Genomic DNA, 72,089 nt, shown 5'->3' on the forward strand with positions numbered 1-72,089 from the left:
CGGCGGCAGGTTATCTTTTCGTCCACTTTACTTTCTTCACATTTATATTCAAAATACTACACATAACACCCCCTATACTTTCCTTGGTGTTATTGTCTGTTAGTTCTCATTAATATTGTGTCTAACAAAGAAAACGAGCCCTTAAGAATTATCTTCTTTCCTTCATTCATAGCAAGGGTCTCATTCTGGCAGACTTGATGCCTTCAGGTAGTATGCGAGGGATTATTGGTCAGCTGCCAGCTCGTAAAAAGATCACGTGCTACGTGACGCCAGAAAGGCAGAAAAAGAGTGTTCCACACTCGCCGCCATGGCTGCGATTGGCGCTGACTAACACTCCAAGGTTTAAATGCACATATATACCCCACAAAGTGGACGGGAGGATGACCGCCGCCGTAGCTCAGTGGTAGAGCATCGGACGCGTTATTCGAAGGTCGCAGGTTCGGTCCCTGCCGGCGGCAGGTTATCTTTTCGTCCACTTTACTTTCTTCACATTTATATTCAAAATACTACACATAACACCCCCTATACTTTCCTTGGCGTTATTGTCTGTTAGTTCTCATTAATATTGTGTCAAACAAAGAAAACGAGCCCTTAAGAATTATCTTCTTTCCTTCATTCATAGCAAGGGTCTCGTTCTGGCAGACTTGATGCCTTCAGGTAGTATGCGAGGGATTATTGGTCAGCTGCCAGCTCGTAAAAAGATCACGTGCTACGTGACGCCAGAAAGGCAGAAAAAGAGTGTTCCACACTCGCCGCCATGGCTGCGATTGGCGCTGACTAACACTCCAAGGTTTAAATGCACATATATACCCCATAAAGTGGACGGGAGGATGACCGCCGCCGTAGCTCAGTGGTAGAGCATCGGGCGCGTTATTCGAAGGTCGCAGGTTCGGTCCCTGCCGGCGGCAGGTTATCTTTTCGTCCACTTTACTTTCTTCACATTTATATTCAAAATACTACACATAACACCCCCTATACTTTCCTTGGCGTTATTGTCTGTTAGTTCTCATTAATATTGTGTCTAACAAAGAAAACGAGCCCTTAAGAATTATCTTCTTTCCTTCATATATCATCATTTTCACATATCCATCAAGTAAGGACATTTTCATGAAATACGTGACTCACATGAGATATTTTTATCAAGAACATCCAATGAAAGAGTTAGCGGGGGAGGTCATGGCACCCCTACCCCTAACTCACGCCTCTGATCAATAAATATTGAGTTGGCGCTGAATGCTAGTGTGCTGAGATACCTGTGAATGGACTTGAGTATATATAGTAATGCTGAAGGTGAGTAGATAGGACCATAAGTCGGCAACAAAAGGTGTAGCTCACTCGGACTCACTCAAGAAATATATTTTGCGCTTAGGGCTCACTCGGACTCAGGCTCACCAATATTTTCCTCAACTGGACTCACTCGGACTCAGACTCGCTAAAATTCTACTCAACCGAACTGACTCGGACTCAAACTCACCAAACTATTACTCACCCGGACTCACTCAGACTCAGGCTCACGGCCCGATCTGAGTCTGAGTGAATCTGAGTGAGTCGACTCATGAGTGAGTTCGCTGACCTATGCCCTTTACTGAAAAATTCCTACGGCGTGTAGCACGATACCATGCGGCGCATAAGTAGTAGGTTTCTAGTGTTTCGAATCACCCGTGGGTAATGCTCTGTAAGCTGAATGATTTGGAATAAGGCGTCGACCTTGCCCATCTATACCGTTAGCACAAAACAAGCACTGCACGCACAGGCAGTGCTTGTTCGTTCCCTCGTTGCCTCTTTCGTTCCCTCGTTGCTTCACTCAACCAAAGGGCGTTAGTATGCCCTTTCGGACCACCAATTTGGTTACCTCTGAGATTCTAATATTGTTAGACAAACAGTAAACAGTTGTTTCAAACACGAGCGCGAAGCAGTTGGTTCGTCGCCAACGAATGGGTGTTACGTTAGTTTAGAGAGCCGTGTGAGATCAGTACTTCCTGCGCCATGGTTCAGCCGCTTTCGCTCATCTTGCACTTTTGAAGCTACGGGCGAAACCTTTTCGCGCATACACGTTTCGTATGTAGCTGCACACATGGAACAACAGTATGGCGTAGACTGTGGGAACAAAATGAAAGGTGATTATGGCTGAGCTATCGAAAGAGAATTGTGAATGTTCAATGCACGCAGCAGCCCGTAATAAAGTAGATTTAAACTGTGCAACTTCTTGTTTTAGTCCTTGCGTGGACAATGGTTTTAATGACTTCTATTCTTGGACAAGGAAATTCAAATGCTGCGGTGTAATAGGAAGCAAAGCAGACGCAATAACAGATGTGAAGCGCGGAATATTTTGTTTCCCCTGATATTGATACGTAGTCTCACACATACTGCGACTGAGAAAGCGAATGTTTTTGTAGTTTATCTATGTCACCAAATTATACAGCATATCAGAAGGAAAAAAGAAAAAACTTGACTCCAGTGCGGTCGTTAAATTTATATAAATAAAAAGACGATGCTTCTTTAGCTACGACCTAGACAAATGAAAATCAGGTTCTTATAATACTGAAGTGCTGATACGAGGAATAGTCAAGTTTCTGAAGTATTTTTTTTTTCAGTATTGAAAAAGACTGGACGGCAATAGGTAAGGTTTCGTAAGACATGAGAAGGTAAAGCTTGGTAATGCGACCTATAAAATCGCGTGCTGCTTACTCACAAGCCAGCGCCTTACAAATCCCCGCAACTCTCATATTAGCAGATGATATTATAATGCTTGTTTGTAACTTGAAAATGAAGTGTCCGAAACGTAGGTGGCGGCACCGCTGCGTATCCAGAAATTACATTTTCCTACCAGAAACCATGCAAGAACTGTTCTTTCCTTGCTTTCTTTTTTTTGTTTTTTTTGTGTGTCTATCTATAATGTATCGATTGCCAACGCCGATGTAATCGAGTCACCGCCTTCGCAATCCCGGCCACCAGCTGTGTTCTTTATTTTCTTTACTCGTCCTGATCGGTTCGAGCGAAGCGTCCGCAAGTCGCTTCCAAGGGAAAAAGCCCGAAGGCTACCCGTGGCCGTGGCTGGTATCGTGACATGCGTCGTCGTTGCCACCTGCGCACGAAACGATTTCCTTCGGTGACACCTTCGGACGCGGTGTCTTTTTTTTCCGCGTGCCTTCAGTTATCTTCAGCGGGCGCGTGTATCAAGCATCCATCGTGAGCATGCGCCTGTTGACGGGCGTAAAAGAGTGCTCTTCACAGAAAAAAAAAAAAACTGCAGCGTGGCTAAATTAACAGATACGAAAGAATCAGGAGATACCCGTGGAACCTTACGGGGCCTAGAGCCGAGTCTCTCTCTTTTCTTTCATCCGCAACGACAAAAAGCAGTCACGCCGCCGCGCCGAGCCTATTTAGTTCGTCAAGAGGGACGCGCGTGGGCCTCAACATGAGCTGCTGTCTTAACGCAACTTCGTGCCCCTTGCCATGGCCTCCTGTCAGTCTCGAGCCCCATAGTGGGCCCACACTCATGATGGCCTTGTTGAACCTGCTGGTGCACGTTCCTTTTAACGACCTGCCTGTGCTGCGTGACTACGAGCTCGGTGAGCTGCGGCAGCAGTACGACTACGTTATCGGTGAGCAAATGATTTCTCTTGATCCGCATCGTATTCCAGAGCCGCGGTCGCATAATCAGCCGTACACTCTGGTACACCGCGACAGATGGGCGCAAAAAAAAACAAAACAAAAGCAGTCTAATATTGCACTCCAGCGTCTGGCTAAGGATCCGTACGCTGTCGATTAATTTTGTTGTACGTTGATCTCAAGAAAGCTAATATCATTAATAATATTCAAGAGTGTTCGGCAAGAGAAGGAAGTTGTGTCGTAAAAATAACACGCTCGCCTTCCAAAACGTCATTGAACTATGGTTCAACGTCCCGAAAGAGCTATGTGGGCTGTCTGGAACGTCCGATTGATTTTCACCACCTGGAATTGTTTAGCGTACAGCCAGAGAACTGCACGCAAGCGATTTGTAACCGATCACCTCGACCACGAATCCAACATTTTACCTTGTGCTTCGCAACAGAACGACACTGCTAGTGAGGCCCAGAGTGAGTGTCCCGTAGCAGTGCAGTGCCGCCATGCAATGCATTTATGTAAGCGCGCACTGACGTGTTTTCAGCGTAATGGGTACCACACTCCGCCAGCATTTTTGCGTTGTTCTATGATGCATTCGCAGAAGGATCGCCATCTTCATTTCTGTTGGAATAGCTGTTCTAGAGCGCAGCTCTTAGACGCCCGTCACGCGCGCACGCCCTTCGGTCGTAGCTCGTGCGCATGCAGGGCTGGCACGAACACGGCGGCTGCCTTCCATTGTCGTAACAGGGCTGTCGGCGTTTTGCTTGGTTCGGAACGCCTGCAATGCACATTGGTGTGTGTAGCACACGAGCGCTCGCAGTTTCTGTGGCAATACGCATACGCGTGCGTCGGGTTCCTCATCAGGGGGGGGGGGCGAATGTTCATGGCAGCGCCCCCTCCCTAGTAAGTCAATGTATAGAGCAGACTTTGCGCCCCGCACACTTATGTGACTATAGGGGAGGACGCCCCCCACTGCCACGCCCCCATGCGCACAACTATGGCAATCTGTCGCGAATGTTACATTGCCGTAACTACGGATAGCCAGAACTTCAAACACAGGTTGGCGTTGCCCAACACGAAGCTGCGCTCAGAAATCGCTTGATTGGCAGTTTCGATGGACCTAGATTGATGATCAAGTGGGGCATTAGTGTGGCTGTTCACATAGAAAAGATGGTCCATTGAGTAAAACTAGGGTGTTCCATAGAGCTTTCATTTTACTGAATGAAAGATGCGGTATCCGAAGAAAATAAGTATAGGCAGATCCCACGAAGTTAGTGAGTCGGTGTGCGCGAAGTGTTCGTGTGCCGGCAAGCTGAAATGATCCATTATGAAATGACGAGCTGCAAATATCAATATGGAATGCATTGTATTTTTTTTCCATAACGATAAACTTCGCAGAACAATTCGGACGTCAGCATTATAACGGGCAGACTGACGAGACACGGCTTCTTCGATTATGTATAAATACTCCCAGATACGATGGGACGCACGCCGAATATCATGGACAAGCCTGTCCCCAACTATTCTCATCGTAATCCTGGCTGAAGTCCCTGTTTCTCTCACGCGCTCTGAAACACGTGGCGGCGTATACCAGTGATGACGGGGGTAAGACCAGCTATAGTATATCATTCCTGTGTTTTATCCTTGCAGATAATGTGCGCACATGCGCGCTCCCGTGTTACGCAGTGTGACCACAACTATTGGCAGAGTTATTGGCGCTTGTTCGATACTAACATACGTACTAACATACGTCCGCTTGAGCGCTAGTGATAGAATTGACTCTATTCGCAACAGTATAAGCAAAGCTGCGGCAGAAAAGGTGATTAAACAGCTTGTCCTGACCACCCTGCACAGGGATATTGAGCTTTCATATTTCAGTCAAGCATGTAATTAACGTTAGCTAATATATATGTAGTTCTAATGTTAATATGTTAGCTAATATATATGTAGCGAAGTGCTGGCACGAGAGGAGAGCTCGCGCATGATGTGCAGAAAGGAATGTTTGCCTGACATATGGACATGCGATAGAGCGCTCGCTCCACTGCGGCGCTTGCTCTAGTATAAATCATGCAAGGTACCCACTTCGCCATAAATCATCGTCATTCATGCAAGGTACCCACGACGCCATAAATCATACAAGGTACCCACTACTCCATAAATAATGCATGGTACTCTTAGATGCGAAGACGCTTATGAACGAGGCCTGTCTCCCCGGCGTCGCGTCGACGTAGCCAGTGCCCCAGCCGATCCGGAGCGGGGGGCTCGCGAAGCCGAAGAGAAACGGGTGCGTTGACATCGCATTCTCAAACAAGCTGCAACCTTTGCAGCAAGAGCCATTAACTTTATACTTTAAGGACCACGAGGCCGTTATACTCAAGCGAAAACGTTCCCCTGAATTTAAAGTCAAATATGACGAGTAACAACATCAGGGGAACCTCGAATAGAAGGACCATGAACAGTGATGAAGAAAATAAAAGATTTACAGAAATCTAAGTCGACTCATGGCTGCTTCGCATAGCACTCAGGGTTCCCTTTAAGCTGTATTCTCACGACGGACGTGTTCGCGGACGGATTAGTCACGTGACACGTGACGTGATTCGGATCTCTCCGCAGCCAGCATTCACACGACAGGGGAGAATTCACGCTTCAAGCGAGGATTTCGGCATTGCTCCCCGAGGATCCCAACTGTGATTTGGGCCTCTGTCGTTTCACGAATCGCTCCGCGCGGACCGAAGCGGGGACGCGGGAACGGCTGACGTATGGTGACGTAGTACGCAATCCGCAGGCTCGAATCGCGATTTCGTCCGTCGTGTCAATACAGCTTTACGGGGAGATGGCGGGATTTTTTTCGACCATGCTGCTCCACAACAATAAAAATTAAGTCCTGATGACGTGTATATACAGTATTGCGTATTATCTATGATATTACTTTCATTGTACGTATGCTTCTACAGTGTAAATGCCAACTAGCTTTTTTTTACATCGTCATCCCCTGTATCTCATTGCTTAACACGGCTGCGTTAAAATGCATTAACACGCAGTAAAGCTTTCGTTTGGGCTAGTTGGTGCATTCTTGAACACATAATTAGGTTGCGCTAAACAACGCGGACGAAGAGGAGTACACAGGACGAGCGCAAAACTTCAACTGTGAAACGGAATAGACAAAGCAGCACAATATGAATAGACATCAGCCTGACACGTGCTCATAAATGACGACAAATCAACATAAAAAGCATCAAAAGGATACCGTACGTAGAAAAACTGCAGTGAAAACGCCAAACAAACCGTTGATTAAAATGTACTGATGAGCTAGTTGGTGAGCCATGATTTTCGAATAGGCAGTGCACAAAAGAGCAACGAACACGTACACAAAAAAGACGCAAACACAAGCGCTGTACTGCAACTGGTAATATACTGTCGAAAAACCCGGCTTATCTATGTGAACACGCACATGCGCTCTGACAGCAGTGGATGCGATGAGCACCGAAAAAACCCGTGGAAACCGCACAAATAAAGGCACAAAAAAAACAACAGAAAAAAACGAAAAACACGTGGTTCTCATAAAAAAGATTTTGCCACACAGCATTTGGTTAAATACCAAGGTATCGGCGCGCTTTTTCAGAGAACGCAACCGAGGCAACTGATACACTTAACTTTCCATTTGTCAATTTCTAAGGCCTCGATTACCTCTCTGGTTTCCTTCTTACGCTCCTTGCGCGCAATCTCCGTACCTGTTAAAGTGGGAGCACAGCCACAATCCCTACAATGGAAGGCCAAATGCCCAAAATCTTTTGCTGCAAAGTGGCGGTTGTGTTCAGTTAGCCGCGTGCTTATGCACCTACCCGTCTGGCCAATGTAAACCCTGTTACAGGTCAGAGGGATCTTGTAGATCACCTCTTCTGTGCATGCGACGTAGGGGTTGCGGTGCTTGATTTCACACGATTGCGTATGCGTCTTACCGCCATTCACCTTTTTGCACAGGCCCGACAATCGCACTGGTGCCGAGAACACAACGTCGACACCGGCTTTCCGGCCTATCTTTCGCAGATTGTGCGAAATGGTGTGCACATAGGTATCACCACCGTACGCCGGGGGTTTTTTTAAATTTCGATGTTGCTGAACAAGCGCTACAACTTTTGTACTGAAAACTTTTCTCTAGTTACTATTTAAAAAGTTCATTAAGCAACCTTTGTTAATTGCCGAACTTGGCGGATTGAAAAAAATTCTATACGAAGTGAGGCTCGCCAATGGATACTCTCAGTTTGAACAGCGCGCCTGTTGCAAAGGCGGCCGAAGCAGCGAAGGAAACTAGCGTGCTTGAAGTGTCGAGCTGTGACACTTGATAGTTCGCGCTCATCTTCTGTTTGTTCGTTTAGCAGCGTCCCTGAGCTCGGGTGACATCCGTGCGCGCCGTAACATGAGCGCGGACATCACGGTGAAAGCTTGAAACATTGCTCTTTCCCTCACCACGAGAAAACCGCGCGAGCAGACAGCGGAAGGGCAAGGTTCTCGCCGACGACTTTAAATGCGCCCGTCGGGCTCCTAGCGCCATCTACCTGGTAATGAAGAAACTCTTATTATCGCCTGCCGTCTCTGAGTCCGTCCAGCGGTAAAGGGTGTGTATATAGCGCTCGCTGTTAGCTACGTGGAGGATCTGCGTTTCATGGCGTAGCGGATAGCGCCACTCGCTGCGGAGCAAGAGGTCCCTGGTTCGATTCCGCGCTTCGGAAGCATTTTTCTGAATTATTTTTCTTTGGGGCTTTTGTATATATATATATACACATACTTATACATATACGGTGCATGACGACGGCGACGGCAAAATCCAGCCGAGACTGTCCATATAATTGCTATCGCAATAAAAAGTTACACGATCTCCCGCTAAAGTGGACCATGAGCCGATGCGAAGCCGGAGCACTTACAAGGTCGCTTTCTGTTGGCGTTCGTTGGGCATGCTACCGACCTCGCGTCGTGGAACGCGAAGACAACGCTAGGCGCTTCGTGTCTTCCCTCTAGCCTGGCCGTTAATTCTCACAGGGCGAGCGGGGAACGCGGTAGACAGGTGCGCGAGATGGGGGCAGCGTAGGAGAGGAGAGTAGGGGAGGGGACCACCACTACCGGTTTGAACTCCGCCATAAGATGCTTCGCATATAAACTACATCTTCCCGAAGGGAATTCTGAGGTGATGCGAAGCATCGGAGGGAGGGCGGTGTTCCGTTATTTTAATTGCGTAGACGAAGGTGAAACGGTTAACAATGGCCTTTATTGTGCAGCGTCTAGTACATCAGGGGACGAAGCTCAGGGTCCGCAGCTCGCTTCGAGCATTTGCGCTCAGCGTCTCGAGCCCTTCGCTGCGCAGCTTCGTCTTCAGTGGACGTAGCGTTGCTGTTAGTTTCTGGGCTTACGCTTGCTTGCGCCAACCCACTAAATGACGGGACTGCTGCTTCCATCACATTTCATCGGAAGCATCAACGGAGTCAAGCGGTGTGAACAGAAGGCAAGCGCTGAACTGAACGCGCGTAGCGCTCTACCCGCTTTATATTCACACTTGAAGGAGAAGCGACTAGAGAAGGAGAGTAGCGCATGCGCCGCGAGAGCAGAAGCGAGAGTGCAGGAGAAGCGCAAGCAGGTGCTGGGAGAGAAGTGGAGAGAGTAACGCGCGGCTGTTGGAGAGAGGAAGGAGTTTGGGCATGGGCATTGTAAGTGCGGACGCCGACGACGCCGCGGTACATGCCGCCGCTATAAGATGATTCGCATCTAAAATATTCTGAGGCGCTCTATATCACTCAGAACTATTGTGCACTAATTGTAAACGCGTAGCGCCTATGCTTAATTTTTTAATACTTGGTGCTATTTAGCTGAAACACCCTGTATGTGCACACGCACACATACCCTACTGAAAATTCCTATATATACAGGACCCATACATATGATGCTATTGGATGCAGGTCGTATAGGGGATACGGCTTATAGGTGATACAGGTTTATAGATGATATAGGTTGTATAGGTGATATAGGTCGTATAGGTGATACAGGTAGGTTGATTAAATGGGTGTTACAGGTGATATGGGTAACATGGGCCGAATCAGCGGTTTGGGTCACAAATGACGTGCAGCAAAGGAACATATTGATAAAGACATGCCAGTTTATGAAGCGTGTAATAAAAGCAAATATATACAGCAATTCAAGCTGTAATGATATCTCGCAGCAGTCTAATTATAAGAATGTAAGAATTCACTGTTACACTTACTATATACTTGAAGAAAAACGATCAGGCAAGAATATTTGGTAACTGATTATTTATTTAAATCTTTAAGCATTTCCGCAATAAAACGGCACCATACACGCACATGCACAGTGATGCAGATGCTGTGATTTCTTCATTGTGTAAGCTGCAGCGGACCTTCAGTGTTCTGTAAAATGTTCAAGTCAAAATGGAAAACACAGATCTATTAACATCTACATTTATTTTTACGAAAACTCCAATAGGGACGAATGTCATCATTTAGTTGGCGTAGCGCCTGTTTCCGAATAACCAGGGCAAGGCCTGCCTGTAAGAAATACAAAAAAAGAGAAAATCTTGTCATAAAAATAAAATAGCTAGAAGAGGACGGTTTAATAATGTAAACAACAATAGTTACGTAGTTGCATACTGATACAACATCCAACGCACAATACTCTTTTTCAGTTTTCATGACTTTCGAGTGGAACGTACGAAGGCAGTGAAAATGATAAACTTACCTTCAATGATGATCAACAGAGGCGCGTAGTTTGGAGATCCAGCAAACACAGAAAATGTTGATGGCACATCATGGTGACGGTATCTGTCTCTGCAGCTTTGCAGAAGGGAAGCTGCGATGGAGTCTTGCATGTGGGCTGAGGTGTCCATTTTTCCGCAGGAAAGTTGCGATGCTGGGTCTGGTGAACAACCGTTCCGCCGAAACAAACTTCCATGTACGGCCACAATTGCAGCACATGAGCGAAGTATGTTCTTCACTCTTTCGCTGATAGCCTGTCTCGATGTCCACGAAATCAGAGCAAGAGATCGCAAGTGACGAACACGATCCGCACTCGTGACGCTGGTGAGCAATTCTGAAGAAGAAAGTGCGGCGCGGAGGGATACACAACAAGAACTAAAGCGACCGTCAGAAATTTACACTGGTGTAACTGTCAATAAATTCTGCGAAGCTTATTTGTGAACTATCAAGTTTTCATGGCGCAATATTAGCACCCTATAAAATACAAATTGATCTTTTCGCGCGTTATTTTCGCTGTGCAGCGAAAGTTTGCGACATACGTTCTCAGAATTCTTCCCCGCTCATGGTCTCGCCACGTGCAAAGACTACCGCCCGCGACTTACCAGACAGGCGAGTTTCGGAACAATAGGGCGCGCCTTTTCCCCCTACGGGGGAGAGCAGCTTAAAAATGCACGACCGTTGAAAGACGCGTTCGTCGAATCCGCATTCTTTTCGCGTAAGCCGGCTACCACGACGTGTTTTATCGCCATTTTTATCGTACTTCTCATGAATAAATAGTGATAAAATATTAATAATGAAGACACTGCCTGTCAAAGCATTGAATACACATTCCGATAAACATTGAATCAAGGGTATTTTTGCAAATTTTGGAAGGCAGCATTTTAGCGCATCATTGAAGCAAATGCACGTGTCGCACTTGACCGCGACACGATCCGTCTACACAGTTCAGAAACACGTAGGCCGCACAGTCAGTGCCTGAAAGCATATGCTTGCATGCAGTTTTATGTAATACAATGCTGCTCCACTGAGTGCTGTAACTGTATCCTCAAGTTTGGTTTATGCCTAATTCAGGACCCTTATTAACAAACGTGTCTTACAGAAAAATGGAAAAATATGCGTAAGAGAAAACTGCAGCCAATAGTGGTGCTGGCCATGTGACACGCACGCACACGCACACGCACACACCCACACACACACAAACACACACACAAAAAAAAGTTTTGTGAATTCCACCCCAGAAGGTAATGTAGGTGTCAACATCCCTCATTGAGAGCGCTCAATACTAGGTCAATTAAATGTGTAGTGACCGTGGGTCTATTAAAACCTTCTTAATGTATGTAAATTAAAAATAAAATGAGTGAGATTCAACTGAATATTTCAAGCCTAATGTCAATTCCATGTTTATTGAGGGCACTCATTAGAAGATGCCGTTTAAATGACCAGCTATTGAGTCAAAAAGGCCTCGGTTCGGGGTCAATTGACACGCAAAGTGCATTTTTGTAAGGGGTGCGCGTGCAAAAAGATGTTGTAAGAGGTGTAGATGAAAGCGGATGATTATGTGCTGCACTGCCACTTATTTGTCATGAAAAAAAAGCCAGCTGGTTCGAGAGCTAGATTGAGATGAAAGGGAATTTGAAAGATAATATTGAGAATTAAGTGCTGTCCTGCCACTTACACAAAGGCGAACCATTGATCAGGAAGAGGTTATGAGAGGTTTGAATGAGAGCGGATGAAAGAAAACAACTCCTGTGTTGATCCTATATGCCGCCATATAGGTCATGGGCGGCCCTAATTGTATCCTATAACCGCCATATGGGTCCTCTGGAGGTCCTATTTGAGTCCTATATACCACCATATGGGTCCTGTCTAGGTCCCATTTGGATCCTGTTTGGATCCTATATACCCCCACGCGGTCCTATACGATTCCTATATTTAGTCCTGTAAGTCCTGTATAAAACCATACGGATCCTGTATGAAACCATATAGGTTTTTTTCAGTAGGGTACTAACGGACGCAGGAACGTACATAAAGCATGGTTGGAACCCCCTCCCAAAAGAAATTCTGGCCACTCCCCTGTTCGTCACGTGTGGCACATCTCGCATAAGGCGTCATTCACACAGCCGTGAAACGCTCCGTCAAGTCACCGCCACGACAAAGAAACGCACAGCAGGCGCGACGGGCCAATGTACAGGTGGCCCAAAAGTAATACGGAGCACGCGAGCTGTGGTCAAACGGGGCGAAACTGCATGCCAGTGATCTCCATCAGAAGATGCGCTGCAGATGGCGAGAGGGCGTCGGCATGTCCGGCTGACCCATCTCAATATTCTGATGCTCGCCTTATTGCCGGCTCGAGCGAAGGTGCGCTGCTACCGTCACTGCTCGTATTTCCACGCTCCAAGCGGAAAGGTATACCTTTCCACTTTGAGAGTGGTATTCCGCTGTAGGCGGACGTATGTGCTATAGTCTTCAAGAAGGGCGGTCGTTCTGCTTTCGTAGTCTTTTTGTCCATTTTTCCCCTCTAAGCTGGACATAAGCTGGCTTTGATGGGAAACTTTCATGTCAACAAGGCTTCCGTACGGAAGCCGAAACGTCGTTTTTTACTGTTATAAACCTTTTCATTTTGGTCGACGTTTCTTTTCGTTTTTCTTTTTTCATCGTGCCTCCTCCCGAACCTACGATTCATCATCAAAACGTCGATACCGTTTGTTATAGTTGGCAATTTTAGTGTAGCAGAAAAACCCTGCCAAATGTGCGGCAACGACAGAGAGCTACGCGGGTCAGGTCGTAACTAGATATATATGCGCACTTATGGTGACGGTTGCCAAACATCAGCTGTCGTGATGGTGCTTGGCTAATGCCAACTAGATTGCAGCTTTGGCTTTCCGTTCTGATAACAATATAATAAAAATAACATATGTACTACTATCATCAGCAAGCTATTGTCCCGTGGGTGGGACGGTGACGAGGGCTGCAGCCAGATTGGGAAATGCGAAACTCTTTATTCGGGCGAACTTGTGCTCGGCAAATGGAAAGTCAAATAAAAGCAATTCCCGCTGTACACTGATAGCGGAGAGAGCAGTCGTCGGCCGTCGACTAATCAGAACATCAGTGGAACGCGTCGTCTTTTATACATCAGCCATTGAACCTTCCGGCGCTATCACTCGTGCACAAGGGGAGAAATTCGGCCTTGTTGGTAAGACATTAGGAAAAATTTGCAGCGCAAAATAACACAAGGACGAGAAGGGAGGACACAACACGTGGGCTAACTTTCAACAGAAAGGTTTATTTCAACCGAAGCACCAATATATACAGAGGTGATGCTCAAACGCTACAGCCAGATGTCATGCGCAGAGAAGTACTTTTTGTCATTATGATTTTAACAGGAGACGTGCAGGTTACGAGAGCACTCAAACCTTGTAGAGAAGGGTAACGATGGCTGGCTCGCGATGCACTGCAAAGCTTGTGGGTGCGCCCCGGTTTTTGAGAGCACCAAGGTGTTATTGACTAACCATGATGAACTAACGAGACTAATAGTAGAAGCCGCCCAAAATCGCAAAGTTGGGTAGCGATTGTGTAAGCACGCCGTCCCTGTTCCTGTCAGAAAAAGAATTGCATTTTTTGAACGTGCCTTAATTTTGTGGTTGGTACGCATATCTTCTATAAAAGGACATAAGAAATTTCACTTCTGTTGAAAGTTAGCGCGCGTGTTGTGTCCTCCCTTCTCGTCCTTGTGTTATTTTTCGCTGTAGATTTTTCCTTATCACTCGTGCTCGCGTAAGTTCTCGAATAAAATTGAGTATTCTAGTCCCGCGCGCAATCTTAACAGAATGATCTCAAACACTCGCGAAGCCTCCCCAACATTGCTGCGCGGTCTGCGCCGAGCGTTGCTAGCAGCTTTCGTGGGTGAAAGCCGAATACATAAAAATCAAGCTATATACGCGCCTGGCACTATTGTCAACCTTGGATCTTTTCCGCAAAAAAAATACGCCAGTGCACGGTTTTATAGGCGCAATGGGCAGTCTGAGTGCTTGGTAAGCCCACAATATTACAACGATGGAACACTTGCTTGAAAGCCAAAAAAATACCGCAAAGGCAGCTACTTGCAGACTGTCTTGCATGAAATTTATTCCCGCAATGCGAGGCATCTGCCGTGGCATCAGCGCGGGGGAGGATAGGAGAGAAGGCGACCGAACACCTCCGTAAAGGAGAGTGGGAGTGGGAGAGTAGGCTAATAAAATGCTCTGTTGGGCGTGTTGGTTCATTCTGTAATAGATTGAGCGCAAATGGACGGGACACAAGAAGACAAGGCGACTACACGAGCGCTCGTGTAGTCGTCTTCTCTTCTTGTGTCCCGTACATTAGCGCTCAATCTCTTACAGAGAGTAGGCGCATACGCAGTGGAGCGCGGACACCACCACCGACGCCGGACACAACCCCAAGCAAAAGCTGCTTCGCATTTAATAGTTGGGGTGGACCTCATGGTGTACTGCGCGCCATGAGGCAGGTAGAAATTGTACGTGACCCTGCATTTTTTTCGCTGTTTTTCATTTTCTTCGGGTGTGATGTGCAATTCCAACCTGATGACAACCGCAGGCGGTAGCTGCGGTTGTCATCTCCAAGGTCGTGCATCGCCAAGGTCGTGGCTAGATCCTTGCCGCTCTGGCCATAATCGGATGGTTTACTGTAGGCACGCCTGTACCTTTCAGAAATGTTGTGTACTCTGCCGGTTGGCGCATTCTTAGACCATAATCTAACGGCGCATAAGACGAACTGAATTAAGGTGCAGAAGAATCTTGAAAGTTCATTCGTAGAAAAGCAGTTCTGCGGCGCGAACAAACGAGAATGAGAAGACAGCGCTCGTGCTCCTTTCGTGTGCCTCTTCACGTCCTTGTGTGTTCTCGCTGCTTACGCTTTATTTGAATTAAGAAGCGCCTCTTCAGCTGCCATCACTTCTTCCTCTGATAAGCGCTCTTCAATAAGGCGTCAGTGTACATGTACTTCTTTGGACGTTAAAGCAAGCAGGAAGATAAATGTCATTCCGCTGAGCCTGACTACGAAGCAACTTAAATCTGCACATTTTTTTCGGCCTTCTGTGTGCATTTTTTGTTGTCCCTTCCTTATTGCTCCGTCATTTCTTTATGCACAGTGGGTGGTGGCTCCGCCGGCTGCGTCATTGCCAACCGACTCTCGGCAGACCCCAGAGTCACGGTGCTTCTTCTAGAAGCCGGAGGACTGGAGACTGCTTCGCGCCAAATTCCGGCTGCTGCACCCTTCAACCTCCGAGGTCACGATGACTGGGACTACTGGACCGTTCGGCAGAAGAACGCCGCCTTGTCTTACCGAGAACAGGTAGGAAAATCTGTGCGACGGAATCCGTGCATCAAGTAGGATGATTCTGCATGGCGGAATGCACGTACTATGACACCTATTGACGTCACTTCCCAGGCTTAGAAGATACACCGATCCAATTCACATGAATGCTGCTCTGGTCATGAAAATGAGAATCTTTGTCACATTCTTCTGGAATGTGTAAATTATGTGCATGAAAGAAAAAAAATTCAGAAATAGCAAGTTTGGACAGTTGCCCTCTCAAATTACAAAAAAAAATACATGGACCCTGGCCTGAAAAGCGGCTACAACGAAAGGCGAACATCTTCCTGCAGGTCTTCTTAGTGGACGCTGTACTAGATAAGCGCTTGTGATTGGCAGCTATGTGTGCCTGTATCAGGCCCGTAGCCAGGAATTGTTTTCGGGGGGGGGGGGGGGTGATTTTTCGCTCACAACCAACGGTTGTGAGCGAAATGTGAGCGAAAAGATGATGATTTTTCGCTCACAACCAACGGCGCCGACGCCGACGGCGGAATTTCTGCGATACGAGCTCTTTAACGCTATCGCGTTAAAATGTGTGCGCGTAAACGTTCTATTGCAAAGTAAACTGAAACAACCTGCCCATTGCCATGTTATTTTCATTTGTTTCTGTTTGCTGTATATATATTTTTTTGCTTGTTCACATTAGTTTTTGGGTATTCATTTTGTTTGCGCTGCAGAACCTATAAAACTAGAGTAGCCGAGGCGACATAAACCTAAACTTCTCCACGGCAAGCCGGTCAGAAGGAAACCTCGGCTCACCCCTTAACTCTGCATAAAAGCCGACGACGAGCTCTAACATACGGTAGTGTGCGTGTTGCCACGTATACGCTCAGCTACACGTATATCCGAAGTAGCCCAAGCCGCTTGAGTCGCTTCTTTCTTATCCTTGTAATCATCTACCGATCAACATGTCAGAAATTCATTTCTCATTTTTTAGAGCGCCCTTCTTAGGTGCCCGTTCCTGCGCTGAGCGGCGTCGGCGACGTAACCGATAGAACGAACGAGGAAGAAAGAGAGCAAATGCGGAGCCTGTCGATATCAGGAGCCACTCGCCTCTAACATCGCTTTCTTCCTCCGTCACGGGCGCGGGTCTCTCGGTCGGAGATCGTACGCATGCAGGGCTGGCACGTGCACTGCGGCCGGCTTCGCTTGTCGTAAGGGGGCTGTCGGCGTTTCGGTTGGTTCACGACGCCTGCAGTGTACAGAGTGGTCTGCGTAGCGCTGGAGCGCTGGCAGTGTCTGTGGCAATATGTGACAAATGTTACATTGCTACAACTGCGGATAGCCAAAACTTGACACACAGTTGGCGTTGCCCCAACATGAAGCTGCGCTCAGAATTCGCATTAGGCAGCATCGTAGTCGTCGGTGAATTTTTTAGTCGAATACCCCTTCAATGTCCATCCTTCCTTCGACGACGTGCGTACTGTTATCTCTCGATGTTATGTACAGAAATACATGGCGATCGTTAAAGTTTGCAGGACTGTTCAACTGATGTATAAATCAAGAGCCGGTTGTACATTGGGAATAAACAATTACCCACTGTACCCATTTTGTGCTAAGTAGTAGGAGGAGTCATCTTCTTTTTTTTTTTTTTGCTTGGGCAGACACGAGTTCAGGTAAGTGAACTAACAAAACGCCGACTACCGAACTCCGTGCAGTAGCGTCTGTGGCCATAAGCATACCATACAACTGAAGGATGTAGTATGAACATGTGCACTTTATAGTATGTCTGCACTGCGGCCATGCTGTCAGCCCGGAAAACCTCCTCTCTGCGGGGCTGGCTCGCATTCGCATCATTCGGATTTTGACGTCCCCACAAAAACTTGATGCACGATTGCTTTTCGAACAGGTCGAGCAGCAGTAGAGGCCTGCTGGTTAGGACGAGGTCAAACACTGGGACAGATTCTCATGAATGCAATAGCGCTTCGTGTTGCGTGTCCGCGTTCATCTGTCCATGTACGTTACGGCGCTGTTATCGAACACACTTCCCAAATAGGAATATGATTTTATTCATATATTCCCAGAAATGCTTTCTAATACTCGCAATGTTCTTCCCACCTGTGTGCAGCGGTTCTCCATTGCACGTGGCAAGGTACTCGGGGGCAGCAGCGTCTTGAACTACATGTACTACACGCGCGGCAACCCACGTGACTACGATCGATGGGCCAACGAGTACGGAGCCAAGGGTTGGGCGTGCGAGGACGTGCTACCGCACTTCCGCGACATAGAGGACTATCGTGTGGAAAGTCCAGATGGTGAGTAGTCCGCAGTACGTGTTCCTGAGAGAGGGGGAAAATCTTGATTAGGAAATCAGCCAGTGCTGGTCGGGAGAAAGTCTACCTCCGCCGCCGGCCCAGACGCCGGCCGGAATCCTTTGAGACACGGCAGCAGCTAGGGATTGTTTGATGATGCTATGCTGGACGTTGGGGTCTGGGCTGCGGAGCAGGGCTCCCAGGATTCTGGTGTGTGCGAACTTCGTACAGAGCCGGATGTGTCCACACCATGCGGACCAAATTTGCTGCCTCATAACAAAAATTGCACTGTGACCTGAATACTTCTGGGTGCCGCTTGCTGTGGGGTTGACGCTTGTTGATGCCGATAATGATGATCAATTACGCCTGTGCGCTCCGTAATTTGTGGCCCTTTAAACCAACCACTCGCTGCGCAATTGACATGTTTTGAGGTCTGGTGCGATGCTACGCCTCTGCCACGCAATATTAATGGCGTTATGGACACACCTCGCATACATTACGTGACATTCGTATTGGGCTTATTTTACCGAAGTAGTTTCAAAAACGGGCGTGGCTCTGTGCTGGGACACCTTCTTGCCGCGAAGGTTCAACCGAATTTTCAAACTGAAGGTTCATATTTCTTTATTTGCATTTATCTCGAATATCAGTGTCCCCCATAATCAAATACCAACTCGCCCAACAGTATTCTTCCACTGTTTCTCTTGCCTTGCACCACTAGTGCAAGCTACGCTAACTTTTTAGACTCTCATAACTGTTCCTTCTCGTTATTGGTATCGTTAACACACCAATCTCATGGACATCTTGTATGCACTCTATCCGCAGTGTTATGCGTGACCGCCCTACAAGTTTCGTATTTTTCCCATAAAAGGAAAGTCTGAAATCTGTTTCTCACCTTGCGAATGTGTGTGTGCGTGTGTGTTTGCATAGTGGTTTTGATTATTTGTAATTTATTGCTTGTGTTTAGCTCAGTATCATGTAGCTGATTTAGGAATAACCGGCTCTACCGCTACTTTTTACGTGTTTACGTCTATACGGAATTTCGGCTGTCGCAGTAAATGAATTCAGAGCCCAAGAAATAGCTGCCATTTTGTGCTTTTTACCTACACCTACAGATTATCATCATACCGGTGGCGAGGTGCCGGTCGACTATTCCAATACCACAACACTTCTGAGCCAGCTACTTGTGGAAGCATGCAAGCAAGCTGGTTTCCCTTATGTAGATTTCAATGGTCCCACGCAGACGGGTGAGTAATTCCTTGCGTTGCTTGTGCAAAATCTGACAACCCAAGAAGCGGGAGGGCACACTTGCTAACCACTTCGTCTCAGTGCTGCTGATGGTATCTTTACCTAAGCAGCGCAGAAGTTAGCATTAACAATTTGGAACTGTTCAACAGCAGTGAGGTAACGCGTGTAGTCGCTGAACTGCTTTTTCATACTTCCTGATCACTGGTTTTCAACACTGCGTGTTGACGCTGTAATTGGATAAGATTAGTAATATGTTTACATTTGGTGACCAGTAGGAATCCTGAAAAGCAATATCTTTTGGCACGTGCGTAGGCCCTATATTTTGGCGATTTTCCAGCAACTCCACGTCCACGCATTGAGACATTCTTGCCATACGGTTTTGTCATGTTGTGTCTCAGATTTTGGTCATATGCGATATTCGCCATTGACTGCCGTGTAGTGCAAATGACTGGCTCTTCCGTAATTCCGATTAAATGTAAGCATCGAATGTGCAGCTTGATTGAAGATTATACTAGCAACAATCTTCCGCATGTTAACAAGGGTACATCGTACCAAACACCACCACATTACACGGCCAGACTCGTCTATAAGGACACTATTGCTTCCTATCACGGTGCGAGACAAACCTTGGGGCTTTTTCTAGTGCATATGGCCACGACGCGCTGCAGGCTGGTGTGCCACACGCTTGGTGGCGTCATCTCTGGAAGAATGCGGCAACCCGCGCCGCGATATCGCTGCCTCTGGCAGTGCGCCGTTTACTTGGCCACAGCTGCCGTTCAAAAGAGTACAGGCTTTGCGGTGGCGTTCATAAAATCTAGTGTATGGTGCGCATCTGCCTCTGGAACGTTACTATTCCAAATGGTAAATAAGATTTCGGCGTACTAGAAGTGAGAGCTTCAGTTATAATGTGACCAAACTCTAAGAACTCTGGAGCAATATATTGGTACGCGTGCTTGTTTTCTTTTATTTCACGTGGACCGCCTTTTAACAGCGGAGCTGATTAAAGCTTGAGGTTGTGCCGGTCCTCGTTGCAGAAAACACGGCGAGTGTACTCTACAGAAAGCGGGTTTGTGCCAAGCAGCTACTAGCTTAGCTAGCCATGCATAGTATAATATAGCAACACGGTGAGAAAGGGAAGTCAGGGTGATTAGGAAAGAAAGGAGATGGTTACACATTGCATAGCCTCGTATAGTGTAGTTTGACAAAGAGCATTGATAACCAGGCATAGTAGTGTAAACCAAGGGTGAGGAGGACTGATGTAAGGTTGACGAGGAGGGAAAGGAGGAGGTGAGAGGGTAAATCATAGCATAGCCATGTGCAGTACAGTGTATAACATAGCAAAGGGTGAAAAATAAAAATGACGATGAGGAGGAGTGATGCGAGTGTTAGAAGGAGGGACATAGAGACAGGGCGATACAGAAAGAGATAAAGAAAGAAGGAACGATGGAAGAAGAAGAAGAAGAAATAACTCACTCTGTACTCGCCAGGGGCTGGCGCTTGTTTGCCAGCTCGGCTGTTTACACAGATTTCGCAGACGTGGAAATGGCTTTAATTTTTTTTTCAATTTCTTGTGAAGCGCTTTATTCCTCGGCGCAGGCCGAGCTTCAACTTACATGCTTGCCTCGCGAATGGCGCCTACTGTTGTACAAACGTTGCATGTCGGACCCGTGTGTTTGAGCACCTTCCAGATTGTACGCACATCGGTGAAAACACTAGAGTTTACTGTGACGCATCTATAAAAACTGACGCATTTCGCTGCCGATTACTTTTTCGACTACCGACGACTATACTTGCCGCTATCGTTCTGCAATGCGATTCGCTTGCTTTGGTGGGCACAGCTTGACCCAATACACAGCTCGACTTTCAACGCCTTGGATTCTGCTTCCTTCGTCGTCACGACCACGTGGCAATATATGGTAATTTGTTTGAACCGGATCGGGGGGGGGGGGGAGGTGGAAGGCCGCTGATAACGTGAACTAAAAGCTTTTCAGGCCTCATTTCCACCATTGTAAATGGTTCAAATTTAATATAGTGTTCACTACCAGCGTAGAAGCTACGAGCTCTCAGTGAATGGTGTGCTGCAATAAACGTAACGTGCGCTTTTTAATCCATCCATACATACATACATACATACATACATTCATACATATAATCTGTGGGTATGTATAAATTAATGCTTCTATTTGTCTTCGACCAAGTGCGCTACTACTCTATGCTTTATCATTGTAATGAATACTTTGTCGAACTACCTTTGTCGACTTCAGCTCTCACGTGGGCAAAGGGGCTGAGGTCTTTCTCATCTGCCCTTCAATTGAAGCTTAGCGGAAAGAGGAAGCAGGAAAGGAAACAGATGTTCTATCTGTGCAACAGTTTATTAGGAATACCCACAAACCAGCTTGTCAGTGCACTCAAGTGCTCCAATTGGAAGCTGCAGGCTAAAATTAAACCATCTCCCGCTAAAGGGTCCCGGGAGGCGATGCAAAGCAGTTTCGGCATGTCGAGCCCGCGTTTCAAAAGGGGAGTGAAGAGGGAAAGTGGGAGTGGAGAGAGAGAGGGTGAGTAGAGGGGGCGCGGGAGTGGAGAGGAGGTGTATGGAGAGGGCTTGCGCATGCGCAGTAAGGGTGGTAACGCAGCACACCGGATTGAACTCCGCCATACGATGCTTCGCATCTAAAATCTAAAACTCTGACAGGTCGTATGCACTCTATCCGTGCACAGGCTGTTCTCGACTACAAACCAACGTGGCTGATGGCGAGCGCGTCAGCGCAAGCAAGGCCTTCATCCAGCCCGTCGTCAGTACGCGGAAAAACCTGCACGTCGCCCTGTACAGCCAAGTCTCCAAGGTATACTAGCAGCGACAATTCTGCGGTTTGCACTACTCTTTGCAGGAGTCTTCCTGCGCTAAATTTGTGTAATTCATGCGCATTGCGTAATTCATATTCAGAGAGTCTCAGCCGAATATCGGCGCAGAAACCTTAATTTGCGCGTTGATCGTGAAGGGGCAGTATTCGTTGTTAACCATGTTGCAGTGTCGTTGTCCGATTATGCGTGATCAGTTCCGCTCGTGGTTCGGTATGGCATTGCAGGTGAACTTCGATGGCAAGCGTGCTGTAGGCGTGACATTCACAAGGTATGGCAAGCAGCAGAACGTGTCAGCAGGGCGAGAGGTGATCATGTCGGCAGGAACCATTGGGTCCACTCAGCTCTTGCTGCTCTCGGGCGTCGGGCCCAGAGAGCAGTTGGAGCGGCTACAGGTAGGCATTGCGCTTAGCCTACACGCAACGTGTTTACGAAATATAACACGGCCAGTTCTTGATGCATGTAATCTGGACAGCACATTGTCGGACCTTAATTGAACCATCAACGTGTATTGTGTTAAACCTTATGCTACAGCGGTCTGTTCTGTGCTTTTGACGTGGCATTAATTTATATATGTAGACAGCGAGAATACAATCAATAAAAGCAGGGGAAAAGTAAAAACAAAACAGCAAAGAAGCAGCCAGATATGCAACAAAAACAGCATATCCACGGAGTGAATGATGATGAGTGGGCGAAGCTGCGGAGGTTCATCGGTAAACCGTGAATATTCCGTGAATTCTGCCCAGTACATCATCACCGACGTGAGATCGGGCGCGTTTATACTAAAGGTTCGATGAGTTATGACGACTTGCAGCTCACTTTTATTTTACATGTGCGCTGTGAATTTTCATTGTTTAGAAAACCATTGCTTTAGAAAACATCTGGCGTCTTTCGTTAAGCAGCTGGCGTCTTTTCGTTTTGCTTTAGAAACATCTGGCGTTCTTTCGTTTTCCTTTTACAAAACATCTGCCGTCTTTCGTTGGTTTATTTCATCAATCAACGGCGTTTTGAACAAAATTTTTTTTTGTTTAATCACGCACACGAGAAATCTCACCAGACACTACCTTGGAGGTAAAGAATGGCTGCTAATGGGAATGAGCGACAGAAGAAGTCGGCTTTTGGCTAACGCTGCGAATTTTTTATTGTTCAACAACGCACAGGAAAAATCTCCCACCGGCACCATCTTGGAGGTCAAAGCGTAAGACTGATTACGCACTACGACTACGACTACTACGACTACGACTACGAGGGACGAACGGGTGCCGCCTTAAGGAGCTTCGCCCCTAATAAAAAAGAAAGGGAAACACTGGTTCCGGAACAAAAAGAACACAGCTAAGACTATTTAGAGGGTTTAAGAAAACGGTCTTCATATCAGTGGACTTCCTGCAAGAAGTAGAAAATGCATCAGGGTTAATCCTAGCAATACGATGAGGCAGCTTATACCATTCGCGAACTGTTTTGGGGAACAAAGCCATCCTGATTCGGTTTATTTTGCATGTTGACGCTTTGAATTTAGAGGCGTGATCAAGACGCGGTGAGACGTAATCGGGAAGGACACACGGCTCGCGATTAATACCAGTTTTGTTATGAAAGATACTGTGGAGAAATTTAACTCTAAATATCTTATTCCCTGATGAAATGATTTCCGTATGAGGTTATCTTTATCAATGGAAATACTAAAATTGCGGTTACAATTGGCATGAACAAATCGCACAGCAAAGTTCTGGATCCTATGGGCCTCATGTATGGCCACCTGCCGCCAAAGGTCCAAGACGTGACAAGCATATTCCAGAACTGATCAATTTTGGGCTCTCACAAGGGCTTTATAGCTGTAAGCGGCAACTTGGCATTTCTGCAAAAACAATCCAGCACTCTGTAAGACTTTCTGGTAATGTAAACTATATGAAGACGCCAGCATAAATGTGAGGTAAATGAACACCAAGGTATTCGTGCTCGAGAACTTTCGCCAATGCAAGTATTTAACATCGTAACAGCTCTTTTTTCCTGGCAAATGACGCGTACAATAAGCGCCAAAATTTTTGAGACCACGAGACACGAGAAAAAGCTGAATATTCCCGCTACTTCGGCAGACAGCTCTGAATTTAGATTTAGAATGAGGGACTAAATCAATGGCTTTACTGAAATCCACGTACAACAGTCAACAGTGAAACCATTATCAAGGGCAGGGGTCGGCAACATTTTTAGGCGGAGGGCCATGTTGCATGTAGTCGACACCCCGGGGGCCGCATTTCAAATTAGAGGTGGGAAGTGGGGGGGGTTCTTGGCAAGAAAAATAAAACAATGCCGCTATCATGTCGCCTCCATCAAAATGCGACTGCTGCAGCTGGGATCGACCCTGCCTGCGAGTGACTGAAAGTAGAGATCGAGACGACCGATTTGTCTTTTTCTGACAGTCAGCACGCTTTACCTGGCCCAGCGATTGTCTGAAATTTTCAGGCAAATAAATAGATGTGGCTGCATTATCAACTAACCGCTTTGATGTTGCATCGTAATCGGGGCGTAGTTTTGCCCCAAAACTATAATTGGTCTCTTTCCTTGCAATACTGCCGCGCGCCCGGCACCTACAGGTCACGAACGGCCTGGGCGCTCTCAGCGTGACACACCATTTTTTAAAGAAAAGGGGTGAGTGCAGAGTTTTCAACGAGCAAAACTCAAGGTAATGAGGGGATTAGTGTTGTAGGGCAAAACGACACTCTAATTTTTTTTGTAGTGTATAATGATTTTGATCTCTACTACGACGAAGAAAGAGGGTTGCGTTATGATTAAATTTCTTGACCTGTACGTGTGGTAGACGGGTGATGTCCACATAAAAGGCCGTCAGATATTCATGTGTTGATGGTCAACTTCTTACAACGACCAACACCACAACACTGCGTAGATTCCGGTCGTCGCCGACCTTCCAGTGGGACGCAACCTGCAGGATCACGTGGGTCTCTTGATTGGCGTTCCCGTCAAGACTGACGTCAATGCCGGAATTCCTCCCTTTAGCTTGGACGACATAGCGCAGTATGCGCGCAACCGAACCGGTAAGTAAGCAGGCCCCGAGACTCGTGACATATTGATTAAACTGCGACCGGAGCCATGATGTCCTGTGCTTTCACGCACTTACAATCTTTTAAGCAGGGGTCTAGAAAAGGCAGCTTACGTTGTCTATGTCGCTCCTGTCAAAGCTGTGTCGAAATGCTATCTCCCGCATCTGTAAGCATTTTCTGGTTCATGATAGCTAATTTACTATTGTAAACTTTTCTTACGTGAGATTAGCAGGCGTTGTGCCCATATTGGAGGCACTTCTCACCTGCGCTGGCCTCTTTTGTCTCTTTGGTCCTCTGTTTATTCGTTTGGTCCTAAGTTTATTACCATTAATAGTCAACACGTTCCCGTAATGTTCATCCAGCATTTCGTCTTACATCAGGATTAAAGCAAATATCTAAAGTTCATTATTTATTCAAGCTTTCTCTAGCGTAAAGAACAGGAATACATGCCGCGAATACATCATTTCCATTCCGTTTCGTGACTTTCGTGGAAGGCAGGAAGCGGAATAGAATTGCGGCAAGTTATCTGACAGCCATCCCTACAGTGACACTTGCAAGATATGCTTATTCTGAGCAGTTATCTTCCACAAGAATGTTCATGTTGTTTGTGCCTTCTCAACCTTTTGCGGCAGGAACGATATCAATACCAGCCGGCGGTGAATTCCTGCAGTTCCTGCACAGTGACTATGCGGCAGATGCGGAAATCCCAGACATCGAGGTGACTGTATTGTCAGCAACACCAGCCAGTGATTTATTAAAGGCATCGATGGTGGACACGGGGCTACTGCCACAGGTGAGTCTCTAATCACGAGAACGAAATCCTTTATGGCATTCTCAAAACCAACATTTTATTTTCCCCTTGCGGGCGTGCAGCTTTAATTAATCCTGCACGAGCTCAGACTCAGTGCCGTATGGGATGTTCTAACATTTTCAAGATTTCTATTTTCAGAACATCAACCTGTTGACTTGAAGCTTCAGCGTAACGCCAGAGTTATGCTTCTAAAGCGGGGTGCCTTACTCCATGTGTCCCCACCCCACTGAAACGCTTCGTCTACCAAATACCAATCCAATAATTCCGTATGTTTCCCTAAGGAATTCATATATATTTCGCATATTTCTATAAACTTACAGAAATATATGGAATTACTGGAATGAGGTTTCGGTAGGGGCCAGGTGCGCCTAGACCATAGCTTGTTGCCTCTCATATTGGGGAGCTGCGTACCTCGCTCATATCAATTCTCGAACCACATTCGATGGTCAATATCTTGTATCGACCCCAACATGTCTCTTGTCGTGCAGTACTTTCGCTTGTCTCCTGATACGGCTTTGGGAAAAGCTTCTTCAGAATACTTGTAGCGTATTCCGTACATCACTTGTTGGGTTAAAAACTGCAGCCTCTTGTCGAGGCTCCGTTCCGATGTTGCTTACAAGTGGGGATCGCCTAAACCAAATATTGCTCAAAATATTCATTGCTTTTCAATACCTCAATATCCCAGTGTCAAGTTCTTTTACATGAGGGGTGAGCTATTACAATAGGTTTCAATGTGTCGATGCTTTATCGCTCCCTTGAAGTTGATGATACTGTAGGGGCACACATCGGAAAGGTCATTCCAATCTTGTGCTGTCTGAGAAATTTTTCGTGCTTCAATGATAAATGCCAATGAAACTGCGTAATATTTACAAGCAAGGGCTCATGGAAAGACAAATTTCTTGTATCATCTCTCCTCACAAAAGGTGGCCGCTGGTACAACATGACGGCGGTTACACTCGCACTTCATCTTAAGCAACCTGCGGTTTTGGTGTCCGTGACTGAAGAAACTCCCTACGCGTAGATTATGAACACCACCAAAGCGTTTGGACACGAAGCCCCTCGTCGTAGTCACTGTGAACGTTTCCTGGAGTCTAGACATCACCTGCGAAGTCCTGTTAACCTGGCATTTGTCAAGATTGAACTCAACCTCAGGTCGACCTGGTGGTTGCTAGAACGTACCAAAGCTAACGCGTGTAAAAGCCTTATTCATTTTGTATTCATACAAAGTTTAGACGACCCTGCACTTATTAGAGCTGAATACAACACCAACACGTCAGATTGCCTTATGTACACCTGCACGAAAGATCCTATCAAACCCGCAAACTTCCGCTTAACCTAAATTAAGCGCAATACCATACGCAGGAACCACAGAAAATAGGTGCCTGAGGAAATTACTCTTGCACACATGTCTTTTTTTGAGTCATCTAATAAATTCCCTTCCCGCTCCTTGTATATCTTGCGTAGCCCATGTGCTCCGAACAAGAAAAGGGCTTCGCGAGGGGAAGCAGATCTTTAAAGTGGTTATGTCGTCAATTATCTCTAGAGCAGCTTTTCCATGCAGGCGTTTGACAACTATATTGGACCTGCGAACGGTCAACCGGGCTTTCGAGCATCGGCAATTCTCAACCGACCCAAGTCTCGCGGCTCCATCACGCTGCGCTCAACAGACCCCAACGAATATCCTGACATTGACGAAGGCTTTTTCACTCACCCCGACGACATCAAGGTCGCTGCGCAAGGTAAGGGTCACACCTAGTCTGCTTTCTGATCCATGTGAATCGCACACATTACGAAAGGAGTGAACATTGTGTGAGTTGATTGGCTTATTGCTAACGAGTAGGACAAAGAAGGCTACCATACCTCAGTTATACATGGTTATAAGCACAGCTTGGGAATGGCCGAAGCACGAAGCTTCACTGAACAGAGCAGACAAAAATGGCAAGTCTCTAACTAATGGCAACGAGATCACGGGTGAAGAGCTATATATTTTCACGAACCACTCATTAAATTACTTTCTCACTCGATTACATTGTTACTACGTATTACTTGTTGCCTTTCTTCTCTTTCGGTCTATCAGCATAGCCACTGGTTTTACATGCCTCGACGTCATCGCCTAGGTAACTATTATCATTTGATTTGCGTCTTCATTTCATTGATGGTGAATTCACGTTTGGTTCCCTTAAATAACGTGTATAGTATCTTTCATTTCACACTTAATTCACTTTTAGGCATTTACAAGCGGTTTAGCTCTCATGCTCTCTCATTCCCCTTCACTCAGATTTTACCAACCTTATTCAGAAATTACCAGCTCCATTCACTGCTCAGATCCTTAATACACTACAACATGTGAAGCAAGTGCTGATTATTCCGCACCAACGCCCTTTCTTTACTCACCTGGTACCTGTTGATGCAGTTCAGTGTTTGCAAAGATGAGTCTTTCGGTTGAGAGGCACCGTAGTCTTAAAATTCTTCTCTACCTCTGCTGCAGTTTCTATAGTGCCAACGATATATTTCTGACCATTCTGTATGCGTTTTGCCTCGGAAATAAGCGCTCTCAATGCCGCTACACGATTTCTTCGAGAGGGGTCTACACAACGAATAAACCGCTGAACTAGCGACGTGTGCACGCTATGTCGGCGGCTGGCTCCTCCGTCCGCGTCTCAGTAGTGATTGCGCTTTGATTGCGCAGTAAACCAACTTAAGTTCTTTGGCAGGTTAGGAACGTAGAAATGTGCTAAAATTTACCTGGTCTCTCCTGAAAGTCTCATAATTGAGATGCCACGTGATTAATATTGTCCCCTCTTAAATCGCTGAAAACATTGCGAGCATAACAATCTCTCTCTGGACCCCAATAAAGTTTGCATCATCATCATCATCATAACAAATCATCCTTAACGAAAGGTTTGTGTTATGCGAACGGAATGTTTTCAGCGATTCAAGAAGGGATCATAATAGTCACGTGGTATCTAATTTAGGGGACTTTCTAAAGTAACGCTGCGAGCCGTCAACATCCTTTGAAGACACAGTGAACTCAATTGCAGCCTTCCACGAGCAGTCGACGGTGCGTAATGTGCATTTTAGACTAATACCTCTTTGCTGCTGGCATGACGTTTCCGTGGTTCAAGGCGGCAAGTGAAAAAAAAATGGCGCAAAATAAAAGGTTGTTCTACAAGTGCTGCCCTCAGCATTGAGTATCGCTTAAGGAACACACCCAAATCCACCTGTTTAAAAGGTGTGTTTATGGTTGCTCGTAAAGTGTACCGCAGTGACCTGCCCGTGCGCAAGTTCATCGACGCAGCTGCGTGTGGCTCATGCTTTGCTATACACTCTAAGAAAAAATCGAGTATTCGGGGAGTATTTCGGCCACACAACAATAATCATCTGGCTTAATAGCGTTGCCTTTCTTCAAAGCCCGGCTCTCGTCACTTTCCTATCAAGAATGCTATGTCACGCTGATAACGCGCGCGCCGTTCGTGACTGTGCCGTGACCGCGGTGATAACGCGAGGAAACTACAAGAGGTGGATGACGATTGCAGTTGTGTAGCAGAAATACTCCCGAAATACTCGATTTTATTTTTCTTAGACTGTAGTGGGTACAATTTAGCTGATCATTCAGGGCTGTGTATGGTTCGCGTATGGTTGACTGAAATCCACTGCGTGGAACATATTCGTCTATTGCTATATTAAGAGTGTATATAACCTGTATTTCCTCCATTTCAGATCACTCAAGTTTATGTATATCACTATATTTTGTATAACTAGGGCCAGGTATTGCTACATTTTATGTATTCTGTCGCCACCACTACTTCTGCCTGATGTAACTGGGGTGTGGGAACTTAGTCAAGTGGCTAGTCGCTTTTTTTCTTACTCCCTCCATGAACACTGTATTGGTGGGAATAAATTATTATTATTATTATTTTTTTTTATAAATTCCGAGAGCAAATGCGTGTTCGTTTCTGTTGTGGCACAACCACATCTGATGCGCCATCGTTGCAAGGAAAAGCGAATGATTCCCTACATGGTTATCAGCACAAGGGTAAAACGTTATGCACTTGAACAAAACGTGGTGTAGAAGCTTGGCCAGCGGTCCTTGGTTGCGTCACCTTTGTTGCTTCCAAAGATAGACCGGCCAGCCTACTTCGAAAAGAGGCTCCAAAGCCTTAGATGCATGCAGCCAATCTAGTTGACCCTGTGACCCCCAATCTAGGTGACCCTGGCGCTCCAGGCACGCTAGCAGAACAAGCATTTATTGGAACCATATGACTGCGTTGCTATGGGCGACAGAACGAGAAAAGGTAGAGAAATAGCAAGAAAGAAAATAGAAACAGAGAGAAACCAATAGAAAGAGAGAGAAATATTGGGAGACAGGCTTAACTTGGCTTTGCTAGTCTCACCTTCATTTACTAAGGCTCAACTGCACCTCTATGCTCATGCGGCTATATCTATAGCCTTAACTGACTATTTCTGGGCTAGGCTTGGCTGGTATGCTAAGGAAGGCCGCACAGCTCAGCGGTTCTTGCAGGCCTGGCACTACCAGTGCGAGGCTGCCGTAATCAAGCTGATTTTACCTAGAGTACCTAAATCTTCCTTTCTCTAACACAAAGATTCACGCTACCTGAATAACCACTCGAGCGAGAAAGACGAGCTACATTTTATAGACCGGCTGAAGACAGCGTCCTTCCACTGTTCGTTACCGAGATCCAAGAAAATGGTGGTCATGCGGCTGGGCGCCGTGCATTCGGCTCATTTAGGCTTCCCAAGATCTAGAAAATGCAAAAAGAGGATCGGGGTGTGCTGGAAGCAATGGAATGCCTATTGTTAATAGGGACTTTAGGTCTTTTTATGCCGTTACATATAACTGATTTAGAGACGGCCGAATATAAAAAAAAATACTGAGCAAGAGGTTTAGAAGAGAGCCATTCCATTGGGTGTCTTTTATAAATATGTACACAACGTCTTCGTGAGTCATCCCCCAAGTTTTGCAAGTAATCTGTGACCATCAACCGTAAATAACATAACCGGTAAATATCCAAGCGTAGTAATCATTGATGTTGATGCTACCAACGCAAAAAATATGCTGGCAGAGTTGTGTGCTGCTTGCAAAAACAGAACCCACCTTCGAAGTTCATGAAGTGCGTTTGGCTGTACAAATTTCCTGATCTCGCCACAGCTACTTATTTGATTGTCGCAATGGCATGACATCGCACTAATTTTGTGCTGCCCGATAGCCTCAATTAACAGCTGGTACTTTTTATTCACACATTCCTCATTTCATTCGCCAATTGAGCGCCGTTTTCACGCGCAAGCCTAGCTTGCCCGCAATCGAAGCGGCACTGGGCGCCTGCAACATCGAGCGGCCGCCTATACTCAAGCTTTTCCAACCAACTTTAAGATAACTTCAAAAACAAGACAAACCTTGCTGCGCCGTGCCACCTGGCTGCGCAATTAACAGCTGGTACTGTTGATTCACACATTCCTTATTTCATTCGCCAATTGAGCGCCGTTTTCACGCGCAAGCCTAGCTTGACCGCGATCGAAGCGGCACTGGGGGCCTGCAATATTGAGCGGCCGCCTATACTCAAGCTTGCCAACCAACTTTAAGATAACTTCAAAAACAAGACAAACCTTGCTGCACCATGCCACCTGGCTGCGCATTTCTTGTTTTGGAACGGCTGCTTCATTATTATGTCCCGTACAGTTGTTTGGAATAACTGTTATCCAATTTGCAGCACAGTTGGTCATATTTGATGCATTATAACTTGTTATGAACTCAAGTATTGCATTTTTAAAACAAAATCATTCAATTGCAGAGCTTTAAAAAATTAAAAATGGCCTTTTTGAGAACTATTTCCAAAGTTCGGCGTTTTTCGGTAAACCGCATACGTTCCAGCACAATTTTGAAATATAACGGGGAGCGTGAAAACCACAATTTGTTTTCTAAAGAAAGTTCGGATATCAGTCAATATGCACAGTTTTCTTATTCTCAGCTTAACTTGTCTGCAGTGATAATTCCTGAAATACAGGTATTCCTTGCAGTTTACAATGTTTATTTTTTTTTCATCAGAAGTCCCTCCACAGCAAAGAGAAATAGAATACTCATAACCCCGAATTTCACTTGCTCTTTGAGGGAAATAAAAATTTGGACCAAGGAGGGCACCGTTCTTTCGCTAGGTGCGCTCAAAGTTAAAAATTTCCGATACTGGCGGTAAAATGTTTCTTGCGGCCAAAATTTACACATAGTTTTAAGCGAACAATTTGTTTCGAGAAGCTGACTTATAGAGCGATGCTATGGCTATAAAACCTGCGCCTACACTAAATTTTACCATAATCTGCAATAGCGGCCGCCACCTAGCGTGCGATCCAACCTGGACACATCCACTGATTTGCTGTCCGCACCCGTTGTAGTCATATGCCACACCATTTTATTGCGATAGCAATTATATGGACAGTCTCGAAGGGTTTTTGCCGTTGCCGTCGCCGTCATGTCCTTCCGTTTGAAGTCCAAATTGATAGGATCCCCCCGAGAATTAGGTGTTCTACCGCGGGTAAAAGCGCGCGAAGGCAGCGACGAACGCGGCCGAAGGAGAGTTCAAATGAGCCGGCCAAGGTGCATGCGATAACATCACCCCGCTCGGGAAGCCTGCAGTCTAAGCAGACTGGAAACGCCCCGCCAGTTTTTAACGAGCCCTAAAAGACCAGAAGACGTGAGGGGGGGTAGTGTCGCGCGAGGAGCAACTTTGAATCTAAGGGCGCAGTCGCGATCGCTGGCACGCGCGCTATCTCGAAAGCCATCACAGCGGGGCGGGCGGCTCGTATACCCTTCTACGTGCTGCGCGCTCAACGCGAAGTGACAATGCGGAGAGCATCGCTCCCTGGAGCGGCCGTATTTTTTTACACCATGGTGTTGTAGTTCCGCGAGATCGGATACAAAACAGTTAACTGCCAGCCTGACTTCGTGTAACACTACAATTTGTTGCTATCGCATTCATTGCTTCGCCCTTGCGGTGAAACTGTGACTTTTTTTTAGTAAAGAACAAGACCTCAAGGCAAGTTAAACTTGGGATACTATTTAAGAGTCTCTCTCGCAGGCACAAAGAAGTTCATGGACCGCATCCTGAACACGAATGCTATGAAGAGCATCGGCGCCAAGCCCTGGAACGTCACTTTTGCTTCGTGTGCTGAGGCAGGACTGCGGTGGAGTGAAGAGTACATCGAATGCTTGTTCCGACACCTCGGACAGCCGGTGTGGCACGTTTGCTGTACCGTCGCCATGGGCACTCACCCTGAGGCTGTAGTGGACGAACGCCTGAGGTACTACGCGCAAGCAGCGACATTTTGCTGAAGCTAGATTCACGCGAATAGTCTGATCGCGTAGACAGTCCGTAGGCGTGTATGGCGTGGTCCGACGCTCAAATCAGTGCCCAGTTGCTCTGACCACTGTTGCAACATCTCGCATCTAATTCTTTTGTGCCAGCTCCAACTATATTATTAAGTTATTGTGATGAAGTCTTCACCAGCAAAGGTTTGATATAAGGTTACTATTTCTTGAGCGGCCGTGTGCCAAGCAAAGCAAGTAATCCTCGCAGTACTCTGAGGTCAGCCTGTACAGACCTCGAGTGTGGGGATCCAACATATTTATTTATATGTTGAGGCTGCGAATCCAACATAGTATTTTATATTATTTATACGTATGTTTAGGAAACACCAGGTGGTCTAAATTTCCGGAGCCCTCCACTACGGCGTGCCTCATAATCATATTGTGATTGAGCCCCATAAACGCCCAGAGGTTCTCAATTATTTATACATGAGTCACGTTATATTTTAGCGTAATCTTAGTCTTTTCACCCGTTCAGTCTCCTTAGTCATGCAACATAATTCATATTTACACAGTGAAATATAAACATTGTTTTTTTTTTACTTTTACGACCTCACTGCGGTATTCAGTAGGTATTGTCTTTGTAACTGTACATTTGGTATTTTGTAAGTTTTCGCATTTGCTGATTATGTAATTCCTTTTCCAGGTCAGTCGGATGTAGAACTAAATTCCTTGAAAGATATGCACCCGCCTTCAAAAACAACCATACAGGAAGGACAGTGACTGTTATCTTTTTGCGCGTGGACTAGTCTTGCAAGAAGGAATGTCGTTTCTGCATACGCTTGATATGCTCAAATCACACGCATACGCGAGTAGCTTGGGAGCGAGCATTGAGGTAACCTCAACAGCAGTGTCGAAAAATTATACTGGGCTAACCTTTTGCGGGCTTCCTGCTAGATGGCGCTGCAGATGTGCTCGTTTAACAATATTTTCACGTTATGCCACAAAACTGATCTTATTTCTTTATATAACACCTATTCAGCCCGAAGAGAAATTTCGTAGCTTTCGTTGACTCCGAGAGCAAACATATGCCCATAGTTTGAGAGTTGGTGGTGATTCCAACATTTTACTTGCGCAGGGTCCGTGGTGAAGTGGCGGGTCTCCGTGTGGCCGATGCTTCCGTGATGCCGGATATAGTGAGCGGCCACACCAACTCTCCAAGCATGATGATTGGCAGCAAGGCAGCAGCCATTATCATAGAGGACCATAACTGAGTGCGTCCCGATGGCTCAAGTGTTGTCATCAGCTGGCCACCAATGCAACAATATAGCAATGCCCGCTAGATACTCAAATAAAAATTATTTGCGATGACCCCGCAAGAATTTGCGATGACCCCGCTTCGTTTTCTGCTCTACACATGTTCGACAAGCTTCTTTTCGATGTATGTATCTGATTCTGGAGTCGAAAAAAATCCGCATTAGTAGTAAAAACACTGCAACAACTCTAAGTGCGGGCGTCTACCAAATATTTAGCTTAAGGTAATTGCGATGAGGAGAGCCTGCGACTTCTGCTAGCCAAGGACGTAGCGAGCTAAATTTTTTTACTACCGTTTACAGACTTTACCAGAATATTGCAGCAATATAGTTATACGTTTATTAAGGAAAATAGGAGCTGCCATAGAAATTGTGATGGGCTGCAATATCATTTTGACCACCTACAGCCATGCCGCGCAGTGCCAGGTGCCGTCTCTGACAGCTATGCTCGCAGTGCTCGTTAATACAACGAACAGCAAGGTCGTCAAATGACGTACGGGTGCCCCTTTCTCCGGTGCGAACCGAGAAAGCCGGCTCTCGTATGTCGCTGATTAGGGAAAACTTAGACTGGGTAAAAACAGTTCGTTTAATCACGATGCGCACTCGGTGCGTCTCGAAATTTGCCTCTCTTCAGACCCGCCCCTCGTGTCCGTTAAAAACACCGCTGCACGGGGTCTCCTCGAGTTCATGCGCGGAGCTCTCCAGCGAGGGTCACGTTCACACTGTCCGAGCAAGGTGCACGGACGCCTCCAGCCATGGAGCTCTGCAAAACCATTGTCGTCGGGTCATAACGCTCTACAGAATCGAAGTCTGTGGAGAGCACTTCAATTCGTAAATCGGCGACCCGTGCTCCTCGAGTAGGCGCTCGCTGCGCTCGCTGTCCGAGACCCCTGTAATGGCTTGCGCCCTCCGCACGGTTCTATGAGGCGCTAACGGAGATGTTCCGGCCAACACCACCATGCGTTTCCGAAGGCGCGCTTCCAGGAAAACGCCACCGAAGCCAGCTGATATACGTGCCAACCCCCGGCCATGGTCGACCCAAATAGGTCTCGAAGCTTCGGGCGAGAAGCGGTTCAGAACCTATCGCCAGCGACACCAGCAAGGGGAGTTATGGGTTCTGCGATTGAAGCGCGACTATGTTTGGAGGGAACAAACACTAATACGACACTAATAGCGAAAAACCAAGTTTTATTCAAGGGCGAAGCAATGTGTATGTTTATGTCCCGAACAACGTTATGTAGGTGCAATGTGCCAAGAATGTATGACAGTGTTTAATTATTGCGCAAAACCTTTTTTAGCGCCCCCTGAAGAGAGGTGCACGTCGTTGTTATTCAGTGCAGTCCTTGCGGAAGAACACGCCCCCTCACGTGTTCTGGTGTTTCACATTTGCATGCGTTCTCTGAATTATTGTGGTGAGAAATGGACTTTTGCTGTGTGCGGTGTTGCGAGGTACGTTTAGTCTTTGGTGAACATGTTGATTACGGTGTTCAATGGACAACGGGATGGGCGCGGCTAACATTTACCGCCGAACGCTTTCCTCGGTACCCGCGGAAACAACGTTCTGTGCAAGGATGCAGTACGCGTACGCCTGGCGACCCATCTCGTCTAGATAAGACACCGGGGCAACGGTTCGGAGTACTGTGCTCGCTGGATTTTCATGGATCAGTATTCCTGCTGCCCGGTTTCCTTCGTGAACACGCAGTGCCTACTGTATTTCCTGTTATCGGTGAGCAGATCACTAAGTTATCTGTCACGCTAGAATTCGCATGCCTGTATACGTTACACTTAAGGTTAATTTATCGGAACATAGGGCAAAACAATGCACATAGTGTACGCACTTTTTTTACTTATTACGACACTTGTTGCTCATTGTGTTGGGTGTGCTAAAGTTGCGTTATTGTAACCATTGACTGAAACTAAAATGCCATCATTTTGGCGTGATCAGGCCTCATTTCTCCTCGTTACAACCAGGGCCGGCGAACTCAGCGACAGCGGAGTTCCTTAAAGGGACACTAAAGGCAGATAATTTATGACAGAGTGAAAGCTCAATGTATGACGTCTAAAACGACAATATTATGAACAGCAGTGCCCTATTTACCGAGAAATTAAGCTAAATGTATCACACAACGTGCGCCACGAGTGGGACGTTTTGGAAATGATCCCGATGACGTCAGAACGTCCGACAACAATTAATCACTAGTAAACAAACTAGCTGCAATAAAAAAAAGAATCTTCCGTGCATCAAGAGACGTAATAAAATGCTGCTTGTTCGTTTCTGTTTGATCCATGTCATGGAAAAAATGACATCTTGGGCGTTGCCAAGGGGAACGGCGCACCTGGTTCAAAGGTTCCGTTTTCGCCGAACTGCGCTTCGCCCCGCGACCGGCATCGCTCACGCAGTCGGATCTCAGTGGTGGTAGTTTTGGTATCGCGTACTGCCGCGTGTGTTTTGCACGCTCGTGAAAATCGCTCTGACAGTAATTCCGCAAGAATGTGATGTTGCCGGATGTCCGAATGGTGCACGCCGCCCCGCAGTAAAGGCGGGCAGCGTTCGGCACGGCAACAGTGACGTCAGAAAGACCGCTTTCAGGCGGGTGACTTGAAGTGCGCTAACGCGATGCGGACCACTAAAGCGTGCTTTTATTTCAAAACAAGCATTTCCTTTGCACAAAAGGAGCACTAAGAGGTTTCTGGACCGCTATTTCAACAATGAACGTCGACTTATATTGCCTTTAGTGTCCCTTGAAGGGGGGGCAGGGAGGCGGGAAACTTTTGCGTTGTGTGTTTACTATGGTTGCTCTTGGGGGGGGGGACACAAGAGGGGCCGGCGAAAATTTTCCGGGGGCTGTAGCCCGCCCTGCCTCCCGCTGGCGCCGCCCCTTGTTAGAATGGTTAGAAAGCGCACAAGCAATGCTATCTTTAAGACCTCTGCGCACAGTAGTAGTAAAAACGTTGATTGCCTATATAATGTTTCTGGGCAAGTGGGTGGGGTCCTCAGTCCAGGGCTCCACTGGCCTTTGCGGCTCGCTGGGCTTGGTCGAGCAGAGCCAGCTGGCTCTCCCGATCCTTGCTAGCAAGCCAGCTCTCCCACTGCCTTGAGCGAGATTGTGTCCCCAAAAGGGGGGAATTGACGTTTGGGGGCCGCGATTGGCATTCCCACGTAATGTGGGCGAGAGTTCGCCGTCCTCCACACCACGGACAGCTGTGCGCGTACATTGTGGGGTGTATGTGGTGTTGTCTTTGTAAGTGAGGGTAAGTGTTGTTTTGCCCTCGACGCCAATCTCGCGCCTGTTCTCCGGTAAGATCCGGATGGGCATGTGGCAAGCAAATAAGCAACGCTGCAAACATGATAGGTACGCTGCTGCTTGCTTTAATCCCGTTGTGGAAGATGACACGAACGCAGAATAAAAGCTCCAAGAAAAAGGTTTCCTGGTAAAACCAAGGCGAATTAAACGGCGGTACACTTAACGCCACTGTTTAGTCATGGGTGGATATTAGTTTAGCTAGCGTTCGCTTCAAGCGCATTCGCCAAGGCCTTACCGGCTCGCCTTAGCGTGAGTCCTTGGCCATCAGGGGCCTAGGAAAACAATTTTGGGGTGTAATTTTGGGACCACTTCTAAGCAGGATCTTATTCTCGCGAAGCTGCGGTGCGCATGTGCAAGCTGCGAAATGAACAGGTAAATGCGCATTATTTTTATTTTTCAAGGACAACTCATATTCGTGTGCACGGTCGTTATTACATCTCTCAGCTTGACCTATATAGGTCTTCCAACACGATAGTGGTATGGCCGAACAACTGCTCCTAAACCTGAAGCGTCAAGCCGCCCAGGCGACAAACGCATTGTGTGCGAGCTGCTTAAAGGGGCTCTTCCGAATTAAATATGACGGGGAGAAGCCACCACGCGAGAACGTTGTGCTTTGACGAGATAGACAAGTCAAAATACTGGACATTATTACACAAGTACTTAACAAAAGGCGTAAGTACAGTCCTGAACCGAACCTTCAGCCACATGAGGTCCTGGTAATGAAAGGACGTATTTCCAGAAATACATCAAAGGAAGACCAGGACAGCTGCCTTTTAGAGGGTGTTCACGCAATTTCAAGAGCGCGCACGTGGTTTCAAGGTCGGTAGCCTGAAAACCAGGACAGACCCTACTGCTTGTGTAGCGTCCTTCTTCAAGGATTGAACAAAACAACCTACGCATGCTTCAGTCCGTCAAAAAGTCCGTTTCGTCGTGTTTTCTGCAGGAGCTAATGACTAGAGGGCACTACGGGCCATTGAAAAGAGCTTCATTCCTGTGGAAAAGAATGCGACAAAGGTCACGGAAGGCGGCTGCGATGTGCGAGGACCTTGGTTTGACCAGGATAGAAAAGGAGTTAAAGACTGTAAGTGGGGTTTTTACAGTAAAGTCTCGCAAACTGGCAGGTCCGTTCCGCACTGTTTTTGGCAAATGTGGTTCGTGGCAGCAGCTCGTTGGCGGTCTCTGCAGAAGCACTTAGCTTAAATATGTAAGTGTGGTTTTTTTGCCGCAAAATCCCACAAACTGCCAGTTCCGTTCCGTACTATTGTTAGCGAACGTGGTGCATGCAGGTCGCTCGGTAGGCGGTTTCTGCAGAAGCAGTTACCTTCATTATTTAAGTGTGATTTTTTTACAGCAAGATCCCACAAACTGGCAGTTCCGTTCCATACTATTGTTAGCGAACGTGGTTCGTGGTAGGAGCTCGTTAGCCGGTTTCTGCAGAAGCAGTTAGCTTCATTATTTATCGACGACCCGTTTAAAACAAAAGGCTCTAAAGACGTCATTGCGTTCATTCAGACTGAGGATTCAATTGGTTGCTGTTTTTCAATAGATGTAGAAGATTTGTTTCACTCCGGGCAACAAAGATAGGTGCTTGCATCTGTTCAAGGTTGTATTGATGATAAAAGTGTGGTCCAATATCAAAATTAGGCAGGCATACCTGTGAGCATTTATATGAGTTAGTTGGACTTTTACTTGAAATCTACGTTTGTCTCTTTTAAAAGGACCCTTAATGTACAATGCCAAGGAGTCTGCATCAGTCCTGTTGTGGTACCTGTGCGTGGAATATTTTTTGGCAGCTTTTGATGACAAGATTCTTAGTGTACTTGAGAAACAGGTTTTCCCGAAGGCATTTAGATACGTCGATGATTTTTCAATAATTGTAAAGACTTATACCAATTTTACATTGGACCACGGCGCTTACTATATTTGAACCGCTTTTCACCAACATGTGCCTGGTTTGACCTTTACCTATAAACATTTCTTTTCGTCCTCCTGCTCCATTAAATGGATCCATCCAGTTTTTTTAAATGCGAAGCATTTCTTAGCGAACCTCTGGCATTTTGAGCGTTTCTATCTACGTATCTATCTATCTATCTATCTATCTATCTATCTATCTATCTAGCCGCCTACGTCTGGGTGCTCTCACGATCGCCTCCTTAATTTCGTGTAGACCAAAATTTGCATGGGAGGGTAAGAGGATTTGACGAATATGATTGCCGGGTCATGACATGAATAACGTTAAAATCCTGTCGCGTACGTCGTCAAACCCTTTCCGCTAGACACGTGTGGCACATACCTGTTTACCATGGGCCGCGGTGTACGGGTATGCGCCACAGGTGATTGACAGTTTATATCTACCTAGGAACGGCGAGAACAGACATTGGTTACATAAATGCTAAATCGTTAAGGAAAACCAACACCGGCAGTGTTGACTCAACGAATGCAAAGAATGAAAATTAGAATCCCAGCAGGAATCGAACCCAAGCATTCTGCGTGACAATCAGATATTCTACCACTGAGCCACGCCAGGTCTATAAATTGGTTTGGAAAAACAGCCTACGCAGGCGTATTATCGTTGGAACGTCAATTGTGGTTGTGGTGCTGGCTATGTAATTTTACAAGAAAGCAATAAACGCTACATGATACTCCTACGATATGTACTCCTACGATGCAGGCGTCATATCAGATTAACGTCTCTAATTCCAGTGTTGGCTCCGCTTTCATAGCAGCCTAATAATCATTACGTTTGTATTCCTATGATTCAGCAAGCTATATTGAAGAATTGCTCGACCCCGGAGGAATGCATTAACGAAAGTTACATATGATATCCACATCACCGCACCGTAAAGTGAACTTCGTGCACCAGAACGGCGCAGTGTCCTCTTCATTTCTTACGAGGCTGGGCGATGGCCTCATGCTGACCGAGGATGATGCCAGATTGATTGACAGCCGCTTTGTAGACTAAGCTACGTAGGCCACATACGCCCAGGTAGTCTACGAATACGACAAACACCGTCCACTGATGTTGGTCTACGTAGTACTATCCAGGCCTACCAGCCTCGACGGCCTATACCTCACCAACGCGATGGGTGGCTTCAGGTTCCGACATGTCGCCGGCTCTGTCGACAGACAATTTGTCGCCGAAATGATCGAGGCATCTACGAATTCCAACAGCTCTACTATACCACATACTTCACTACACATGGACCCCTCGTCACCACGATCACGACCGGATCCTATAACAAGTCATAACCAGCTGCTGGTGCTCACGGTGGATTACGGTGATGATGACCTTGTTCTAGAACTGTCAAAAACTTCTTGCACACATGTACACGGGTTCGTGAAACCTGCGTGCGTTCTCCATCATAAGGGACAAGTATAAGCACTACATATCAGCTTACCGCTTCTGGAGTTGGTAATACCCACGTTGCATACCCAACCGTAAGCAACTGGTTATATAACACATATGCGGCTCTTGAACATATATATGTGTGCGTATAAAATTTATACAAATCCTTAGCGTCATTTTGTAACGTGTCGTTCAGTAAAAAAAAAGTTACGCCACTGTCCCCTACCCGCCGCATGCTTCGCATAACATCGACTCCCACGGTACGTGGGATCTGCCGAATTTTTCGATTTAAGGTTATGTTATACAAGAAATCAGGTCTGTTACAGTACAACTCGCATGCGCAAAAAGATTTCGCACTCCAAGTTAGTAAATAGAGGCATTGCTCTCTCCGTAGTCGACTCTGGTGAAGTCGTACATGCACAAAATGGAGACCAGCTTCGAAGTGCAATTAGAGAGGCTACGGCCAGCTGGTTACCCGTGCATGATCCTTGATGCCATCTCCCAAAACATTTTCAAGGAGATGAGAGGCATGAAGCCGCAAATAACCAGCCACTCACAACGAGTCACATGCTGACCTGAAGTGGTACCATACATTCACAGGTTGTCCCACAACCTTAAGAAGGTTGCCAGCAAACACGGCGTGCCAGTCGTACTCTCCGCCCTTCGAAAGCTGGGCGGCCTATGTGCACGCGTATGCCAAGAAAAAGAAAAGCATTGATTCCAAAAGAAGCATGCCTGGCCATGCGTAAAGTGCGCAATCGGCGTACTGGCATATTGACAAACCACCGCAACCCATCATTTCACATATGCTACCTTTTTTCTTGCAAATAAACAAATACTCGCCAAAGGTGCAACAAAAAAAATTCGGCAGATCCCACGTACCGTGGGAGTCGATGTTATGCGAAGCATGCGGCGGGTAGGGGACAGTGGCGTAACTTTTTTTTACTGAACGACACGTTACAAAATGACGCTAAGGATTTGTATAAATTTTATACGCACACATATATATGTTCAAGAGCCGCATATGTGTTATATAACCAGTTGCTTACGGTTGGGTATGCAACGTGGGTATTACCAACTCCAGAAGCGGTAAGCTGATATGTAGTGCTTATACTTGTCCCTTATGATGGAGAACGCACGCAGGTTTCACGAACCCGTGTACATGTGTGCAAGAAGTTTTTGACAGTTCTAGAACAAGGTCATCATCACCGTGATCCACCGTGAGCACCAGCAGCTGGTTATGACTTGTTATAGGATCCGGTCGTGATCGTGGTGACGAGGGGTCCATGTGTAGTGAAGTATGTGGTATAGTAGAGCTGTTGGAATTCGTAGATGCCTCGATCATTTCGTCGACAAATTGTCTGTCGACAGAGCCGGCGACATGTCGGAACCTGGAGCCACCCATCGCGTTGGTGAGGTATAGGCCATCGAGGCTGGTAGGCCTGGATAGTACTACGTAGACCAACATCAGTGGACGGTGTTTGTCGTATTCGTAGACTACCTGGGCGTATGTGGCCTACGTAGCTTAGTCTACAAAGCGGCTGTCAATCAATCTGGCATCATCCTCGGTCAGCATGAGGCCATCGCCCAGCCTCGTAAGAAATGAAGAGGACACTGCGCCGTTCTGGTGCACGAAGTTCACTTTACGGTGCGGTGATGTGGATATCATATGTAACTTTCGTTAATGCATTCCTCCGGGGTCGAGCAATTCTTCAATATAGCTTGCTGAATCATAGGAATACAAACGTAATGATTATTAGGCTGCTATGAAAGCGGAGCCAACACTGGAATTAGAGACGTTAATCTGATATGACGCCTGCATCGTAGGAGTACATATCGTAGGAGTATCATGTAGCGTTTATTGCTTTCTTGTAAAATTAGATAGCCAGCACCACAACCACAATTGACGTTCCAACGATAATACGCCTGCGTAGGCTGTTTTTCCAAACCAATTTATAGACCTGGCGTGGCTCAGTGGTAGAATATCTGATTGTCACGCAGAATGCTTGGGTTCGATTCCTGCTGGGATTCTAATTTTCATTCTTTGCATTCGTTGAGTCAACACTGCCGGTGTTGGTTTTCCTTAACGATTTAGCATTTATGTAACCAATGTCTGTTCTCGCCGTTCCTAGGTAGATATAAACTGTCAATCACCTGTGGCGCATACCCGTACACCGCGGCCCATGGTAAACAGGTATGTGCCACACGTGTCTAGTGGAAAGGGTTTGACGACGTACGCGACAGGATTTTAACGTTATTCATGTCATGACCCGGCAATCATATTCGTCAAATCCTCTTACCCTCCCATGCAAATTTTGGTCTACGCGAAATTAAGGAGGCGATCGTGAGAGCACCCAGACGTAGGCGGCTAGATAGATAAATAGATAGATAGATACGTTGATAGAAACGCTCAAAGTGCCAGAGGTTCGCTAAGAAATGCTTCGCATTTAAAAAAGAAACTACATGCTACTTGTGTGTTCGAACCAGTGGTGGAAACCTGCTCATATACAGTGGATTTCTTATTCCATCGGGGTGGGAGCGTTTCTGCCTTCCTGCCACTGTGAAGGATTACAGCATGGTACAATGACTGATCTTGACTTATTGTATTCGTACATTTACGTGTGACCTACGGCGCGTGTTCTGCTGTTCCGCAAAGAAATGCAGCATGGTGTCGAGACTCGCCGCGACCGCTAATGGGACCTTTTCACTTAGGTACCATTGGCGCTTACCGCGTGCATTCCTTTGCCTTTGCGCCTGTTCACAAGAAGGAACTGCTGTACCGCCCAACGGCTTAAAAATGATAGTGCCCTCTGCCCATATTCACTCGGACCAAGGCCAGTCCACGGGCCTTTGTCCGAGTAAACCAAGTGTCAATGAATTTTGTTTGTTAATCATATATATATATATATATATATATATATATATATATATATATATATATATATATATATATATATATATATATATGAGCAGCCCATAAAATGCCTTCTTCGCCATAGAAACAACCCTGGCATTCGCACATAAATTTATGATAAGAACGCAGACAAATGCACTCGACAAGAAGAGAACGCACAAAAAGTAAAAATAAACGATAAAATGAATGCAAGCAAAGGCAAAATGGTCCCATCAGTCGTCGAGTGCTAATGCTTCTGAACAAGGGAATGCGCGTGTCACCAGTGCTTAATCGTGAGAGTGAATCATTGAAGGAAGCAGAGTAGCTTATCTTGTAACACTTCCTGGTAACTTGCGTGACCGGCCAAGTCTATAGCCAAGCCATTTCGACGGACGTGCGCGCAATCTGAGCCTACCTTCAAGTCATGGAACACTATTAGGCAGGGCAGCTCTGCGCGCACGGAGCTGGTCAGAACGGCCGCGATGACAGCGGGACCAGCTAGTCGGCTGCAACGAGACAGTTCAGGTACCAGCAACAACGGTCGGGAAAGGCTAATAAGTTTGGCGTAATGAATGTGGCATAAAGGGAGATGTTATGGCATCTACCATTGTTATCGCTAGGGAAGAGAGCAAAAGGTTTTCAATATGCAAAAACAAAAATTTTGCCAATTGTCACTGGGTCGTTACGTTGACGACGGAAGCAGCCGGCGTGTCCAAGATGGAACTCTTTATTTGGCTGAACTTGTGGCCGGGAAACGGAAATTCGAACAGCAAGCAATACACGCTGTAGACTGATAGCGGTGAGCAGGACGTCGACCGTCAATAATCTGATCCGCGGGATGGCGCGTCGGCATTTATACATGCGGCTTCGAACAGTGGACTCTTATCGCTGGTGGCTGCGTTAGTCCGAGAATAAACTTAGCTGTTCGCTTTTGCGTGCTAGAGCCTAACAGATGATCATAAAAAAAGCAACAGTTTCACCGCAAGGGCGAACCAATGAATGCGATAGCAAGAAATTGGAATGTCACACGACGAACCAGGAGAAGTTCCTGCGTTCCTTGCTGCACGGGGGCGTCTGATGCAAAGTGTGCCTAAAGTCCCTGAAGGTGTGCCCGGTGTTCTTTTTTTCTTTCTTCTTCACATCACGAGTGGGTAGAGAAAAGGACCACTTTGTCGTGCGCGTAGCAAGGGCAGTTTTCAAAATGAAAGAAAATTAGGAGCGTTGCGTGATAGAAAACACCTTCAAGCTCCCCCGAGATTTGCTTACCACCAGCGGTAAATGGTGTGTATTAATAGCTCGCCGTTATTTCGCTGGCGCATGCATGGGGCATGATTGTGTTTAATGCAGCGGGCTGGGGAGCGAGGGGTCGATGGTTCGAATTCTCAGTCGGGTGCTTCGAAATTTTTTCTTTTGCTTTTTTTTCTTTGTGCCTTTTTCATGTATATATATATATATATATATATATATATATATATATATATATATATATATATATATATATATCCGGTAATGAAGGCGACGGCGACGGCAAAAACCAGCCAAGAGTGTCCATATACTTGCTATCGCAGTAATAATCTCGAATGTTCCCAGAGATTCTGGCGGGGTTCGCGCAAGGCAGCATCTACACGTGCAATGGGCCGGTAACAGAAAACATAGAAAGAAAGTGGCGTGTTTGGCACTATTGTATAAAAAAATTAGATTGAGACACAATGTTATCAAGGGAAGCAACCATGACGATCGTGTCCTTGCCACTTCGTAGCGCTCGTTCTACGAGCACTAGCGCCGGTAATTCCTGTAGCTCCCATACTTTTGTTTGTTTCAATGAAGCATTGTTCGCAATATTTCATACGAAAATTCGATGATGCTGCCGACATTGGCATGAAATTACAGGCCCTACTTGTGCGTGATCTAGGTTGGGCAGCTCTTCCAAAGGTACTCACTTCTTGAGTCGCCTTGCTAACGCGTCAGCACGTTAATAACCGTGTAGCCTGCTTTCTTCAGTGGACCTCTTAAATCTTGAGAAAACAATAGGGGCTGCCACAGCTGCCCCTTTTATTTACGACTTGATCCTGGTTTAGAGATCGAATCTGGCGGGCTCTTTAGCAATTTATTCAATATAATCAGAACACCCGGAGCGAATCAATCCAATCTAGGGGCTCTTCCTATCTTAGTTTAATATCTCACTGGAATTATTGAGTGCCTCCTTCAGCACAGTTACGAAAATATTTATTTATTGTTCAAAATGAGATTATAAGAAAGCTTCAAAAACTAGTTCTCATGAACGTTTTTCTTTTGGGCAGGCTGTCGCGATAACGTAGAACGCTGCATTCAAGTTCACCGTTGGACGGTTGCAGCTACCTCCCCGTAGACGACTAATAAACGCAATCTCGATGGTACGATAAGCTTAAGCTCGAATCCATGCGGTGGGTTTCGACTTTAATAAGTCGTGGTGAATGAACCATCATGACCAACGAACATAAAATCTTATAGAACTAACTCCACTCAAATCTAGCTTGTGAGTCCACCTAGCTGTCATTTATATCCACAGCAAAATGTTTTTATATTGTGAACTATATAAACAGGTATCGCACGTCAACGGTGATATTTTTTCTCGTCAGGTCACAACACTTGGGCTGTTTTTTTTCAGAAAAACGTCGAGTATCCAAGACTATGCTCAAACGAGAGAACCTCGTCCAGAGTCGCTTCACATCGATCCTAATGAATCTGCTGCTTGTCTAAGCTAAAGGACCAATAATACCATTTCATAGAATAGCTGCCGTTAGAAAATATTACAGCAATCATCGCCAATGCGCTCAGTAAGGATTTTTAAACAGCGAAGCTGAAACTAGCGGTCCCGGTGCTTGTCCCCGAGTCAATCGCGACGGTTCAATATTGTCTTCTTCAATTATTCGATACGTCATTCTAGAAATTGTAATTCGTGCTTCCCGCCCGTATGTTCGCTTGTTCAGTTTTGGTGGACCGGTAGTAAGCAGTCAGATCGGCCGACTTTCTGTGGTAAATTCCTTTTTGCCCATGTGAGAGTACTTCATTTTAGTGGAGCATTGGTTTTTTGTTCTTTTTTGTGGACGGGGTGCTTGACCAGTTTTTGCGGCACTAGGAGTTTTAGCGCGCGTGCGACAGAGGAATTTTCTTTTGGCGTAGCCATATGCAGGTCCGCTTTAATAACTTTCTCTCCCCTGCCTTCTCGCAATGCATTATGGGATCAATTGGATCGATTGTGGATTTTTTAACGTGTCTCGGTGGCATGTTCTTTCAGAGCATGTGATTGCCACCCTATCGTATTCCCTTTCACAATAGTGGATGCTGAGATTTCTTGGTTTCTATGTCAAAACAGTTGATTGGAACTTATCTGGTTAACCTCCCTGCCTTTCACTTAACCCTTCTCTCTATCTCTCTATTCTCCTTGGGTGATCAGCCTGTGAAGCTGTCGAATTTCATGGCGAATAGTATCGCAATATGAACTCTGCGTCTTCGCAGCGTTGGTACTGGCGCTCGGCATTCTGGGCTAGAAATGTTTGGTCGCGCGTGACTTGACGCCTGCGTTCTGCTTCGAGGACACGAAGGGCTGTGATTTGCCTAGCTTGGCGCACGAGCTCAGTAATCCTCGTTAACGGTAACTACAACCGGATATGCGTAGCAAGTTGTTTGTTTGCTTGGTGCAGCTTTTATTCTAACTTTTTCTTCCACGCGTATTGCAGGAACAGTGATGTTTGTCTGTGCATGCGGTACGGTTATGAAAGACAGCATATATAGGTAGATGAACTCACGTAGCCTTCTTAGTTCAGAGAGCACTTTCGCCTACACGTTCAGATCAGAGCAAATGAAATGCGGGTATCGGCTCGAATGCCATCACGCTTCCTTTTTGCGCCACTATTGAAACTCTAGCTGATCGCATGGTGGTCGAAGGACGTCGCAACGTAAGACAAGGGATCTCGCTTTATTTGTACAGTATGATGAGCAAGATGGGTGTCCCGAGCGTTCGGCTGTGACGCATGAAAATACATCCCGTCATGCGGGCCCACCATCGCGTTTGATTTGAGGAGCATAGACCAGTCTTCTCTTTCCTGCGTGCGTGTTTTTGCTTGGTTCCAGTAGGCCGAGTACTGCTGTATGTATTACACGTAAATCAAAGCACACGTGGCGGTGCATGTAAAACGCGATCACAAGGGAAGGAATACGCAGGACAAGCGTTAACAACTGAGAGTTTCATTGGTTAATGCGACACAATATGGAGGAAAATTTGGGGAAACAAACAGCACGGGAAAGAATTTCAAGCCTTAGTGACGATTCGAGGACAGGAGCTTTCGATCGATTGCACTGATCACGGAAATTATCAAGAGATTACGAATCTAAAGTTCCGCTACGTGGCATCATTAGGAAGATACGATATTATGTGACTCTTAGTGTTGCGGACGGTACGCTTACTCAAGCGTCGCCCCGTTGGTTTATGCCGTATGGCACGGCTATCAGATGAATGTACATGCTGATGTACCTTCCTACGACCTTGCATATTTCGAATTCTGTGGTGCACCTGCACGAGCTGCAGTGAAGTGCATTGTTGTTGCCCTGTTTCTCACGATGATCGCAATTTGCGCCGAGTCGCTGGTTGGTCCAGCCAGCGACCTGCTTGCCCATCGCATGTATTCCTGCAGGAGAGCGGGGCTACATACACAATGTTAGCCGTACACTCTATAAAATGTCTTGTACGTTGGATTTCCATGGCATCTCAGTTTGCACAACCATTTTCGCACGACAATTTGGTTTTAGATTTGCATGCTTGTCGTAAATGAGATGGTCGTGCTTTATATAGTACGTTGAGCGGCGAAATGTCATGCATTAACAGGGGCAAAGGGACAGCATTGCTCGATAATTCAGCTATCGTTCGTTTCCATTGCACCAGTAATGCGCAGTGCGCATTTACCGAAGCTATCTGGGTCCCAAAAAGCGGCGTCAGAGCCCAAGTTCAACGCCACGCTTCTGTGATCCATTGGGACTTAGAATATTTATGGCGAAAACCGGATAGGTGGACGCTTCCCCACTTGCTAAAACATTTGACGCCATCGCAGATCAATCCACCTGGTCCTTATTTTGGCCGGGCTTCGAGCACATAACCGCCTTTCAAACCCCCTCAGGTGCACTGTCCGCTGTCAACACTGCGATTGGTAATTGCTGAACCCTTTCATCGTTGCACGAGTTCAGAACATTGCATAATCGCCATTTCCAAGAAACAACAGCCGCCATCCTTTTTTGGGTGCGAAGCGAATTGGAATATTGAAGTGTGAGTGCGAATCGAATCGAATATTTTTCGAATATTTCTAGAATATGTTTCGAATACTTCGAAGCGAAATTGCATAAAAACGTTCGAGAGGATTCCTAAGCATATTATTATGAGATAGCAACATGAAAGTGTTTCTTTTCGCTAGGTTGATGAAACACTGGCGGGGTGCTGTTTCATAGTTGTGTTATGAAGAATGGGGCAATGTAGAGGTCGAATTCTATTTATGTACATGATTTGGTGCAACCAAAGTGTTGCCGACAACACTTTACACGTGATAGGCAAAGATGCCATTTCCTCAGCCTCTCCTCCTCTTTCAACTTCTGTGGAAGCCCAATTGATGTGGCGGACAAGGGTGCGCTCTCTTCAAGTCTGGAGTTCCAAATCTGCCTCGTAGACGTCAATATCTAAGAACATCTGAAATTTTAGATGGTAAAAAGCTTCGGCTTCCGATTTTTCGTTCTTCCTGTCCAAATTTCACGTCCGAAACAGCAATAATTGAGCCCCCACCTCTACCACATCTCTCATCTCCATGTTGGAACCAGCGTTTTCTTTAGTTAATACATTTGCAACCGTAGCAGAGCCTGAAAGATAGCTTTGCCGCAGTATTGGGGTGTAATAAGGTGAAGCTTATTAAAAGTCTAGGGAACGCTTCTAATTGGACGTTGACTGTGTCTTGGCAAAGTTCGACCGTAACGGAGCTTGAAAGGCAGTTTTGCCGGAATACGAAAATGTAATGAGGTGAAGCTTATTAAACGTCATAAGGGGTCACTTTTAATGGGGCGTTGACTCTCAGAAATGGCGACCGTAACAAACACGCGAGTATTTTGAGGAGCGTACCGTAAACAACGACACCACCAGACCTCATTACGGCTCCTCATAAACGTTGTTTATGCCCAGCCGCTATATTACTCTCGTTCGCTGATTGGAACAATTCCCGCAGCACAGAGGCCCCGCCAGAATCAAGGAAATCTTTGTTCCACTGCTGGAGATGCGTTCAGACATAGGAGCGTCACCAATCGCTCCGCCTTGTTAGCCAAGAGAGTCATCTTGCCGTTATTCCCAGAGGACTCTGCAGACACAACAAACACAGCAACTCAGGATTCTAGTCGTTGTATTTCTGCACATTTTTATTATTACAGTATCTATTTCTATCCACGGGTGATTATGGAGCAATATTTGCGGTACAAGGATCTCGGTATCCGTCTAGATTGCCGTATTAGGTTTCGTAAGTGTGTCGCGGTCTGCAGCACATTACAGAACGATTCCTACAACCGCGTATAACGACAAAGCCACAACAAAACGATTCGCACCGTTTACGACGGGTGAGCTGCTATGAGGAGAAATGGAGAATATTTGTAACGGATTCTATCGAGAAGCACTACTTTCCTGTGTCAGCCTAACTTACGCGTTCCCTAGCCGATATAACTTCACAAATTCATATACGAAAGGAGATTTTCTTTTTTGCATTCGCATGCGTTGTTAAAAGAAGCGGAAGCGTACCGTATTTATTCGAATCTAAGCCGGTGTTTTTTTTTTTAAATGATGTGCGAAATTGGGGGGTCGGCTTAGATTCGAGTACAATGATTAAGTTTTTTTTTTGGCCTTGCGAATTTCGGGGGTCAGCTTAGAATCGGGGCTGGCCTAGATTCGAGTAAATACGCTATATTTTTTTGTTTACGAATTGGCTAACTCCCAATGTTGGTCGACATAGAAGTATGGTCATGAGTCTAGACGATTTAGCAAAATCACCCGCCTGGTTGAATTAGTCGAGATTTTTCGAGTGAATCCAACAGATAATTCGTTTATTTCCCGAAGCTTTGTAAACAACTCGGTTGTTTATTCAGGAGAAATGACGAAGATGTCGAGGCGCAGCTTTGAAGTGTCTTTTGTGATCGAAGTAGGGAAAAGATTGCGACGGGGAGTGTTCGCCCACTTCGGCGACGTGGAAGTGGAAGACTGGGAGCGATCGGAGACGGTTGGCAGTTCACCCCAGGGACGCGTTCCTTTTACCGGCTATGCTTAAAATCTGAATGTAAACTGACGACTGGCTTGCTTTGGCGTGGTTTTAGTCGTTTTTATAACAAACCGTTCCATAAAAAGTTGGCCGCCATCCTGCTCTGCGCGCGTGAATGTCCAGTGAACCTGCATCAAACGCCACACATGATAGTGGGGCAAGGGGGGTGATGTTTTTGTATTACTTTAAAGTAATGGTAGTGATAATCGCTTTGTGGTGGCTGTGATGATGAAATACTCACCACGAGAAAGATACAAAAGCATGTTTTTACAGCGAGGCTCTACAGAACTAAGCCACCCGTAACTCTGCGAAATGTTAGCTGCTGAGTAGACAGCTATCGTCACTATGAACGTGCTTTATGTTAAAATTAAATAAAAGAAAGAGACCGTGGCCACCCAGAGTGGGCAGAAGCAGCATGTAACAAACTTTGTGAAGGTCTAGATACGACTGCAACACTTGGAGAAATAAGAAATATGATTATATCGTATTTTCGCGAGCAGCTACCTAGTCAGCAATGGCTACTCAACAGAAAACCACTAGCGTGTATGTACCACGTAAATTGGGCAAACCCCACAGCTCACCTTGGTCCACTCAACGTAAAGTGAAAAAATTAAATAAAGGAGTAAATACATGAATGCATGAGTAATTACATGAAATAAATGATTTATCAAATTATTCAGTAAATAAATAAAAATGCTTAATTAAAAAAATAACCGTGGCGCTGCACATCTTCCTGACGCTAATCGAGGTGGAAGTGCTTTACAGAAGCGTACGTTATATTAAAAAAATATAAGTAAATGTATAAATGTGTTAATATATATATATTAAATAAATAAATACGCGCGCTACGAACCTTCCTTTGCCATCCTCCTTCGCAGGGTGAAATGGATATCTGATGAATGTTTAACTGCATGCAGGCTCTAATATTTAAACTGACAAATAAATTGTACAGGAACGTTCTTATCAGACCTACTCCAAATGCGTCTGGTGCAGCTGCATCTGACGAGTAACTTGGAGTTGAACGTTTTTATCGGGCCTGCTTCTAAATTTTCTGGTGAGTCTGAACGTAGGGTGAACCCCAACCTGCAATTGGTTGCTCGAACGTTCTGAGCACACATGCTCCTATTGGTGCTCCAAGCTTCTAGGGAAATTAAATGTGTGCACCTCAACGTGTTGCTTGAGATCATTTAATGGCGTTGAACCATTTCCTTGTCTGCTCTCGTTCGCAGGTACATAGCACAAAAAAAAAAGACAACGCAGCATGGTGGCCTTCTCCTCCTACTTTCCCTCCTCTTTAGCCTCACTTCGCTTTCCCCACCCCTTTCTATACTATACCATACATGGCTACGCTATGCTTTCCTTCTTTCTCTTTATCTCTCTTTCTATCTATTTCTTCCTGCCTCCTTCTTTCTCTATCTCTGTTTCTCCGTCTTTCTTTCTCTTTCCCTCTGTGGTTTTCTCGTTTTCTCGCCCATAACAACGCAATCATACCTTTACCACAAATACTTCTTCTGCTGCCTCGCCTCGACATCCGAGTGGTCACGGCGCTCGCCAAGACATTTTATTTCGTTTTTTTTTTAATTTCTTCTCCACCCTCTCTCCACTTTTTATTCTCTGTCCTCCTCTTTTCTTTCCTCCTAGTAGAGTTCGCTTGACGCGCGTCTCCCCCTCCTTCCCGGCTCCTTGCCTCGGCAGTTCTCATTTTAATAGGCTTTACTCTCTCCCACCCGAGGCTCCAGCCTCTTTCCCCACCACTCTCTCTCACTCTCCTTAGCCCCGCTCTCTCCTCCGCTGTCCTTGCTTTTCCTCACACGTGCTGTACCCGGTAGTGGGGCTCGACCATTTCCTATGGTGCATTCCAGCTTTCTGTGGATGCCACGCGGAGTTACCCCAAGCTTAAACACCTCCGCTGTTAAAAGAAAAAAAAAGCAGCGGTTGCAACCAGCTTGCCCAGCTTACAGTTCTAGAACCTTCTTAACGCGACGGGTGTTTCTGACGACCAGTTTCTTTTTTCCGCGCCCCAAGAGGTCTGGTGGGATTTCGCGGCTTTGTGATGGAATAACAAACGACATCTTTGCGGCCGAACTTCAGTGGGACAGATCTAATAACGTTCGGAGTTCATGCTCGTCTCACGCGGAGAGGCTGCAGAGGGTGTGGACAGCTGAGTAGATACCTGGTTATCGTGGTTCACGTATAGATGTACATATCAACAACAACACCAAAAACCAAAACACGTGCCTGTCCTTGTCAGTCTCAATTCAATGGCGCCCGCTGCACTGGACCTAGGAGATTCGCATAGTTTTTCCCTTTTTTTATGGAACCAACAGAAGATCGCCGCAGTGGAGCTCCGCATGAAGCGTAAAGCTACGCACGGGCTCTGTGGACAACGTCCGTAAACGAAGTGCTCTTGCTTCCATGACCCCAAGATCGATACGAAGCCACATCTTGGAAGGGACTCGCTCATTCCTTAAAACGGCGTTTCTTTACTTGCCAGCCTTACTTTACAATCTTGAATTGTATTTCCCTGCAGCCGGACATCCAATGAATTACGGTAGTTTAGAAAATTTTTGGACCAGCTGTTTATTTATGTTCTGCATTGCTTGTTCGGTGCAGAACCTTAACGATCACGTCACCTTGTGTTAGGCAGTAGCGTAAATCGAATTTGTGACCCCAGCGATGTTACACATTATGGGTAAAATTTTTCGAGGTGTAAATATCTGCGCAACTATCAGGTACGGTCGGAGAACGAGTAAAACACCTTGAAAACTTCATCTTATTCTCCCGTGCTCCAAGAAAAAATCCGGAAGGCGTGTTGATGTGCAATTTACGGTGATGTATTTACTTGTGCCAGGCATTCTCGTCGTGACACACACGTGATTACTGCTCATCTGGTGTATCACGCTCTTGTTTTTCAGTTGTTCGGATCGTACCGGCGAATTTCTGCGAACTCCTGCGCATTCTCCCTTTCTTAATAATAGAGACAGCGCATATTATGTTGGGTTCTGAAAACCTCTTAGTAGCGGAAATACTGAAACTTTGGAGGGAGTTTTTCAGCGGCTCGATAGTTTATTTCCAGGCCCACGAGTAGCAAGCAGTATTATAAATAATTCGCGAACGACGTAAGGCCGAGCGGCGCCGGGCAATTTTCTTTGCAGAATATTACACATTTCTATAATAAAAGTACTTGCGCATCAGTAATATTTTGTACTGAGGAATAGTGGACGACACTGCTCCATTCCGCGTGTATATAATTTGACGTGCCGTTTTTGTTATACTATTTCATTCACAGAGCTTGTAAGTGTGTATACACAGGTGCACAACGTAATTAGGAAGTACGCACTTGTTGGTTTTCCCCGAAGTATCTAAACATTATGAAAGGCTTCCTGTGCACAACCGCTACACACACTCTCAAATCGAAATTCCATTTATTCTCCGGACGAAGAATCCTTACCAAAGGATATTGACGGAAGTTATTACGGATGTACCTACCTTGCTTTCCTTGAAGTTTCCATCTGCTATTCTTTGGGAGTCTCGTCTATCTTATATATTGAAAAATTCTTTGCGCAATATTTCTTAGAACGCTTTGTGTGGTTCACTAAAGCGAAGTAATTTATTTGGCTCTGGAAAATTTCCATTGTGTCCGCGGCTGTTCTTTTGAGGTATGCGATCTGTACACTGTTCTTTGTCATTTTTGTATGTAATCCAATAAACGAATTCCAGAGACCGCTTTCATCATGCGGTGGCCGGAATTTCTTTCTTTCGTGAACCTTTTGCAAAGACCGACTGTGGGGAACATCGTAGAGATAATTGAGTGGTGGGTACATAGTGTGACTGATGTCCAATACTGGGGACTGGGAATGGGTCACTCATGCGCGGATGTTTCGAATATCAAGCGGAGGGTTGAAATTTTATCCCTGAACGTGAACATGACAGCACGACTCCATCGTTCAGTTCCTTCGATAATTGAAAACCTCAAAAATAGGTCGAGATGGTGTTGAGAACGTGACAAACGAATAAGAAGTAGCATTTATGAGTAAACTTTATTTCAATCTGCACTCTTTATTTTATTAACTTGCGAAATGATGTTTGCAGAAAAATGTTTGATATGCAGGTTAGGTTTAATATGCTGGTGTTACTGCTGCCTCGTGCAATGTATGTGTGAGCTACATTCGAAAATCTGTGGACTCCTTACTATCGTGGCCAAGACATAAACTCAGCCTGAAGAAGAGAAAATATTAGCTGCAGACGGATATATTTTAAAAGTGCCTATATATACATACTTTTCAAATAGCTCCTGCTCAAAAGAAGACAACTGAACATAAAAATTATATTGTGTCGTAGACAACGTTGTCAACTCATTAAGCATCGTAAATATTCCAGTGTAAAAGTTCCCGCTCATCACAGAACTAGTGATAAATTGTTGCATATTCACGACACTTGTAAATTAGAGTGCCGAATATTCCTTTTTCTTTTTCAGCTTATTTTATTTGTTGCCACGTTGGAGCCATAAAATGGAAATTGCGTTAACATCCCTTCTATGGTACCTGTTATAAATATTTCTGTTCTGTAAATTTTCATATGGCGAGCTTTCAGTTAAATTTTACTAAATCCGCAATCTGTCCCATATACTCCATGATCGCTTTGGGGGTTCACAGCTCGCTAGGTATTTGTGTCCCTTTTCGGCGCTATATTTGCGCCCGTTTCCTTATGCACAATTCGAGATGTTTACGATGTTTCAGCGCAGTTTGTTTATAGGTTGATTGCGCTTTTGCTAACGCCTTAGAATTCTCTATTAATTAGCGCTTAACACTATCAACCACCCGTTACACGTTATTTAGTGTATTCAACTTAAAAGGAAAGAATACATAAACTGCGGAGAAGCACACACTCGATTGTTTCGTTTCCTGCAACGGTCATTAGATAATTCACGCACTATAACAGACATTCATTGTCATGTGCAAGAGGCAAAGGTATAGTGGAAATTGGTAAGGCATCGTCGGTAGAATACGTAATAGTCAGGCATCGGCAGCTTGTGTCCGTGGCTTGTCGCTGTTACTCATCTTCAAACTGTTTCATAAAATCAAACACACGCTGAATTAGTCAGACGGTGACTCGCTGTCTTGTTGTCCGGAATATTTTACCAACACCATTAGCCATCTCACTAGCGTTTATTCGTTCATATTTGAAAAAATCCGTCACCTATGAGGTCAGATTGCTCTGCGCATGAATATCTATTTTTGTATTTCGGTGGAAAAAAGTATAAACGAATACATCAAATTCATTCCGGCTCGCATTTACCATGCTGCATACATCCCTTACAGCCACTTTCCTACATAACATTGGACTAGAAAGCTGACTAGAGCAACGCACGTTTGCGTTTGACTTGTAAACGGGCTCACATCATATCAGTATCATTCAGACTTCTCCCCAGAAGTTGTTTAGGGGTGAACAACTAGAGTGAGCGATGGCGTGTGGAGGCGAGATGTTAAGCTTGTGAATTTCAAATTTTCAAGTCATTTCACCTTTTCGATGTGCACCCAAGTTCAATTTCTGGTTGGGCATTTCTGGTAGCTATGACGTCCATCTCTCATCTCCCATGCATAAGCATTGACTACGAGGTTCGCCCGTAGAAAACGGAAGGAAGGACGCTTGTGTCCGAGCACTCGCGTTGGCGATCTTTAAGGACACAAGGCCACCTGTTCACACTTCTTTTTAGGTAACCATGCCGCGGGAGGGTCAGTCCGTTGGTAGAGAGCGTAAGTACGGCTACATCGCTGTAATAAGAGTCCCTTATATGGGCCCTCTACCTGCTGTTGTTGCGCACACACAGTTGCCATTTTTTTGTTCTTTAGTCGCGCATTTCAGATGGATCAGTCTAAGCGTTGAACGGTGAATCAGAGCGATACGCAGTGAAAGGAAGCAGTTGGGCGGCATTTCCACTGTCTCCCACATTGGGAAGAACCCCGGTATTATAATGTATATCTAACGAAAATGTGAGGACGCAAAATTGTAGCAGCAATAGTAGATCGAGGCGTTTAGAAGTTAAGGCGCTAATCAAACAGAATAGCGGCCAATTTGGCGCTGTAACTTAAGTGAATGAACATCTGCATATAATGCGTGACTATAAACGGTCACACATATTACTTCTACCTCGATGCATCCCTGCGGAAAGCTTTCAGAGAAAAGGTACACTTAGACATCGATATCCTCAACTGGACAAACGGGTTATCAATTATCCCAATCATAACCCTTCCGCCACCTCGCGGGATTCAGCATATCTCACTACGAACTTCAATCAAACGAAATCCTCGATATAAATGAGCGTATCACTTTGAACAGCTTCGTGTCCATGAAATACCACTTATTGTCAACCTCAAATAACGAAGCGTTTTTATTCGTCATTTTAGTATAACGAAGTTTCAGTTCCTGCGCAGAGAAAAACCGAGTTGACAAATTCAAACTTCTGCTAGTGTCAGTGGTAATAGGGTTAAGTAGTTCAGGCTGTCGCCTTGCTTTTACGCGATTTTAAACCGCGGATATCATGTTTGTGGCGTGCGACGGTTATAGACGTTGCGCGCTCATCGAAGAGAGTGGAAGGCAGTTCGGTTCGCTGAACATGACAGAATCGGCGTCCCATTACTCGGGGCAGCTCACAATGTTTTGATGAGAAGCCGCAGTGGCAGAACATCAGCTTCGCCTATTCCATATTACAACATCAGGTTTGGTCTGCATTTATTTCGTGTTCACGCGTCACGTTCGCCCGCTGTGAAGAGGTCTTCGCCGGCGCTGAATCAAGGCGTGGTCACCGGATCCCAGTTTTACCAAAATTATTTACATTTCAAGGTATTGAAATCAGATTTTGTTGCCATATTGTCCAAACAGTCGTACGGCTTCGCCCCTGGAAAAAAATTTTGCTACTATACCTTGCTTAAAAAGGTAGAAATTCAATTCAAAGAAGCTTCAAATAACAAAGTTTATTGTCTATTTTATTGGCTTCGCTGAATCGATGTTTAACTGCATTTACTAAACCCACAAGACCGCATTCTCAAGTATGTCCTGATGTATGTTGCTCGACGATCGTTGAGTCACATCGCCATCATTAGTATTGTTTGTTGTACATGGTCATTTGCTATTATCAGGGCTCATATGCGTCAGCATGTTCAGGGCAGCTAAACAATTTTTAAGCTGCTGCGCGCCGTTGTTACTCCTGTGTGACTTCGGTGGACGGGCCGGTATGTTTAGCGCTAATTAAATTTCTTCTAACCCCGCGAAGCACTCATTCGTTTTTCTGTTTCTTTCGCCCTACGTAATGCACACAACGACAACTGAATGCCGTTATATATAGCGTGAAGGAACTTACGTGAGATGAGCACGACATGTGCTGCGAAAAGCTTGTTAGAACGGAAGCTGCAGGAATTATTTTCTAGACGAGTGACGCCCACTGATACACAAGAAGACGGGCTACATTGTGGCACGGTAAAAGAGGCGTGCAGCGAAGGGCTTCCTAATAATAACAATAGAATGCGCGGAATACAAATCACAAGCAAGCTCTCATGGCCAGGCAAGACCGCTCATCTGACCAGTCGCATCGTTGACCCTTCCGTCTGCCCTGTCGTTACTATAGCTATAGCTATAGTAACGACAAGGCAGATTAACAGCGAAGCCATAGCTTCGCTGTTAATGCTGTTAAAAAGCCCCGTCAATGCCACGTGTCCAATAGTTCAAGGAAGTATCTCTAAAAGCTTGAATACTGTAATCTTCCCGCAAAAATACGTTTTAAATATCATATGACGGTCATGAAACAAGCGCGCAGCTTCATCGCTGAGACATTTGCTACACAGTTACAAGACTTATTACTATGCTAAACTAAGAAGTAGTGCACTCAAGCCCTGGTATTTCAGTAAACTACTGTAGCTCCTCTTGTACAGCGTTTAGTGTTTTCCCCTCCATTTGTCTTTTGGTCTCATGACCAGAAGAAGACAAATAATAAGGGATTCAGTACCTACTTGCAGTTGCTTAGAACAGTATAGCTGTGCTTCGGCTGCAAAGAAGACGTATATAGAAACCTACGAGGAGATACAAACCGACGGAAGACGCATCAAATTCGATGAGCGTTTGCAGCGTCTACCGGTACAGGATGTACACCCCGCTGATCTGAGACGTACGTTTTTCGTTTTTCTTGTTGTTGCTGTAGGCTTCCGAGAAAGCTATAAAGGAATTGTACTTCCTTTATGCCTTGTATTTCCAAGTGATCAATCTTTGTATCTTGCACCTCTTGTCCAGATTCCGTTAAACCCCAGACATTATTATTATTATTGTCCAGATTCCGCTCAGGCTAATGGCCGCATGATGTTGTCAAAGGAGCATCGCTTTCCGCAGCTGCGCTCGAAGCCTGCTGTCTTCCTACACCGCTACAGTCTTTCTCTCTGACTATCAAACACGCTCAGTGACCCAAATTGGTCCGCACAGCAGCGGAAATGGCACGAAAGTTCCAAGTGAAGACAAGAAGCACATCAGAGCGGAAAAAAAGGGGCAAGAAAATACACAAACGATAATTAGACTGGCCACAGCTACAGGCTCAGGAACAGTCGTTCTCTCTCGCATTATTCACTGAAGAAAATCTAAGAACATATCCGTTTTCTTTGCTCCCACCTAAGTGGCTAATAGAGAAACCGGTGTATTTTCGGTTACTCTGCACTGACCGTACCCAGAAATGAATGAGCGGTTCTCGTTTAGGAAAATGATAATACGCAACGAAATGAACCGCCTGTTTCACGGGAAGATTTGCAATTTATTTCTCGCTTATATGGTCGCGTTACATCTAAGTCAGGTCCTACACCTTTTAGCCCGCAGATATTACGGAAGGAAAAGGCAAAATACTACGCAGATACAGCGGTAATTCCCAACCCACTATCCACGAAACACCCGCCGTGGTAGCTCTGAGGGATGGTGTGGCGCTGTTGAGCTCGAGGACAGGTCTTTGCATTCCCGGCCACTCAGACCGTATTTTCATGCAGGCGTACTGCAAGAGCGCCAGTGTAGTTAGGTTTAGGTGGAACTTAACGCGCCCTGTAAGATTTTTTTGAACATGGTCAAAATTCTTTCCATAAGCAGTCATGGTTCCTGAGATTATCCGCCTCTTTCATTTTCTTGTGCTCCATTCTGTCGTTTTGGTAGGGTTTTGGTAGGGGTAGGGGCCGGGACAACCTGTATTGCCACCCGCCACAGTGGGCTAGTGGTTATGGTGCTCGACTGCTGACCCGCAGTCGAGCGCCATAACCAATCCCGTCCGCGGCGGCCGCATTTTCGATGGAGGCGAAAATGCTTGAGGCCTGTGTACTTAGATTTAGGTGCACGTTAAAGAACCACAGGTGGTCAAAATTTGCGGAGCCCTCCACTGCGGCGTCTCTCATAATCATATCGTGGTTTTCGGACGTTAAACCCCAACAATTATAATATAACCGGTATTGCCAGAAGCAAAGCCTCCGAGATTAAGAGGCGTTTCGCTACTTTTCCCTCAGGGCAAGGGCGCATGCGCTAGGGCATCGTGATAAAGGCGGCGTCTCTCATAATCATATCGTGGTTTTGGGACGTTAAACCCCAGATATTATTATTATTATTAAGTGATAAAGGCGCATTGAGCCAATTATAGCACAGCACGCGGCATAAAATATATAATGAAGTCTTAAAGTCAGCCAGAAATCCCTCGCCCTTCTCTCGACCAATGACACCGTAAGCGCAATTTGGCTAATGACATAATTAGGCTTACGACCGTTAACTCATTTGAGCATCGCGAGCTGCACAGCTACCGCGGCCCACCGCGCAGTGAAGCTACGTGCCCGCTCGGCGCTCTATAGTGGCAGAATTCCACGCGATATAGAATTACGCCAGCGTGCTCGCGATTGCCCTGAAAGTGAGCTGCGCGTCCAAATAATAAAATGAAAAGAAAGTGCTCAAAATCATGGCGTGCGCTGACGAATGGACGGTGAAATGGTAAAAGCAGGGCAAGAAGACGGAGGCACCAGAACAAAAAACTGAAGTATACGTTGTTAGTTCAGCGCGTGTCCTGCGTCATTTTTCTTCTCGTGTTGCCGCCTTTTGCACTATTATTGCGATAGCAATTATATGGACAGACTCGGCTGATTTTTGCCGTCGCTGTCGTCGCCGTCATGCACCGTATATGTATTTTAGATGTGAAGCAGCTCTTTGACTAGCCTGTGTAACGCTGTCCCTCCGTCCGCACAAACGCGAGGCAACGCGCTTCCCTCGGCGCAGGTGTCGGAGCGGTGCGAAGTAGGTCACGCCGCAGCTGGGCGTTGACGTCACGCTCCCCTCGCACGCTTCCCTCGCAGGTGCGCGCGTGCGTCACCCTCTCCTTCACCCGCCGGAGCGCCCGCAGCTGCCGGCTCCAACGCCCGCTCGCCCCCCGTGTCTGCGTTTCAAACAAACGTTTACACCATGAAACGCTACACCGAGTTTCGCTTCAAACGAATCTTCCAGCGCTCACCGCAGCAGCCGCGTTAGCAGCGTTCAACCCATGACGCCACCTGTGCGCAACGCTGCTGCTTCGCATCCCATCAGGGTTCCCTTCGGGGAGATGGTTCAATTTTTTTTTATTATGAAGATGAACCAACTAGCCAAGTTTTGCACGTTATTGCAGGACAGAGCTTATTGCCCCCTTCTCACCCCCCTTCCCCTCTGTAGCTTTCAGCGCGCCCGCTGGGAAGAAAAGAGACAGAAAGCGCTTGCAGCTTGCGACAAATACCTGCAGCTCAGCTCGCACTTGACGGATTATAAAACTGTTTGCGACGGTCGATTTCTGGGACAATCAATTTCGATACTGAGGCCATTGGATGATTCCCAGGAAAAGTGTTGCATGATCCCTTTAAAGAACCCCTGGTGCCTGGGATTGATTCGAAGTGCTCCACCACGGCGTGCCGCAAATCACATCATGGTTTTATCGCGTAATACCCAAAATTAATTCATTCATCCACTGATAAGCGTGCTTTCCCAATCGGCCCCATGTTATTGTTGCCGCCACACCGCAAGAGCGACGCTGCCAGGTAACGGTTACGTTGTAACGACAGGTTCCAAGAAATGCATGTGAGAACGCGTTCTGAGTGGCTCAAGCACGGTCACAGCTCGCCGAGGAATACACACCTGCACAGCTGTGCACGTTGTTTTTAACGCGATAGCGTTAAACAGCTCGTATCGCAGAAATTCCGCCGTAGGCGTCGGCGCCGGCACCGTTGGTTGTGAGCGAAAAATCATCATCTTGTCCGTGACCGAAAAATCGAAAAAGCTGCAAATAAAATAAATAATAAAAATGTTGGGTCCGAGTGAGAATCGAACCCAGGCCGTCTGCGTGGCAAGCAGGTATTCTACCACACAGCCACGCCTCTGCTTCGAGCTGCACTGAAAGTAACTTTGATGCTTCCCAAAAATACGCGTCCTGTATACAGGTGTCACAGTACGAGATGTAATATGGCAGTAATATTGCGTGGTACACGCGTACATTGCCATCGGACGCCACACCACGTCAATATCATAATGACTTGGTGGTTTAAAGACAGCCACCCATTACAAAAGGCACACACATTACTGCGCGTATTCCCTTAAGACCCCGTAATGGGTGCATCGCAGCTTCGAAAAAGGTTCTCGCGCATAATTGCTCCTGGTTTAAAGCATGCTACCCATTACATAAGGCACACACCTTATTTCGCGCATTCTGTTAAACACTCGTAGTGTTTGAAGTGCGCACTAGGGGCAGGATATTGCTATCGCGTTCAACTCTTAAAGGCGAAGCTTATGCGTCCCCCAATTTTTCCCTGCTGATTTGCGAGGAATGCAGGCCCAGTCACAACACTGCCCGTGAGCTCTGTTGTCTCTTTAGCGTAGCGCCTCCATTACAAGCTACGCTATTTTTTTTTACATGTAACAACGGATCATTCTAAGCTGAGTGCATAGACGACTGGTACGACTGAGCCGAAAGACGAGAACAAACAGTACTACACACCGGATGGTTATAGAACAGCAGAGAGGGCACTGGGTTATCTCGCTCTATCACCATCCTGTGTCTAGCTTTCTTTCTTCCCGCCTTAATAATGCACCCACAAGCCAGGTTAGGTGCATTCCTGCAGATCAGAAACATGTTTGCGAGGAAATCCGGCTTCCTAGTTCTCTTTCGAAGTAATTATGGCTTAGGTAGGAAAAGGCTCCCAAGTTATTTAAACCATCGCTTCTAGTTCGTTCATCTGCAAAAGACGCAGCCGCAGCTTCCGCTGAGTTACTGATGGACACAGACCATGGAATTCATATGTTAGTATTTTGACGATGTTTAAACAAAGGGAGCAAGATTCTCACCTAGCATGAAAACAAAGGAGAAAATAGAAGGAATTATCTGGGCCACAATAACAGCTCTCACGACCAACGAAGTTCCTGAGGCCTAACGTGGCGTGTCCCGCTTGCCGCTGCAGCACTATAACAACCCTCTTTGGGAAGTAAGCCCTCCTTAGCTACACACACGGAGGTTCTCAAGTCTCCTGAAAGAAAACGCGTTTGTTTTTGGTGTCATAGCCCTCGTCTAAGTGCGGCTGCACTTCCCCAGTCTCACCGCGCAACTTCCTTAGCTCAAACGAATCTATTTATCAAGAAAACAAAAGTAAATAAAGAATACAAAGCCATCACTACTTTTCCACTCATAAAGACTATGTGCACACGGTGTCCAAATACATCGCGCAGAACCCCAACCTAAATCTAAGCTATACTCTAGAAAGACAGCTGTGGTGCAGGTTGTGAAAGGCACGTTGCGAAATAGAAGCAAAACAGCAAAATTTCCGAGCAATCTAAAAGCGGAGAGTTTCAAAAAGGGATGTGCGTCAGGTCCAGACGTGATGGCTGTCCATTGTGAGATGCCCAAGTATCGGAGACGCTGACAGGCTGCTTGAACCCTCAGGGTGGTTATAATGGGAACGTCGATCTCACTTCAGGTGCCTTTGTTTTCCTGGGGCGGGATAAGTATCGGCTCTCCCCACTTTCCTTCCGACAAAAGTTTCTTTGCAGTGTTCAGAAGGGCTCATTTTGATACACTCACAAAATGAACACTTTCTGTTCTTATTGCGTTCTCACTTGTGTAAGTGCTATTTTCAAATGAGAAGTATTGCAATTGCAAAACAAAGAACATGTCAAAACTATTTAGAAGTCGCCGCCAAGATTATATGGCTATATTCATTAGCCATACACTCCCACTACATGAAGAAGGTGCCTTTTAAGGGCTTGTTGTCTTTGTTAGACGCAATATTATTGACAACTAACAGACAATAATCCCAGGAAAGTATATGGTATGTTATTTGGAGTAATTACGATGTAGATTTGAAGAAAGTACAGTGGAAGAAGATGTAACTTGCCGCCGGCAGGGCCTCCCACTGCATATGGCATATGTAAGTGCAGAAGTCACAGTTATTGCAGTTGATTTGTTGTCGGACGGGCGAGACACTGTGATGTACCGAGCTATAGACGGGAGAATTTGGCTCTAGCCTTTAGAGGCTGGCCACTTCATCTCTGCTGAGAGAGGTACGTAACTGTGTAGGGGTTTTACAGCGAAAGCTGTTATGAGATCACAACAAGGGCCGTTTTTGGCGGCGTAGTTGTCCGCCGCCGCCGGTGTCCGTAACTACTATCGCGCGACTTAAGAAAAACCAAATAAGAAAAGATATCCAGGATGGAACGAGGTTCGAACCTGGGCCCTCTGAGTGGGAGCCATTATTCTACCTCAGAGCCTTGCCAGTGCTTGAAGCTGCTTAGCGAAGAGACCGTATACAGGCTTCATGTGTGGGAAGGAACCACATAAACATATGTAATGCAGGGTAGTAGAAGAGTAAAATAACAACCAGGCGTCACACAAAGCGAAGTCTGTAACCAGGCGTCACAATGCGAATTGCGCAACGAGTGTGTTGTTGAATGTTTCCAACCCATTACAAAGGACTCTGCCATAATTCTTCGTCCTCATCAGCCACAGCATCAACAAACTCCACATAATGCCTCACAGGTGTTTAGCGGGTACCACGGTAATCCGCAGAATGACGAAAAAAAAAATCACAGCATATTCACGGAGTGAATGATGATGAGTGGGCGAAGCTGCGGAGGTTCAGCGATAAACCGTGAATCTTCCGTGAATTATGCCCAGTACATCATCACCGACGTGAAATCGGGCGCGTTTATACTAAAGGTTAGTGAGAGTTATGACGACTTGCAGCTCACTTTAATTTTACATGTACGCTGTGAATTTTCATTGTTTAGAAAACCATTGCTTTAGAAAACATCTGGCGTCTTTCGTTAAGCAGCTGGCGTCTTTTCGTTTTGCTTTAGAAACATCTGGCGTCTTTTCGTTTTGCTTTTAAAAAACGTCTGGCGTCTTTCGTTGGTTTATTTCATCAATCAACGGCGTTTTGAACAAAATTTTTATTGTTTAATCACGCACAGGAGAAATCTCACCAGGCACTACCTTGGAGGTAAACAATGGCTGCTAATGGGAATGAGAGACAGAAGAAGTCGGCTTTTAGCTAACACTTATACTTCTACTTCTACTAACGTTTCCTACTGGATCATGCCAATGGCTGCTAATGGGGAATGAGAGACAGAAGAATCCGGCTTTTAGTTAACGCGCACGCTGCGAATTTTTCATTGTTCAACAACGCACAGGAGAAATCTCCCACCGGCACCACCTTGGAGGTCAAGATCTGGTACTAGCGTCAAGACTGGTTACGCACTACGACGGGGACTAACGGGTGCCGCTTTAAGGCGCTTCGCCCCTAAAATTCCATAGTGGCTGCTCCCCTACTTCACAAATATTATGATGATTTATAGCGTTGTGGGTTCCTCGCAAGCGCACTTCTATTGGTTGCCAAGTAAGCCCATAAAGCTCCCGTGATCCATTTCCTCAGGGCCTCAATAAAGTTTATTCCCTCTCTCGCTGTCTCTCAAGGTAACGTATATTATAAAGCGTGGTTGGAGAGTTAAATCACGACCGGGCGTCACACAATGCGAATTATGTAACTTGTGGGTCGTTTAAAGCTTCCAACCCAATACAAAGGGTCCAGCCATAATTCTTCATCGTCATCAACGGTCGCATCTACAAAGTGTACATATTGCCTTCCAAGTAGCACCTCGCATCCACGCAGAATGATGAATAATGTGGTGGGTGCTTCCCAACTTCACAAAAATTATGATTTATGGCGTAGTGGGTACGTTGCTACTGTACTTGTGTTAGTAGCCACAAGAGAGTTTACAACGGGCTCTACAAAAGCCGCTCTTCCAGCTTTCGCTGTGACTGTGCAGCGCTTTCCGCTTAGGCTTGGCGGTTTTTTCCGTCGGGGATGCCATCGCCGTCATGTCCCGAATACATATATATATAAGCCACAAAGAAAAATAATTCAGAAATACGTTCCGGCGAGCGGAATCGAACGCGCGACCTCTCGCTCCGCAGCGCGCGGCGTTAGACGGCTAGGCCACGAAGAGTACCGTCTTTCAGCATGCTAACGGCGAGCTATTTATATACACCAGTTACTTCAGCTTGCTTTCTTGCACACCAGCGAGATGGCGCGAAGTGCGCGAGGGGTGCGCTTCAAAGGTCATCGCCCCGCTCGTAGCGTTGCGCGCGCGCGCACCTCCGTGAACTTCGCCCTACATGGCGTGGTCGCCTGCGTGCGCGCTTATCTCGTGGAGGGAGGAGGGGGGGCGGTGTATGTCTTGTGCTTTCACCGCGACGTCCGCGCTTAAGTTGCAGAGCGTACGAATGTCACTTCGCTCGCTGCAGAACCCGCGTTTGGGAAACGAGCACGCTGTTCAAACAGAAATAAATAACATCTGTTACACTTGATAGTTCGCTCTCGCCGTATGTGTGTTCTTTTCGTTGCGTCCTCTGAGCTTGAGCAACGCGGTGGAAATTTTGATCTGCTTTCTGTTCTTCGCGTTACATTCCAATTTGTTGCTATCGCATTCATTGCTTCGACGTTGCGGCGAAAGTGTGACTTTTTATTTAAGCTGTTGGGTTTTAGACTGCCACTATATCTCTTGGGAAGGATATCCGCACTCCCTGTTCCGATGAGGCCCGATGAGCAAAATTTTGGATCGCAGCGTCTACCAACATTAGCTCTTGTGTATATATGCTCAGAGGACAGCTGGCGCCGAAGAATGTGCAGGTAACGCGCAGTGGTCGGAGAGAATTTGATAATGCTTTGTAATCGGACACCGCCTTGTAATCTCATCTATATATGTCATTCGCCTATTTTCAGGTATATTAGTTGCTTCGTTCGAGAGCTGAGTGGGATAGGGGCAAATTTCTCGCCACCATTTTGCATATGCTTCTGCAAATCTACTGGTTTAGATTGTGGTGTGTTTGAAGAAGTTAAAAAGTTTAAGTCTATGTACGCTTGCATTTCGCCAGTTTCTCTTTGAGAACTGTACTCTTTAAAGAAGTTAGTAAAATACTTGTAACTGCAAGCAAAACGTCAGTTACGCTAGATGTCAGTGTCATATATCCATATCACACTGGCACCCGCAGATTCCTTCTAACGCTTCGTCTTTATCTAAAGGGAGATGCGGACCGTATCACAAGGTTGCGCTTACGCCAAAAAAGTTAAACGGAGCTTCTAACGAAGACAGTTCGGTAATGGACATTGGTCTCGTCCCCTGTAAATTGTACTGACGAAAGCAACGGCGAACCCTTAGCTTGAAGCAATCAAAACAATAACGCATTTTAGCAATGCGAATGGTATTTCGTTGCATGCACCATCTATAACAAGCACTCATTAAAAACCATTCAAGCCCACCAGTGTTCCCCTACCCACCTCACCATGTCTCGTGGAAAATCGTCGTGCAGTGATTTTGAACAAGTGCGCACCGCTGTGTTGGTGTCTGTGCATCTCATTCCGTTCTTGCCGTGTTGTTCTGCATTTTATTTCTACAATGTCAGAATTCAAAGCAGTGAATGACGTGAGTGCTTGGCCATCCCTGGCGGTAGTGCCGGCAGCACATGAAAAGTTTGAAACAGCTGTGGGTCTCGGGTTACCAACCATCCCGGATTTTGCGGGATTGTCCTGACTTTTCATACAGCGTCCCGAGTCCCGCACCGTATCTGTCGAAACAGCTAAATGTCCCGCATTTTGCGGGAGTTATGAATTTTTATGTGATCTGACGCACGCCCTTAACGCCCGTCACGCTACGGAACACGAAGATCGCACGAATCACACACTCCAATTTTTGCGGTGTCTTGCGGTGGCTGCGACGGTCTTTAGTGACTGTAGCTAAACTATGGCGTGAAGTGCGATTACTTTCATCACTAGATTCTGCAGCAAAAAAAAAAGTGTTGCGAACAGCACGTAGCCAGCTGAACTACCACTTCAGGAGACCGCAACAATAAAATAATGCAGTTGCCTTAAAGATACCGCAATAAAGAAAAGTGATTTTGGTGGCTCCCTACTGTAGTGTACGCCCTCCCCCCCCTCCCTATCCCCCGTACTAGCATCCTTCATTGAAGAGTTGGTTACCCTATGTGAGACCCTTTCGCAGCTAGGGGTATACTTAGCCTCCTGAGACCTGAGCAAATTTGTGGCCACACAGGTGAAATCGAAACACATTTTTGGAATGCACACACATGCTGTATCAAACCAGAAAAAAATTGCGGCTGGACGGCAAACAGTTTTTGCAGAGCAGTGTGTGCATTATAATGCACACTGGGTCTCAATGCACGGAAAACGAACGACACTCGCCTATAGCCAAATTTTACATTTGCTTGCGAAAAGCATGCTTATTTGTTGTGAAACTGCCTGGAGAAGCTTCGCGCAGATGTGATGCAAAGAACGATGTTGCACTTGATGCACCGAAATTTTGTGCGCTGAGCATAGGCGTTCGCAGGGTTCTCCATCAGGGGGGGGGGGTGAAGGATCATCGCAGTGCCCCCCCCTACTAAGTCAATGTACGAGGCCGATTTTGAGCTCCCCCCCCCTTTTAGGTGACTAGGGGGGTCAACGTATGGGGCAGCTTTTGCGCCCCCTCTTAGGTGACTGGGGGGGGGGGGGGCGGCCGGCCCCCTGCACCCCCTCCTGTGCGAACGCCTATAGCGCTGAGAATATCCTGGGTTTCGGCACCTCGAGAAGGATCCCTAGTTCCTAAGCTCTGAAATGTGGCTTGCTTGCGCAGTTCTTGGCTCAGAAGGCATAGGCCCGACCTTGGCTTGAAGCAGCTTTCGTGGTGGCTCATTAGGGAGCTTTCTAGTAGCGTACGCAAATCTTTGCGTTGGCTTTCCGCGCAACTGCGCATGCGTCATACGCTTCCGCTTGCGGGCTCCCGTTAAGTGACGGAAATAGCGGGCCGCAAACGCTAACGCTAACTTAGCGGACGCTATTCGAAAACTGCTTATTGTCAAATTCTACACCACACCTGTCTTCCGGCAACAGGTAATGGGGAAGGGACAGCGTCATCATATGAGAATTCTAGGTCCGAGGTGTTGTTACTGGTCAGTGACTCAAGAACACGTTTCTTATTCACTGATTCCTAGGTGAAACAAACGCCAAAGCTTAATGCCAAAGAGTAACGAACCGCATGAGATTGGCAAACATACGCAGGAAAAAGCACCCATTGAGACCGAGTGTGCATTATAATGCACATTTGAAGAAAACAGCTTGTGATAACAAAAATACTCGCCCTTAGTGTTACATGACGTGCAGAAATTATCTCTAAACCCTTCCTGAGTAGATTTAAATAACAATTAAGAAATATGACACCATGATTATTGAGCAATTTGTGAATTACTTGGACGCAGTGAGCAGAACGTCGAAGATGAGAAAGACGCCATGTTTCAAAGCGGGAAAACGGGACTTTCACTGTAGTATGCTTCCTGTATTGCTAACCAGATGGCACCACATAATAGAGCATACGATTGCACCAAAAATGTTGGCTCTACTAGTGGCGCGAATTTCGAAAACCGGGAAAAAACAAATGTGCATTTTAATGCACGCGGGGTCTGAAGAGGATAAAGTGAATGTGGCACCAGTCATGATCTGATACTCGTAGGGCAACTTGAGTCAGTTGGTAGCGAAACATAAAAAAAAATGGCCGCGTATCTGCGTGCTTCGCTACAAATGTCGCCGAAGGACGATAGTCTTCTGCCGGCCGTACTACATGAGTCCTGGTCTCATCCCCGACCACGCATGATGCTGTTCTCGTACCATTTGGGGAGAGCCTAGCCACTGCCATCTGGCAGTGGCGTCGGGCACCATGAGCTTGTGCAGAACCCACGGCCACTGCCAGGTGACAGCACCATATCGTCGGCAGAGAGCTTTTCCGTGCATAGCGTCGCATTTTCAGCGCAGCCTAAGAAACACTAAGGTCTTTAGAATTACGTATCTATGTATTTTCTAGTAAAAGAACACACCACCTAATACTTACGCATTGACGTTGCGCCTCAGATATGCGTAATATTTGCTTTTTGATCGAATATGTTCACAAGTGTGAACGCAGCTACCAGTTCAAGATGACTGGGCGTTCAGCAAGTGCTTAAACTTTGGCCGGGTGGCTTAATCGTGTGACAGACAGACAGACAAACCAAAATTTTTTTGCGTTCAGGTATCCCAAGACAGACTATCGTCTTTAAAAATTGATAACTGGCAGTGTGCTCGACAACCTGGTTGCGAATTTCAGAAATCATGTGTACCAAGCAACTGCCAATATTACTGCCAACATGCCTGAAGGTGCATGTTTCTGTGTGTAGAAGCGAAACAATCTTCCAAGGCCACTTCGCTATGCATTTTGTAACAATGATGTCCGATGTTCGATTTCTGACCGAAATAAACGGCAACAAAAGCAATAAAACTAAGGAAGAAAAAGAAGAAAGAAGTAAAAGTGACGAACTGCGGGTCTTTTATTCATTTCAGGTCTTCGCGTGCGCTCTTATAACGAGGCTTCCATTTATGCGTTTCTTATTTACTGTTGGTTTCCTATTTCCTTTTCCCTAAACAAAATGCAATGCAGCAGCTTTGGAAACACCGGAGGATGCAAGAATGTCTTCGCTGGGTCACAACACCGTGACTAATGCGTCCTACAAGTATGATTCTTCCATTCTAATTCCTTTTCTGGATTACTTTTAGGGGCGTCCGGGGATGCAGGCATTAAACAGGGCAGGAATAAACGCGAAATTGGCGTGGCCAGGGCTCGGAGCCGTATTCAGTATAGATGGCTGTGCGGGCATGAAACGGAATAAGCGTAATAAGCACACCCTGGACACTTGAATTACGAAGCGTTCAATTCGAAGAACAAAGAAATGGACAATCTCGTAGGCACCTTGACGAAACTACTCGTTTAACCATCCAATCGGCAACTATTCATAGGCTTGGCAAAGATTGTGTTAGCACTCCGTCACTATCGCTGACTAACAAAGAGCTGGTGTTCCTCGACGGTACTGTACCTGCGCATGCGTGATTTTTGGTTCTTAAGTGTATAAATATGTGTGATCCGGATTCAAATAAATCATTTGTTGGAAGTTAGCGCCTGTGTACGTGTTCTCCCTTCTTGTCCCGTCTTCATAATTCTGCGCTAAACACTTGAGATACTCTTAATGATTTGAGAATGGGGGCCGAATTTGCTGCATCCCATT

General features: G+C 46.1%; 1 protein-coding gene across 1 annotated transcript; it reads left to right on the forward strand.

Moving 5' to 3' along the window:
* The first annotated feature begins 3,358 nt into the window (after window positions 1–3,358).
* Window positions 3,359–34,621, forward strand: LOC119399582 (L-sorbose 1-dehydrogenase). Its single transcript, XM_037666385.2, has 11 exons — window positions 3,359–3,605; window positions 15,511–15,713; window positions 17,803–17,989; window positions 19,099–19,230; window positions 21,950–22,074; window positions 22,318–22,485; window positions 24,990–25,137; window positions 25,776–25,936; window positions 27,516–27,693; window positions 33,043–33,265; window positions 34,408–34,621. The coding sequence occupies exons 1-11, from the start codon at window positions 3,419–3,421 to the stop codon at window positions 34,541–34,543; spliced, it is 1,848 nt and encodes a 615-aa protein (XP_037522313.1). The 5' UTR covers window positions 3,359–3,418; the 3' UTR covers window positions 34,544–34,621.
* The last annotated feature ends 37,468 nt before the right edge of the window (window positions 34,622–72,089 follow it).

Source organism: Rhipicephalus sanguineus, chromosome 7, assembly GCF_013339695.2.
Source record: "Rhipicephalus sanguineus isolate Rsan-2018 chromosome 7, BIME_Rsan_1.4, whole genome shotgun sequence".
NCBI classification, from domain to species: Eukaryota; Metazoa; Arthropoda; class Arachnida; order Ixodida; family Ixodidae; genus Rhipicephalus; species Rhipicephalus sanguineus.

Bases quoted from the DNA above. Each gene is read 5' to 3' on its own strand.
- LOC119399582 (XM_037666385.2), top strand. From the start codon at position 3,419: ATGAGCTGCTGTCTTAACGCAACTTCGTGCCCCTTGCCATGGCCTCCT. The intron at 19,231-21,949 runs GTGAGTAATTCC...ATCCGTGCACAG, and splicing joins CAATGGTCCCACGCAGACGG to GCTGTTCTCGACTACAAACC. The intron at 25,138-25,775 runs GTAAGTAAGCAG...CTTTTGCGGCAG, and splicing joins GTATGCGCGCAACCGAACCG to GAACGATATCAATACCAGCC.